The following is a 65,984-nucleotide window of genomic DNA, read 5'->3' as shown; positions in this document are numbered from 1 at the left end:
ACAGCTTCCGGGTCATGTGGCCAACATGACTAAGCCGCTTCTGATGAACCAGAGCAGCGCACGGAAACACCGTTTACCTTCCCACCGGAGTGGTACCTATTTTTCTACTTGCACTTTGACGTGCTTGCGAACTGCTAGGTTGGCAGGAGCAGGGACCGAACAATGGGAGCTCACCCCATTGCGGGGATTCGAACCGCCGACCTTCTGATCAACAAGTCCTAGGCTCTGTGGTTTAACCCACAGCGCCACCCCCGTCCCTTACGGACCAGAGCATAGCCAGTTTTAAATTTGGTCTGCCCCTGGAGCCCCACCCTCTGGGAGGCTACCAATTAAGATTCTGGGAGCTTCCTGCTCTAACCTCCAGCGCTGCCCTAGAGCCGCAGAGACTGCCCTTAGTAAGTCACTTTGAGAACCAGCAGTGGTGAACCCCAGGCTCACAAGTTATTTAGATTATCAGAGGGAAGGATACAAAATCAGTCCCCACCATAATAACCAACTTGGTACATGCAAGGAGGTTTGCTTTAACATGGGCGTGAGCATTTAAACAAGCGGCTTCTCCCAACAGCAGCGGAAATTGTGTAGCCCAACAATAGTTGCACCTCATGGTTACTCCAATAATCATTTGCTTCTGGCCTGTGCTCCAGTGTGCCCTGTTGCTGGTTCACTACAGTGGTACTTCGGGTTAAGAACTTAATTCATTCCTGAGGTTCGTTCTTAACCTGAAACTGTTCTTAACCTGAGGTGTCACTTTAGCTAATGGGGCCTCCCAATGCTGCTGTGCCGCCGCCGCGTGATTTCTGTTCTCATCCTGAAGCAAAGTTCTTAACCCGAGGTACTATTTCTGGGTTAGCGGAGTCTGTAACATGAAGTGTCTGTAACCCGAGGTACCACTGTCCTGGGATTATAATAGCAGAACTCCCTCTGCCCTCCTATTAATGACTATTGTTCTGCACACATTGCTGTAAGTATTTCCCTACAGCAGGAAGTGGGTGGCTCTGTAGTCTAAACCACTAAGCCTCTTGGGCTTGCTGATCAGAAGGTAGGCGGTTCGAATCCCCACGATGGAGTGAGCTCCTGTTGCTCTGTCCCAGCTCCTGCCAACCTAGCAGTTCAAAAGCACACCAGTGCAAGTAGATAAATAGGCACCGCTGTGACGGGAAGGTAAAGAGCATTTTTTGTGCACTCTGGTTTCCGTCACAGTGTTGTGTTGCACCAGAAGTGGTTAGTCATTCTGGCCACATGACTTGGAAAGCTGTCTGTGGACAAACGCTGAGTCCAACCCCATAGTCACCTTTGACTGGCCTTAACCATCCAGGCATCCTTTACCTTTTTTCTTTTTGCCTAAGTAAACATAGGTCTTTAATGTGCTGTTGAAAATTTGCACACAAGTCAAAGGGTTTTTCTTTTCTTTTTATTTTGCTTCAGGAAAATGAATGGTTAATCATTTATTTGTGCTTTATGGACCTAGGAAATAATTCCTGCACCCAACATTACAATTTAATTAAATGGCATATAAAACAAAGATTGTGAAATTAATGGGATTCCGCTAAGAAGCTTGGTTAATCAAATGCCTTATTAATGCCATGGTTCTGTATATGTTTGTGTATATATGGCTCGCTTTTTATTTAGTAAAATAAGCAATTTAATGGTTTCCTTGATGATGGGAATATCATTTGCTTTGTTATCTCCAATCATATTCCCCTAGAAGCGATTTCAAGACTATTTCATTAATAGTGCTTCAAATTTATTTCCCCCGTGTTGTGGTATTTTCTATAACAAAAATAGCCTGATCTTCCTTTTGGCTAAACAGGAGATAAAGATTGTTCCCACCAAAATCTATTAGAGGAACCCAAGAGATACAAAGTAAATTTATTATGATAAACAATGTACATTGTATACAATATATGCATCTTGCCCTTTCCTACATTTGCTCCTCAGTATTCGCCTGGGAGCAAAAGTATATATTTAGATTAGCATTGGTATATTCTGTATCACACCTGCACTATTTCTTGCCCACCAATATATTTTGAATGAATGCTACTTTGTATGAATTCTGGTATTTTCCATATCAGACCTCCACTATTTGTGATCCACAAAGTCAACTGCAATCTAACAGCCTCATATGACACGTCACTGGGTGACTATTTCATTTCTACTCAAATGAGTTTTCTCTTTTTCCTTTCTCAGTTGGGCTGGACATCTAAGCATAAAAAGGGAACTGTACCACTGAGAAAGTAGCTACAAATTTGCAAGTACTAATTGATATTACCAGAATTTAAATGGAAGCTAAGTAATTTCCCATCCAAATGCCCCAGATAGGTCTTCAGTGAGTTTGTACCCCAGCACCACATCACTCCCAGTCTCTTAGTTGGAGGTAAATTGATTAAAGAGAAACTCTTTAACACTCCGATCCTGCTCCAAAATATTTTCCCCTTCAGTTAATTACCCTTACTCATGAGCCACTTTTAACCTCCTCTTATATATATATTTTTTTAAAAAAATAAGATGCCTACGTTTGTGATTCTGTTTTTCTTTGTGTATGTGTGTGTTTGGGGGGTGGGGTATTATAATGAGAAGGCATGGCCAGTGTGCGGTGATGGCTTTTCTTCTTTTCAAGAAGTTTGACAAGCTATAGGTCAGCTGCCTCTGTCAGCCTGCTGCCAAGCTGTGAGCTGAAACCCAAGATACCTCTGGAAAATGAGAACACGTGATGGCATAATAGTGTTTCTATTTACAGGGATGTTGCTTGTAAAAAAAAAAAAAAAAAAAACAAGTCTGAACGTAAATACCTGATCATTCCATTACTACCAAGTATGCTTGGTGGTCATTTAACTGTTTTTTGGGTGTGTTTTCCCCAAGCTTCTTAACTGATTTCTGCAATATCAGGATCTCCCTGAACAGGCTAATGGTTTCTACTTTTTCCCTTCTGGCAAATTATCTTTTGGCACTCAGCCTCTGTGTTTGTGGTGTGCTCTTGTAATTCTATGGGCTATCCAATCAGTACAGTGGTACCTCAGGTTAAGTACTTAATTTGTTCTGGAGGTCTGTACTTAACCTGAAACTGTTCTTAACCTGAAGCACCACTTTAGCTAATGGGGCCTCCTGCTGCTGCCGCGCCGACGGAGCGCAATTTCTGTTCTCATCCTGAAGCAAAGTTCTTAACCCGAGATAATATTTCTGGGTTAGTGGAATCTGTAACCTGAAGCTTATGTAACCCGAGGTACCATGTAAAGTATTGCACTTGGGCAAAAAAAATGAGAGGCACAAATATAAGATGGGTGACACCTGGCTTGAGAGCAGTACACGTGAAAAGGATCTAGGAGTCTTGGTTGACCACAAACTTGACATGAGCCAACAGTGTGACGTGGCAGCTAAAAAAGCCAATGCAATTCTGGGCTGCATCAATAGGAGTATTGCACCTAGATCAAGGGAAATAATAGTGCCACTGTATTCTGCTCTGGTCAGACCTCACCTGGAGTACTGTGTCCAGTTCTGGGCACCACAGTTCAAGAAGGACACTGACAAACTGGAACGTGTCCAGAGGAGGGCAACCAAAATGGTCAAAGGCCTGGAAACGATGCCTTATGAGGAACGGCTAAGGGAGCTGGGCATGTTTAGCCTGGAGAAGAGGAGGTTAAGGGGTGATATGATAGCCATGTTCAAATATATAAAAGGATGTCACATAGAGGAGGGAGAAAGGTTGTTTTCTGCTGCTCCAGAGAAGCGGACACGGAGCAATGGATCCAAACTACAAGAAAGAAGATTCCACCTAAACATTAGGAAGAACTTCCTGACAGTAAGAGCTGTTCGACAGTGGAATTTGCTGCCAAGGAGTGTGGTAGAGTCTCCTTCTTTGGAGGTCTTTAAGCAGAGGCTTGACAACCATATGTCAGGAGTGCTCTGATGGTGTTTCCTGCTTGGCAGGGGGTTGGACTCGATGGCCCTTGTGGTCTCTTCCAACTCTATGATTCAATGATTCAATGATTCTATGATTCTACCACTGTAATCCGATTCATTCCTTTTAGAAACATGATAAATGACAGATGAGTCAAAGTTTGGGATGCTCACACCACATCGCTCCTTCTAGCAAGAGGCAAAGTGAGGTGATCACATCTGGCAGCAGCATCCACAAGGGCAGCTGATCTGGCTTCCAAGGAATGCATTCCCTATTGTTGCTGCTGCCAGCAGAGTGGCTACAATGGCTATGGTGTGCTCCTTGGAGACCTGATCTGCTCCCTCCTTGGCAGTCCTCGTCACACCACCTCTACAGCAGCCTCTTGGGGAATAGGAGGCACCAATGGTCTCCTCCACCTTCAAGAGAGGAAGTTGGGGGTGCTGTCCTCTAGGTTCTCCTGGTTTCTATACCCGCCTTGTATCCTTCAGAGTGGGCCCCCTTTCCCCGCACAACAGCCTTTGAGCCCCACTGAATCCATTAGGTAAGGTTGATTAATTTCCCCCCTTGTTCCTGATGTAATCGTCACTCAACCCATTGTTCCCAATGTAGATTGCTAGTCTTTATACTCATGTTTCTTTATACTCATGGCATGATATAGAGAGATAAGCCATAACGTAAGTTTGGATTCACACACACCTCCTCACAAGATCTTTATTTTCCCCTTGTTCCCGATGTAGTTCTTCACTCTTGCCTTGTTCCTGATGCAGATCTTTATTCCCCCTTTGTTCCTAATTTAGGCCTTCACGCACCCCTTCTTCCCTGGTGGGGAGGCTGCTATTTTGTGGTTCGCCTCAGGTGCCAAAATGTCTTGGTCCGTTCCTGGTTCAATGTAGTGGTTCAAAATCAAATAGTATCAGAATGAACATTTATTTTTCATGCTGGGTGGTATTCACAATAAAGAAGCAGTCCCCCCCCCACACACAATAGAGTAGCACAATTTTAAAACAAAAGATTGACAGAAGAACATCACGATTATAAAGCATTTTATGCAGCTCTCCCTTTTCCTTACTAGTATAGTTCAGCTTATTACATTGCAAATTCTTCCGAACAAATGAGAATCTTATCCCTTGTTTCTGGGGAGAGAAGTAGTAATACTTTGATGTTGCTTCCAAATATAGAAATTACTTCTGTTTTAAAATGCAGATGAGATTCCTTTCTTTCTTCCCCTGCCTTGCTAAAGACTCTGCCTGTCATAATTGAAATTTGAATATGACTCATTCTTAAACTTGAAGGGTGTTTGGGTGGGGAAGAAAGTAACAGAAGAAGCAAATAATTAAAAGAGCTCTCTGGAGAGATGCTATGCTCGCAAATTAAATATTGTTTGAGTTATGCTTGAAGAAAGAAAAGGAGAAGTTTTAAGGATGGAATAATAACAAGGGATGAGAGAATGGTAGTTCCTGGTGCAAATAATCACAATGGAGTGAAGACAGATGTGCAGAATAGTAAAACACATTTTGTTTTACAAGTATAGTGTAAAATTTTGTTATAGATACACTTGTTATAACTTTTGTTTCTGATGCATCCAGACCAGCAAGCACTGGATCACTAAATTGTTTCCCATGCCAAAGAAATGTTTAATCTACAGTTTACCCCAATCTCCTGTGCATGTAGCATTATAACATTTGGAAGGAGTTTATATAGAATGTAGTAGGCTATTAATATCTACACAAGTACAATGGAACCTTGGTTTTTGAACGTCTCTGCTGCTGAACATTTCAGAAGCCGAACACAGAACACCTGGAAGTCAGATGAATGGTGAATGTTTAGACACTCTAATGAATGGTTAGACACCATTCTGGCACCACATTCATAGCTGTAGATCCTGGGTTCAAGCTTTTCAGACAGGGGAAATGCAAAGCTTGAGAAAAACCAGGATACAGGTGCCCAGCTACCGAATATTTTCTTGACTTTTCCATAACTTTTTACAGAGAACATCTGATAATACTGAATGACACCTTAGAGCAGAATGAGGAAAGGGCCAAGGGTTTCCAGAATGACCAGCTGCTATACTGCCATCCACAGTGACGGTAAGCAAGCAATCTTGATTTTGAAAGGCTTTGAATGTTAAAGTATGTCAGTGGCTAAACATTCCTCTATATTTCCCTACTTGTGCATTTTTAATGAGGAGCTCTGAGGAGAATTGTCTGTTTCATCCCCTATACTTATGTTTCTTTGAATGAAATGGTAACTTCTGAATTATGCTGATGAAAGTCAATATTTATCAAGTGCAGCTCGTCTATATACCCTATATATTACAGGTCTAGTAATTGCCAGAGAAACTATTTGTCAAAATCTAAAGATGCAAGGGGAGGGGGACGCGGGTGGCACTGTGGGTAAAAGCCTCAGTGCCTAGGACTTGCCGATCGAAAGGTCGGCGGTTCGAATCCCCGTGGCGGGGTGCGCTCCCGTTGCTCGGTCCCAGCGCCTGCCAACCTAGCAGTTCGAAAGCACCCCCGGGTGCAAGTAGATAAATAGGGACCGCTTACTAGCGGGAAGGTAAACGGCGTTCCGTGTGCTGCACTGGCTCACCAGATGCAGCTTGTCACGCTGGCCACGTGACCCGGAAGTGTCTGCGGACAGCGCTGGCTCCCGGCCTATAGAGTGAGATGAGCGCACAACCCTAGAGTCTGTCAAGACTGGCCCGTACGGGCAGGGGTACCTTTACCTTTACCTTTAAAGATGCAAGGACAATGCAACAGCTTAATTATTAATTGTTCAAGAATACATTGTTAGTTTTCATCCTTTTTTTAACGAATCTAAAATGATTTGAGGTCCCTTCTCTTTTTGAATCACTCTAGGAAATGTGTGCTCACACATTGCATAATATAAGACTTCACAGAGACGTTACAGAAAATCACTGGGTGGCCTACCTATCTCTGCAGAGTTGTTATCAGTGTGGAAACTCATGGCACTGCCACAGTGATGAGCCTTAAGGTGGCTTTCAGGTTCTGAAATGTTTCAGGTTCTGAATTGTTAACACTACAATGTTGACTCCTGCTCAGTCTCAGTCCCATCACCACCCTCCTCTTCCCTCCCCAGCCAACATGTTCTTCCTCCTGTCTTCCTACCTTTTAAAATTCCAGTGGCAGCACCAGTGACTTCTTCACTGCCTCCTGGTCTCTGGTAATGTTTGAGCCACTCCTGCTGTTTGCAGTGGACAGTTTGAAAAGTGTTCAAAACTTCATTTCTTTAAAAAAAAGATTTTTTAAAAAAGAATTTAGGTCTTTTCTAGACGTTGTGGCAAATAGCAGGCATTTTTTCTGATCACCTCACGCAGGATGCCTGAGGGGGGGGGGAGACCCACAAAACTATCTCAGAAGCTAGGCTTCAGGTGAGGCAGCAGGGAAGTGGAAGTGTTTGGCTAGGTGGTTGCCATGGCAAATGGAAGCTGTATCTGGTGGACAGGTGATTGAATGAATGGCAGGTTGATCCATTGAGCCCTCAGCCAGTGCCTGATTAGGCTTGTTAAGTATAATTGGTTTAATTGACAAACAATGGAAAATGTGTGTGCTTACTGATGATGGTTTAATATGGGGAAATTCAATTGCAGCATAATGTGGGACTTTAAGCTCCTAAATGACTTAATGATTAACTGTGGATTGCTTTCTACTCTCAACTCAGTGTAACCTTTGGTCATGTGATGAGGGTCTTGAGTTGCAAATTTGCCATCTTGGAAGGGTGGTGGTTAGAGTCTTTTGTTCTTTCACATTCTGTGGAGTAATAGACATGTGAAAGACTCTCCTGAAGGGAGAGAAAACAGTTCCAGGAGAAATGGAGGATATATGAATAGAGAGACCCTTGCTTATAGGTCTGTTTGGCTAGTTTTGTTTTCCCCAAAACTCCATGGAGTAAGGATGTAAATGAAGCTCTCCAGATAAACAGCTCCAGGTTAATGGGGCTGGAATGCAGGCAATGAAACCTGGGACACACACAGAGAGAGGCTATGTTTATTTCTAAGATGCTGGGCCTGTGCTGGACAGTGCAAGGCATTGTATGGATGTATCTTTGATGCTTTTGTTCTGCAAGTAAACTTTCGAATTAAAGCTATGGACCTTAGTAATGTTTTTATTCCAAAAGGACTCAGTTTTTATGCATCCAGTTGCTTCAAACTATACGATATCAATATCTGGCAGCACCAGAACCAGAAGTAAGTGGGGGCACCTACTTTCTCTCTTTTTGTACCAGTTCCCATCATTTATCTCTTTCTTCTTTTCCAATCTTTGCAGGGTAGAGATCCTTCTAGCCAGAAGTCTGAACTTTTCACTTTCAGAGGGCTTTTCAAATTAGGGAAAGGGCTGCATGAAAGTAGGCTGAGGGTTACGGACTGCCTGTCTTTGCCCTGAAGGGTTGTAGATGTAAGGAACCCTTTTATTCCTTCAATTGCTGATCAAAGCATAGAGTAGGCAGAATGACAGCATGCCATTTTGCTTCAGCAAATGAATTGGAGAACTATAATGAGAACTTGGATATATCCTTTGGCTGCTGGTTTATCTCTGGCTTGAAGGAACAGAATGCTGGATTAAATGGCTTAATCAAATGAATATGTTCTCAATGCAGTTGGGTGTTCTAAGCAAGAGAGATGGTTTTGAGGCAAGGAAAAGAAAGTACAAGTGGGTTCACTTTCTCTTCCAATTCTTATTTTGAGCATCCCAGGCCAATCCCATTTATCTCTCCTCTACCACATGTGGAGATGTTTGTGCTCCAGATGCAGAGTTAGACGTGTGTATATCTGCAGTTATTTGTTTAATGGTTCAAAATGGCCCTGCTGTAACACATTCATTCCCAGCAATCTACTAGACATCATAGCTAACAGAAGACATCATACCTAACAGAAATTTCCATACAGTCAAATAATATATGGGCAAAGTCCTGTGCCCCGTGGCAATGGCAATTTCTTATTCAGTGCTTTAGTGAAAAATGGAAGCTTCTAACAGGATATGTCCTGACTGTTGAGAAGAAGTATTTGTGATAATGGTATCTTCATTCTGTATTTTCTTGTTCCACAATGACCAGGAGTGCAATAACATTATTCCAAGCCTTACTTGGAATGTGAAATATTGACTTCAGCCATTGACATTATAATGATAGACGAAGACTTTGAACTAGAGTACCTACACAGTTAGCTATGAGCTACTTATTGCAATAACCATTGAGCTGTTGGACACTCATATCATTCTTAGATATAACTACAAGGAACAAAAATTTCTTCTCCACTTGAAAATTCAATTTCCCCAATAAAACTTTGCTCAGTAATAACTTGAGAAGTATGATTGCGATAGGAAGCCTCATCATCATTCTGTATTGATTTATGCAGAGGGCTGTGAGATTAATGTTTACTGTAGTAGAAATGAAATCCAGATGAGTCATTATATTGTTTATCTTGTTCTTGCCTTGGTCTTATAAATGCTGGGGGAGTGGGGAAGAAATGCATTTTTGACAGGAGCTTGGAGGAATACATTTATATTTAAGAGCAGAGTATTAAGATCTGGTTAATAATCTTATTTTGTAAAGTGCATCCCTGACAAAACTGATAAGAATAACTAAAGGGAAGAAGTCTGAATTGCCCCAGTGATCTTTGGTGTTTTAATTGGTTGCAAAGTTGTATAAGTAACTGGGGCTGAGCCAACAAGTCACCCCACAGAAATAGTGAGGATAAATTTGGAGGTGTTTGGATTTGAAAGCTTTCTTCCAAACCCCAGAATACCTTTGAAGTCAATGTTTTATATGACTGAAGTCTGATGCACAACTGAGATGTTCAGTTTAAAACATAAATTTGATTACATACATTGGGATCAGCAGGGGCAAGGGGAATGATTAACCCCCACCCCCATGGTGTCCCTAATGGATGACATTTGTGCAAAGTGGGGAAATTAAGAACTGCATTTGAATATAATTTTCCAGAAGAATAAAAGTCAATATTTTGTGTCCCTGAGAGCAGGGGGCCTGTTCTCCACTGACAGGGATGCCCTAGTGGCATGCCATGCATCACTGTGAGCAGAGATGCATTAAGCCTTCAAGGCATACCAGAAATATATGGACCATCATGCCATGCGTGTATAGCTATTCCTACAAGGTGCGACCAGAAAGTTGGGTGAATGGTCACAGAAATCAGACAGTGAGAAATATTCAAACATATATAACTTACAAGTCTTCAAAGTAGGTCCCCTCTGATACAATGCACCATTGACAACGTTCGTAGAACTGTTGGAAACTTCCGGAGAAGTCCTTTTTTCATACTGCTTTCAGTTCCCTTGTCACAGCAGCTTGAACGTGTGGAATGTTGGGAAATCTGTGCCCTTTCAGTGCAGATTTCAGTTTTGGAAAAAGAAAGAAATCTGGTGGGGCCAGATCAGGAGAATATGGAGGGTGGGACAACTCAGTAACCTCAGTAGCAATTTCATGCGGAATATGCAATTATTCCGCCCTCATTCAGATGGACAAATGCGAATTCTGCATCAATAACTCACGAACTCTGTCAACATTTGCAACTTGACAGTTGTTGACGGTCTACCAGACCAAGGGTCATCTTCGATGGTTTGCCGCCCTTCACGGAAACGCTTAAACTACTCATACACCATCTTTCGAGTGATATATTCATCTCCATGCACAATTGTGAGCATTTCTGATGCCGATTGAATGTTCGAATATTTCTCGTTCTCCGATTTCTGTGACCATTCACTGAACTCTCCGGTCACACCTTGTAATTATGGGGAAGCTCAGGAAGCTTCACATCTGCTACTGCAAACCAGGATCCCCCAAGAGTGAACAGAGCAATGACTCAGGCAAGAGTGAAGCACCCATCTCGGGTGGTAGAAACACAAGAGACAGGGGCATGGAGGACAAGCACGAGGACAAGCAAGAAGGGGGAGCGATCCTGACTGCTGGGGGTGTGGGGTACAGTGGGGGCAGGAGGTGGCACCTTCCCTTTTTGCCTCAGGTGGCTAAATAGGATGGGCCACCCCTGGCTGAGGATCATTAACTGCAGGGGAAAGAAGAGGCAAAGTTCATTGCACTCCATCCAGGTACCCTTTTTGCTAATCAGCAGTTCTGTCAGGCTTATACCTTGAGCTTTCTTGACTGCAGTGCTCTGTGTGTGTCTCTCTCTGTGTGTGTGTCTCTGTCTGTCGGTCTGTCGGTCTGTCTCTCTCTCCCTCTCTGTGTGTGTGCTGAAACCACTTGGATAGTTTGTCATAGAAGTGTGTGTGTGTGTGTGTGTGTGTGTGTGTGTGTGTGATATAATTGCATGCCCTCCAACATTTCTCCAATGAAAATAGGGACATTCTAAGGAAAAGTGGGACATTCCAGGTCAAATCAGAAACCAGGACGGCGTCTCTAAATCAGGGATGTCCCTGGAAAATAGGGACACTTGGAGGGTCTGTTCCTGTTGACAGATCTGGGTCTCTTCGCACAGCATGCTTGTGTCTCTGGTGAGCTAAGATCTTACAGGGCTATCACATAGGCAATCATGGATTTGCGACAAGCATGTTTGCGCATCACACAACTGAACAATTTTAGTGGCATCCTCAGCCAATGAAAACATTACTGTAGATCACGCCTGCAAAATATGTGACCTGCCAAGATGAAGTAGCGCAGTCAGCCACAGCAGCAGCAGACTTCATAGGCCTAGCATTATTATTTTTTGCTGTTTGTTGAGAAATAGAAAAATAAGACTGGATTTGGGGTGGGGAGGCTGCCAAGCTCTTGGCTGGACAACTGCCTATCTGATAATCTGTGCTTGGCTCAATGGGTCGCAAGCTATGCTAGCCTTCTGTCGGCCAGTCTCATTTTGTATGAATATGTGATGCCCATCTGAAAGTCAGAGTGATTAATCTGTGAATGGTCTATCTGAGAGAGAAAAATTCTGCTTCATGTTCACCTTGAAATAAGCATGTTAAGTGCTGTTCTGAATTAATACATTCTTCTTTATTAAAAAAAAAAAAGACTTTTCAGATGAACAAAACTCCTTTTTCGCATTCATCAAGGATTCCTCTCCCCCCCCTTTTAAAAAAGGCATTAACATGTGCTTAACTGTAGGTGCATAATTCAGTGTAGAATAAGAAATTAATGTTTTAACATTTATATTCTTTTCAAGTCTTATTCATTGTAGTTAAAAGGAACTTGTTCAAATTCATAGAACACAACCCTACATCATACCCTTCAACATTTCTCTGATGAAAATAGGGTTTCCCCCTTCCATAATGATAATTTTACTATTTATACCCCATACATCTTATTAGGTTGCCCCAGCACTCTGGGCAGCTTCCAACATATATAAAAAACATAATAAAACATCAAACATTAAAAAACAACAACATCCCTTCAGATGGTTCAGGGATTGGGTAACTCCATATTCTCCAACATTTCTCCAATGAAAATAGGGACATTTTAAGGAAAAGTGGGACATTCCAGGATCAAATCAGAAACTGGGATGGCTTCTCTAAATCAGGGATGTCCCTGGAAAATAGGGACACTTGGAAGGTCTACTACATCTCAAAAACCCACTAGCCAAAAAGCGAACAGAGTAATATGATTCAGGGGCTACGCAAGTTGCCTGTTTATAAGCCTATATGTAAGGCGTCTGAGGATTACAGAAACAAAGATAAAAAAACAATAGAATTTAAATATCACCGTACTGTAATGTATGCAGCTTTGTCAGTGAACCACTTTGGTGTACCTTAACTCCCTGATGCTTTTAATAGAAAAAAAAATTTCCCCAAGCAATGTGATAGAAACAAACAAACAAACAATGTTCAAATGTGGAGCATTTCTTACGAAAATGTCATTACTTTTGCAACAACAGCATAGCATAAATCAGAAGGAATGTACAAATGTACAATTGTTCCCTAACTTTTATTTCCTTTTCTATGTGATGTAATTCACACACCAAATATATTTATATCTGCAGCTAGTACTGCAGAGGTTCTAGCTCTGGGCTACTTTTAATCTGTTTTAGTATTTTAACTTTTGTATGTTTTAAAATAGGGTTGTAATTTTTTATGGTTTTAACTTTTTGTAAACTGCTTTGAAGTTGTTGGGGTTATGCAAGCAGTGTATACTTCCATGGAGAAGAAAAATATATATATATATATCTCTTTGCCAAATTCAGGGTATTGGTGTTATATTTTAAATTTAGTTTTAAGTGGATTTGTCCGAAAATATCATCCATTTATTTCCCATAAAAATGTTCCCAAACTGGTTCACAGCATAAAATGAACAACGGTAAGTCTAACAATTAAAAATAATAATTGCATTATTGCATTATGTGTTTATTAAATTTATACCTGGCCGTTCCTTCCAACGAAGTCCAGAGATAAACAACTTTGGCACTTAGATGCATCTTCCCATGTGCATTTGGATGTGTAACAGATTAATGACTACATATCCCCACCCTCAATGGCGTAGCATGGGGGGTGCAGGGGGGGCCGGGTGCAACATCTGGGGGGGGCGTGCTTGCACTCGCAGCTCTCTGCCCCTACCTGGCTCACTCACTCTAGGGGGCGCAAATTACTTGCCTTGCCCCGGGTGCTAGCAACCCACGCTACGCCACTGCCAACCCTGCAAGTAAACTGTCCATAGAAGTACCGTATTTTCGCTCTATAAGATGCACCACACCATAAGACGCACCTAGTTTTTGGAGGAGGAAAACAAGAAAAAAAATATTCTGAATCCCAGAAGCCAGAACAGCAAGAGGGATCACTGCGCAGGGATCCCTCTCACTGTTCTGGCTTCTGGGGTAGCTCTGCAGCCTGCATTTGCTCCATAAGGCACACACACATTTCCCCTTACTTTTTAGGAAGGGAAAAGTGTGTCTTATAAAGCGAAAAATACAGTATACTTACATACACTGATTTTCTTAACTGAATAGGAGTGACTGAGGTTAGACTCTAACACGGAAAACACTCAACATGTACAAAATTAATGAGACCCTAGCATATAAACAAAATTCAAATTCAGAGGAGCTTTACATAGTCATTTAGATTTTCTCTGCTATTTCTTCTACTCAGAGTACTCCCACTGGGTAGTTCAGCACTCCTGGTAGCATTGTTTGAGTAGACTTCATGCTTTTTGGCCTTTTTATGGGTAACAAAACAATTAACCTATGCTGCAGTAACCCTCAAACTCATTTAAGATGGGATTTTCCTATTAGTTCAAGCAACTCACTTTGGTGAAGCCTTGATCTATGTGCCTGATATTTTCAGCAAAATGGCATGTCCATGTGGAAAGGGATGCAGTGAAGCATCCAGTCACGATCTTGACCTTTTTAAAAATTCTGCTAGTTTGATAACATTCCAGCAAAAATAAAATAAATAAGAGCATAGCCAAAGTGACATTATTCCCCCCTCTTTTACTTTCTATGCACAGGCATAAGTTAATACCTGACTTAATCAATTCTCTGTCTTAGCTTTGTTCTATCCAGATATTGTAAAACTGATTTATTTCCTCCTTCGTGCATAAATAGAAACACAGGAGTGCTTCATTTCCCTAGCTGCAGTTAGCTGCAAGCTTAAATAAGTTAGAAGTCCTTATCAACAGACCTACTAAGCAGAAAACAGCCCAGCAGCCATGTTTTAAAGGCTACCAAATGGTTGGGACTGTCCCACTACCAATTTTTGTGGCTTGAAAAATGCAACAAGAACAGATTTATTGAGTGTGTCATACATGGGTTACTTTTGGGTTACAAATTGGGAAGGCTTGTTTAACACATGCATGTAGGCACACATGTATCCCCATTTACAGGGATGCGGGTGGCGCTGTGGGTTAAACCACAGAGTCTAGGACTTGCCAATCAGAAGGCCGGCAGTTCGAATCCCCACGACGGGGTGAGCTCTCATTGCTCGGACCCTGCTCCTGCCAACCTAGCAGTTCAAAAGCACGTCAAAGTGCAAGTAGATAAATAGGTACCGCTCCGGCAGGAAGGTAAACGGTGTTTCCGTGCGCTGCTCTGGTTCGCCAGAAGCAGCTTAGTCATGCTGGCCATGTGACCCGGAAGCTGTATGCCGGCTCCCTCGGCCAATAAAGTGAGATGAGCGCCACAACCCCAGAGTCGGTCACGACTGGACCTAATGGTCAGGGGTCCCTTTACCTTTATCCCCATTTACACACACACAATGTATGGTCATGATACTTCAAGTCTGCTTTTCCCAACATCCCAAATGTCTCTGTTGGAGACATATCCAGAAAATTCACTTTGGCTTTTGTGCAAATGCCTTCATGTGGGATTCCACATGATGTGCAGGGAGTGGGGCTGTGTTGCTGGCTCCAGCTCGTGCACCAGTGTTTGGCAACCCTTCTTTTTGCCATTTTCAGGTAGGAAAGAAAGTCATGCCTGGCAGTGTGGTGTGCTCAGCATGTTGGGTTGCAAGTTCTGCAAGGCAGCTTTAAGATGCTAAGAAGAACTTTACTGGATCAGACCAAAGACCTATCTAGTCTAGGATTCTGTTTCTCACAGAGGTCAGCCAAATGCTTATTGGAAGCACACAAGCAGGACAGGAGGACAATAGCCCTCTCCTGCTGTTGCTCCTCAGAAACTGATATTAAGAGTCATCATGACACAAAACCAAGCATAGGCAAACTCCAGCCCCCCAGATGTTTGGGACTACAATTCCCATCATCCCTGACTACTGGTCCTATTAGCTAGGGATGATGAGAATTGTAGTCCCAAACATCTGGAGGGCCAGAGTTTGCCTATGCCTGCACAAAACCGATGATAGCCTATTCTCCATGAATTATTCTAATCTTCTTTTATACTGTTGCAAGCCATCCCAATCTCCAAGATTCCAGGCTAACCAAGGGTTCATGTTTGCTTTTGAATGAGGTACAGCAGAGATTGTGGTGTATTTATGATATATGGTTTATTTACACATATATGCAACCTGAGCTTATGATGAAGGGGTTCACAGCATTAACACCCCAAGAGTTGCTTCCTCCATAGCTGCGGCCCTGGATTCAAACAGAAATCAAACATTGTTTTCTTTCTCTATCTCTCTCCTACCAGCTTGATGATTTTTTTTCTAGCTCCCATCACTTGAAACCCTCTCTTTTCAACTCTTGCTTTGTTCTTCTAACTATCCGTAAGTGCCCACCCCTTTGCCTTCTCACATAGAGCCCCTTCCCTTTGTTCCCCTTAATGATACATCACTCTTGCCTCACCAGGAAGCTTGCCTGGCCAATATGTCAACACTTGCTGGATCCAGGTATTAGAAAGAGCCAAGGTATAGGACGGTCTCGGTATATAGCCCACTCTGGCCCGCCAACTCATAACAATACATTTAAAACTGGTGACATCAAGTGAGCATTCACCACTTCAGCAGATGTGATGTCTTAATGAATAGGTCTACCTTACAGTCTGGTTACCCCCAAGGATAGTGTGAATTTTCACTGACATTCCAAGCTTATTCTTCACGTATGATTGAAGAAAGTTCAATATCAAAAGTATAGTTGCACGTATTGCAAAATAATTAATTTTAGTTTCAATGACTTGTGAATAGGCTATGCTAGCTTAACGATCCATCAAGAAAGCAATAGTAAGCCTCAAAAGCTGTCTGAGTGATTGTTTTTATGTAGCAGATTTTATCTTAATAACAGCAAGCTTGTTTATTGTTTCTGGTAAACTTTATGACAGTTCTTTCCAGAAGGTTTATAATCACACATCTCAAATGGCCAGGAGGTTTCTTAAGGCAAGAAGAGCTAGGTTTTATTTCCACAAAGGACTTGCAAAGGTGTTAGGCACATAGCATACACTCTGAGACTTTGCTGTGCACTCCAAGTCTCAGAACTAGCAGTCTGCTGAAACCTGTCATCCAATACATTGAAAGTATTCGTCCCCTGTAAAATAAGTCTGTTATTCTGCCTCACCACAGTGTACATTATAATTTCAGTGGGTGCAGAATTGAGCCTGTCTTATCATTCCAAGTTCCTTGTGTAATGGTAGGGTTCATATCTCCAGAATTGTAAGGGAAGCCCAATAAAGTTATGAGCCGCTCGCTTGTGAGGTGCTGGAACATCACCTTGCCAATAAACAAATAAACAATATAAATAAAGCAATATATTCCAAATCATTGGATTTCTGAGACAGTGTTGTACACCACAATTGATTTTCCATAAGGTGCCAGTGAAGAGTGAAGAGGTAAAGATAAACTCATATAAAAAGGAGGTCAGTGTAATTTTTTGAAGGACCATGAATCTTGATTCTTACTAGAATATAAAAGAAATCAATTTAAGTATTGCTATATCCATTCAGCGCTGCTTTGCTCACATGGACCGTGTTCCACTCAAGTACATAAGATGCTATCAGGTTTGGTTTACCTTTTGTAATTAGAGAGGAACAGCGAGAAATAAAAAAAGGGACACATAATCCTAAAATTATGTTACAGGTGTATTTAAGTATACTAATCATACTTATAGCATAGTAATACCTGTCAGGATGTACCAACTTTGTATGCAATTAAGGCCTTTAAATTTTCACCTGGCTTGTCATTTATGACCTCTGATGAGACTAATAATATTGCACTGACTTGCTAAGAGAGCTTTGAGTCACTTAGGAATAATGCTGCTACGTTTTTCAGGGTCACTATGGAACTTTATGGTATTTTATGTGACAGGGCCATTTTCCTTCTGTAATGAATTATGTTCTGTAAATTTAATCCCCCTCAGCAGAGACTTCTGACTCTGAGTCCCTCCTACTAACATCTGCTTTTGTGGGCATAGTATGATTGAGCTTAACCTAAAGTAGCCATCACATTGAGCCTACACCAAAATGTTGAGATGCATTTGGAGGTTCGTACTTAGGTGACACATCCAAATATTTTTGAGAGAAGCAAAGCTTATAATAAATACATGAAGCTGAATAATAATAGAAAGCTAGGCAAAATTGTTTGATGGGTTCTGCAACCTGCACATTTTTTATGCAACCTGTGCTATGAGTGTCTTCTGTCTCTCATCAGATTCCCATTAGGAATCTGGAACTGATGAAGAAGTTACTTCCACATGAGACAATACTTCTAAGACCTTGGTCCTCATGTCAGGGTTACCATTTATGTAACATTGATACACTACCACATGTGATGATTCCTTTTTTTATATAAATTTTTATTAACAGTTTCAGCATAACAAATTATCAAAACAAATCATCTTCATTACCCCCCCATTTTCCCCCTCCTACCTCCCCAACAAACCCTCCCTCCTTCCCCCCTACGTCTTTTCTCAGCTCCTCTCTCTGATGCCTCAACCAATGTTAACTTCTGCATATTATAAAATTGTATACATCCTTATATTATCTATCTACTGTGTTAACCCTCAATAAATTTGTGTATGTTTATTCAAAACCTGCCAAGGAGTCCAATTCATTTTGTTTTCTTTTTAAATAATTTGTAAAAAGGTTCCCATTCTTCTTTAAAGTCACAGTTGCCCTTGTCTCGTAATTTGCATGTCAATCTCGCCAGTTCTGCATAGTTCATCAATTTCTCTTTCCACTGTTCTTTTGTCATGGTTTCCTCATTCTTCCATCCTTGTGCAATCAAGACTCTTGCCACCGTTGTAGCATACATAAATAAATTCTTTTCCTTAGCAGGTCTTGTCCTACTCCACATGTAATGATTCCTGAGCAACACTTGTTTATAGGAAAATTAAATCCCAAATTTCACTAAGATGATCCCTGTGTGGTTTAGAATGCAATCTTTTGCCACCTACCGTCATTCTGAGGCATAAAAGAATAATAGATCTCCACAAATGCTATGAAAATACACTGCATTGCATTAAAATTTAATCTTCAACCGATGCAGAACAAATCTTTGAACCATCCTCTGGATCCTTCCACTGTATCTTCCACTGTTTCTTTTCCTGTCACTTGCCACTGAAACCTGAAATAGCATTCTTAAACCACATGTTCAGTAATAAATCTACTGGTCACCTGAAGAGCAATTCTCAGAAAGGTCTCCAAGGATATACATATTGGACTGCATCTGCAATGTTTAGATAACTTATCTGAATGAAATGGTGAATAATGGCAGTAATAAACACAGAAAGTGTGTGAGAGAGAAGGCTGCCTCTCTTGTGTGGGTTTTCTGTAGTTGATTTGGCATTCAGTCAGTGCTATATCTGGTGGCTTGTTCCACTGGTGACATCTTGTATTAATAAAAAGCAAACCCCGTTGTCTCCTAGTGCCTTTCAGGGTGAACTAGCAAAAGCTGTAAAATGTCAGATGCTGATATGAAAGATGATATCTCTCTGGCCTATATGCTCTGACAGTGACTCAAATATATTAGAAATGGGACTCCAGCAGGCAGCAGTTCTTCTCAAAGGGAAGGACATCCCAGAAACAGTCCACTAAAACTTCACAAAACTGATGTCTTCTTTCAAGACAGTTTCTTCTGTATTCAAAACAGGGATGAAGTAAAAAGTGAGAGATATGTGGGATGTGAAACACAAGAGCAGTCAAGTACAACATTCCTAGAGTGAACATGTTTGCACATGGGGAGGAATGTTTGTCCAGCCAGCAGGTAAACTTCCTGTTTCCTTCTGGGCTGGGACAGACTTCCTCTGCATGTGACTAGAGGTGGGTGTGGCCTCACCTGTGCAGGTAATGACAAAAGCACAGGGCAGGGCAGCCATCTCCATCTCTTTCACCACATGCATCGAAGAAACAACATCTGCTTAGCCAAAGATGCCCTCTTGGCTTCCAGCCAAGAGAGGACAAAGGGACTTTCTTCTTATGGAATAGTTTCCAAGTGTATGTTACTTTTCTAAGCTAAGTCTGCCTTCTGGGATCCAATTGTGAACAGAATGTGAGTAAACTCTTTTTATGCTTTTGTAGAAGACTGTGTTGTGTCTTATCTTTTATGAGGGAATAAGGGGAAAATACAGTGGTGCCTCGCAAGACGAAATTAATCCGTTCCGTGAGGCTCTTCGTATAGCGGTTTTTTCGTCTTGCGAAGCAAGCCCATTGACAGCTTAGCGGATTAGTGCTATTAGCGGTTTAGCAGCTTTTTGCGATCAGCTGTTAAGCGGCTTATCAGCGGATCAGCTGATAAGCGGCTTAGCGGCTTAGGAAAAGGGGGGGAAAGGGGAAAAAACCCTGCAGGAACTCGCAAGACATTTTCGTCTTGCGAAGCAAGCCCATAGGGAAATTCGTTTTGCGAAGCGCCTCCAAAACGGAAAACCCTTTCATCTAGCGGGTTTTCCGTCTTGCGAGGCGTTCGTCTTGCGGGGCACCACTGTACCAGAACAGTTACTATAGAGGCTTTAGCGAGCCTGAGCAAACACATCCTCTGCAAGTCTAAAAGAAGGGAATGTTACTCTGCTAAAATTGTGGAACTTGTTAACACAAGTTGGATAAGGATATAATCAGACAATATATCCTTTCCTGCATCCCTGAACATTCCCACAAGATGGACAATAAGTAAAAGGTCATTCATTAAGAAAGGCCCATAGCACAGTGTTCAGTGAAGGCTCTAGACTATGGGTGGGTGGGAAGCTCTCAAAGCAAAATGGCTCTGGCCTCCAGGGGAAGCAGTCTTATATAGGTTTTCCCCTCCCCTTTGCAAGGGCTCATGGGGCAGCTTTTTCCCATGAGCCCATTGCACAGAGAGGATACTGGGCAAAACCTTGCCCACTATTTTGCAACAATCTATGGGGCACATCGCCGCTGGGCAAAGACATTCCGTGCTTATGGGGCACAGATCGGAGCATATAATACAATAAAAAACAAACAAAGCTAATATCTAAAAAGAGGAAAACAATAAAAAGGAAAATAATGGAGAAAGAGAGAGAGAGGAAAAACAAAAAAGAAACATACCCGCATAAATACAAAATTATATATTCTATCAACCTTCTTCAATTCACCACCTCTCGCCTAGAATACTGTATACAGTGGTACCTCGGTTTACACATGCTTCATGTTAGAGACTCCGCTACCCCAGAAATAGTACCTCAGGTTAAGAACTTTGCTTCAGGATAAGAACAGAAATTGCACGGTGGTGGTGCGGTGGCAGCGGGAGGCCCCATTAGCTAAAGTGGTACCTCAGGTTAAGAACAGTTTCAGGTTAAGAACGGGCCTCCAGAACGAATTAAGTTCTTAACCTGAGGTACCACTGTAGTTCTGATTGTCTCACCAAACAAAGGCAAGCAAGCAAAATGTTCAAGGGGCTGTAGCAACTCCTCTGTGGGGAAAGGTTGCAGCATTTGAGTTTAGAGAAAAAGTGAGTAAGAGGTGACATGACAGAATTTTAAAAAATGACGCATGACACAAAGAAAGTAGGCAGAGAAAAGTTTTTCTCCCTCATGGACATCCAGTGAAGATTAATGTTGGAAGATTAAATACAGTTAAAAGATTCCATTAGCTACAGGAGATGCCGACGATAAGAGAATGGCAGATAAAGCTGGTCGAATACACTGAAATGGCTAAATTGACACACAGAATTCGTAATCAGGACGAGACGAAGTACCAAAAAGAATGGGGTAAATTTATGGTTTATATAAGTGAGAACTGTACAAATATGAAAATGTTGGCAGGATTGAAGTAAATCTTATGTCATGGTGTAATTTTTTAATTAAAGAAACTGTGAATTATGGATTGGAATAGGAAAACTTGTGGAAGGGAAGGATGGAAGTCAGCGGCTCTATGGAGCATAAAGTAGGATATATGTAATAAGAGTTGATGTTCTTGTTGGTCGGTGTTGGTGTTCTTAAACCTCATAAAAATCATTTTTTTAAAAAATACAGTTAAAAGAAAGTATTTATTTCACACAGCACATAGTAAAATGATGGAATTCCCTCCTATGGGAAGCAGTGATGGCCATCAATATGGATGGCTTTAAAAGAGGATTAAAGAAATTCAAGGAGAATGTGGCTATAAAGGCTACTAGGCCTAGTGGCCATGCTGTCTCCTTTGGAATGTGCATTTGAAAACCAGTTGCTAGAAACTACAAGAGGGGAGAGTGCTCTTGTGCTTGAGTCCTGTTTGCAGGTTTCCCATAGGAATCTAGCTGGCCACTGTGAGAACAGGACACTGGGCCAGATGGGTCTACTGGCCTGCAGGTAAAGGTAAAGGACCCCTGGACGCTTAAGTCCAGTCAAAGGTGACTTTGAGGTTGCTGCACTCAGCTTGCTTTCAGGCCAGTGTTTGTCCACAGACAGCTTTCCAGGTCATGTGGCCAGCATGACTAAACCACTTATGGCACAACGGGACACCCTGATGGAAACCAGAGTGCATGGAAACACCATTTGACAGGACTTAACCATCCAGGGGTCTTTTACCATTACCCCTACTAACCTGAAGCATCAGGCCCTCTTTATTTTTATTTTATCCAGGTATTAAACAGGCACTTTGAATAATGGATCCAACATACTACCTGACAAGAATTTTATGACTGAAGTTTTAAAAGGAGTTCAAATTCCTTTATGTGGAAACTGAAAGCAGATTCCTAGAATACCCTTATCTCAACTAACCTGCAGTCAAAGGGACATTGTTAATCCCTGACCTCAACTGGAAACCGATGACTTCAAAAGTATTCTACAGGGCATGAGACAATGAACTGAAATGGTTTTGAGGTTACTCGACATTTTGCAGGAGTAAACCAGAAATGGAACGGGGGGGGGGGGGGGGATGACAACACTACCAAACCACAATGACAGAATTGTGTGGCAAGGTTATTTGGTGGCATGCAACACTGTCATCATATTTCTCTAGCCTTTTCAAACACTGCCTGAGTTTCCCATCATGCTGAACTGATTTTTAAATGTGTACGCCTCCATCACATAATAATTTACACGTCCCTGGCCTTGAACTAAATGTTGTCTCCCTCTGCTTGTAACCTGCGTATTCCACTTGTGCTGATTTATAACAGCTTCTAAATACAGACTAGAAGTGGCTTGTCATTCCCCCCACCTGCCTTTTGCCTGAGGCTGTTGAATTCCCTGCCACTTCGATATCCCTGTTTGAAGACATTTTTGTTCTCTGGAGCGTTTCAGGCAGTCCTATTTAGTTTTGTGATTTATTCTCCTGTACGTGTACCTTCAGATGCTCTCTGCGGAAGGTGCTTTATGAATGTGTGTTGCATTATACCGTACAGCTGAGTGGCTTATGGCTGGGGAAGTGGGAATTCTCTGAGATCTGAAACTCAAACAGCAGCAGCTATCCGTCATTCTTCTCGCTAGCTGTGTGAATATCTGATGTGCCCAAGGGGTTAAAAATGTGGTCACAATGGCTCAGTTTTATGACTCAGACATATATGCATGCAAGGGTAGGGATGGGGTTATCTCCATGTGGTGCACTTCAAAATCTTCTGACAAACCCATCCAGTGCAGTGAATGAGAATAATCTCACAAACATGTATCTTGCATGAATGCAAAGGCGAATCCATAGATGTTGGGCATTTATTTATTGAAAAGCATTTCTAAACTGCTCAGTATTTTAAAACCTCTCACATCGTAGGCAAAACTATGGCATAAAAACAAGAAAAAAGTATCAGGGGGTGAACATTAAATGCTGTGATAAAAACAGAAACTCAGTTATAAACAAGGTGCAGTCTAAGGGGTTGGGAAAAACCTGGGCAAAAATATAAATTCATAAAAGACATCAGAAATGTCTGATACATACAACAGGTAGAAGGGCATTCCAGACCGCATGGAGGAATAGCAGAAGATGCCTGTTTTCTTTTTTAAAAAAAATAAAATAAAATAAATTTTATTAGTATTTTCCACACAACAACAACAACACGAAAGATATCTAAAAATAACAATACACACAAAAATCAACATTCGAAAACTAAAGAAAGCAACAACAAGAACAACAACACAAAAAAAGAACAAATCCGTATCTTACAAGTTAATATTATAAACACTAAAACAACAAAACAAATTCCTTCCAGTAGCACCTTAAAGACCAACTAAGTCAGTTCTTGGTATGAGCTTTCGTGTGCATGCACACTTCTTCAGATACGGTATCTGAAGGTATCTGAAGAAGTGTGCATGCACACGAAAGCTCATACCAAGAACTGACTTAGTTGGTCTTTAAGGTGCTACTGGAAGGAATTTGTTTTGTTTTGACTATGGCAGACCAACACGGCTACCTATCTGTAACTGGAACTAAAACAACAAGACATTGACTTCCTCCAACCCCACAGCACCTCCTTTATCTCTCATTGTGTCTTCCTGTTTTCCTGTTTTCTTTATCATCTCTATCCTAACATCTAGATATAAATCCCTCTTTCATATCCTTTCACTTCACAAGGTTATTCCAGACTCAGCCAGATTTCTGTCCTCGAACCTTGACTTTTGGGGTATTCATTTAGGCACTCCCATTCTTTTTTTACTTCACTTTTTAGTTTTTGTCTTATTATGTCTGTCAATTTGGCTAATTCTAAGTATTCTGAAAGCTTACATAGCCACTCTCCCCTGGTGGGTAACTGATTCCCTTTCCAGTTCTTAGCCACCAGGATTCTTGCTTCAGACGTTGCGTATAAGAAAAAAAATAGTTTTGTCTTTTGGAATATTGTCATTTAAAATTCCTAAAAGGAATGCCTCTGGCCTTTTACTATTTGATATTCTTAATATTTTCTTTATTTCTTCGTGGAAAATGCCTGTTTTCAGGTCACCACCCTGTAATATTCTGTAAGGCAAGGTGCCATGAGCAAAATTTTCTGTTGATTTAAGTGGTTGACAGGTCTACTATACATGCAGTAGCCTGGTCCTAAGTTGTTATGTTAGTAATAAGACCTTGAACATCACCTAGAAGTTGATTGGCAACCAGTGCAGTTTCTTCAGTAGAGGTGTAGTATGTGTGCACCCAAGTATGTCATGTCACATATGTGTTTTATTGTAGAACGCTGAATTTAGAACATGGATCTGTATTACGGTACATGTTTTGTGTTTCAAGCCACCTAGTCGTGACCAGGATTAGCCAATCAACAAAATTAGCAGATGATGGTAATCATGCATCTGTGGAATTCTGTCTTTGTGAATTATGATATGAACCAACCTCATCCACCACTTCCAGACTAATGCACAGATGAGAAATTAGAGTTGTGTGCTTCACTAATGTTTGGGTGCAGCTTTTGGCTTAAGGAACGTATAAAATGCATTTAATAACATTACTCTCTGTCATCTTAACCTACCTCATAGAGTTGTTGTAAGGATGGAAAATGCCACATTTTCCACCATGAGCTCCATTTTGGAATAGAACATAAAATTAAAAATATCTGCTTGCTCATTGCGCATTAAGCCATATATGATCGGGATTGTATTGGTTTGGGGCTACTTAAGTGGCTTGGGTGTTACCAGGGCTTTTTTCAGCCAGAACTTGCCAGAACTCAGTTTGGGCACCTCTCACGTGAGCACCATTGCCATTATGAGACAACAAGGGTGAAGTTAATGGTGTGTTCTGGCACCTCTTTTTTAAAAAAAATAAAATAGTGCTATGTGTTACCTAATTTATGACCTTATAAATAAAGCAGATTCTGTGACATTAATTAAGGAAACTTCCTGACATGCTTCCTGACTAGCAGAATGTATAGGATTCTGGACAAACCAGGACATTTATTTATTTAATTTCAATATTGTTCCATGCATCCAGACATTGTATGTAATTCTATGTACTGTACATTTCTGTATATGGGCATATTCATGCTTTGTATTTTGGTTCATTTAACTTAAATGTATTGATAACACATCTATGTTTATTGTACAGTATTTACTTTTATTTCTCAATAAATCTTATTCCCTGCACAAACTATTTTACACACTGTACCAAGTTCCCTAAAAATGCATGTAGATTATGTCATACAAGGGAAATTCAAAGATGGTGTATTAGGATATTATGAAGAACAGTAAGTCCCAGTTGTCCCAAGTCACAATTTCCTCACCTTAGACAGACTACACAATACTGAGGTACATGGACTTATGGTCTGATTCTGTTTAAGACAGGTTCCTATTTTCCTGTCAACTTAACTTTACTCTCTAGCTGCAAAATCAAACCCATCTTTTAATTCCTCATTTTACTTGTTTTCTCTTACTCAAACATTCTCAAAGATGCCTATGGCATCAATAGTTTTACATTTTCCAGTTTCCAAAATTGTTGACTGACAAAAATGGGGGGGGGGGAATGAGGAAGATGAATAGTCTCAGGGTAAACCGAACCCTTCTTGGTACAGATCCTCTTAAATTTCCTTTGATTTGTTGGGGTGTTGTTTTTCTTTTCAAGTGTGAGGAAATCTCACATTTTCCTGTAGCTGTGGATTGCTGAAGAGATATGTCTCAAGTTTATTTCTTCTTCTTTGCCAGTTCCAATTTAGCTGCCAGTAGTAAATATGATGTGATATGATTTGATACAATATATGAGCTCCTCTTTTCTTATTTTGGTACAATCTCTCTCCCCAACGCTTTGTGGTTGCCTTCTCTGGGGAGACAACTAATAAAAAAGGAAATAATTGAAGACTACGGCTGCTGGCCTAAGAAAGACTTCCTAGAGAATAGTCAAGCAAGTCTCCCTCAGGCTGAGCAGCAACCAAGCAATATAATGTATTGGCAAAAGCATTATAATAACTTGAGAGTAGTTTCTTTCTCTCCCCCCACCCCTTTTCAGTTCCTTGGGAAAATCTACAAATAACCTCCTACCCATGAGATTATATGGCAGCTTTCCCCAAGCTGATTACTACCTGGAGTGAACTACAAGTTACTGTGTTTTATAATAGCTCAGTTACCTGAAGTTGCTGCATTATCTATATATCCTCTGTTTGTTTTAGCTATTCTTCACCACAGCTGAGGAGTTTTTAAGGAGCACTACTTGCCTGCCTTGGCTGTAATCTCTTCTGTTTGTCACTGTACAGTGGTGCCTCGCAAGATGAAAAGAATCCATTCCGCGAGTCTCTTCGTCTAGCGGTTTTTTCGTCTTGCGAAGCAAGCCCATTAGCGGCTTAGCGGATTAGCGCTATTAGCGGCTTAGCGGATCAGCTGATAAGCGGCTTAGCGGTTTAGAAAAAGGGGGGGAAGGAAAAAAAAACCGCAGGAACTCGCAAGACATTTTCATCTTGCGAAGCAAGCCCATAGGAAATTCGTTTTGCGAAGCACCTCCAAAACGGAAAACCCTTTTGTCTAGCGGGTTTTCCGTCTTGCAAGGCATTCGTCTTGCGGGGCACCACTGCATACTCTTTTGTGACTCTTTTGCACACACAATCTCTCTCTCTCTCTCTCTCTCTCTCTCTCTCTCTCTCTCTGTTTGATCAGCCACTGTATTTTTAAGAGCATTTTTGGTAGTTTCTTCCTTATAACTCACCATAAAGAAAGACATGGTTGGTTTTCATGAGTGGCTTGAAACAGCATGGATGATACAGCATTGTTCTGTATTGTCTCATCTGACTGCCAGAAGCTCTCAAGTCTCTCAGAACCTGATGGCAAAGCCCTCTTTCGATCTCAGGAAGCAATCCAAGCCCAAGATCTGCTGGGATTTTTTTAAGATTCCATGGATCTCTAGCTCAAACAGCCAATACCTGGCACAGCTATGCTAGCATAAGTCTCACATTCCAGCTCAGCTGAAGATACACCAACATACTTCCCTCATCCCAGCTCAAAATGAAAAAGGGAGCCAGGCAGTCTCTGCTGTTTATGTTGACAGAAGCACCAGCTTCCCAAGTCTACCTACAAAAAAGGCAATAAAATTGCTGAGTGGCTGAGTTTGATGGCACAGCAACCTCCATTTAAAAGGTTTATCTTCCTCTTGGGTCAAAAAGACCTAGGCACAGGAGCTCAGCAGCAGAAGGTCTGCAAGCTTTAATGGCTAAAAGCTGGAATTCATTTTGATAGAAATCCACTAGGAAAGTTTGAAGTTATAAAAAGTGAGCAAGCAAATCCAGTCTTCCAGGGAAATATAGCATTTCCCAGAAAACAAAAACTTGCAGTCAAACTACGCATTGTAATAAACATGTGCCCCAAATGGTGACCATGTGTTTAATTCACCCTTCTTCTCTCAGAATGCCTGAAAGAATTTACCATGTGTTGTGAAACGCACATTAGTCTGCATTTCCTCACCCACACTCTGCATCATTGGCTGCAGATGGTGATGGCAGTGGTGGTGGTGGGGAGAACTTCATGATGTCACAACATGAGGTAAGTTCTGTTAGGCATTATGAGTGAAAAGAAGGAATCAGACAGCTGCTATCTCTGGCAACTCCTACACATTTGCTGCAATGTCTAGTGGGCTGACATTTGTGTGTAGAAATTGCATTTTTATTCAGTTGTTTACTTCCCAAGGCCTTTATTTAGGGATACAGAACCCTGTCCAATTAATTTGTCTAATCTTATGAAAGCTTTTTTTTGGGGGGGGGCTTCTCTAAATTATTCAGGCAATTCATCTGAGGACAGAACTCCACATTTGCTTCAAATTGTCCCTTTAGGATGGGTATTTTCTCAAAATATTTGAATTTGCAGGTGTTTCCCCCTTAATCTCTAGATTTCTGCAATAAAGATGTACATGCTCAAAAGCCTGACTATTAACAACAGCATTTGAATGTATAATTTTTAATTCCTAATAATAAAATGGAATCTAAACTACATTTCTCGAGTGACCAATGCCGGCAATGAACATGCTATAAAGCCTTCACTGAACAAATATGGCTGATCTCCATGAACTATGGATTTTTCTTCCCCTTGGTTAGTGGGTATAGACCCACCCACCCCTGCCAAAAAACCCCACCTACTTACCACAATTCATGGTTTCAGGAAAAACGTAGAAATTCTATTTCACATCCATATGGTATTTCATTATTTACTTTAAGCTGCCCAGAGAACTTTATGCTATGGGTAAGAATGGACAGTTCTGCCAGTTTTGATTCCTCTTAGTTTCTCATTTTTCCAGTCTTAAGTTCAGTTCTTCATATTTCCACATCAATTTGCTTTTTTTTTTTTTTAAAAAAAAGGTCATTATGAAAATTCCTCAGCATTTTAGTGTGAATTTCTTCTAACATGCATATTTTTGCAAAGTAATTCTCCCTAACATAAAGGATTTTTGTATGTTATAGTTACTAATATTTGTACTTGACTACAATGCATTATGTACACATTACTTGGCTAGAGAAGTCCATTGCAAAATTCAGAGAAGTGCAAATTTCAAAGGATGGCTGCATATTGTTTCAGAAAGTGCAAATTTGGGAGGTTTGTGAACAGCATACAAATGCCTATCATCACCATTCCCCACCCCCCCCATATTTAGTCTTGACTGCTCTTCCCCCTCCTCTTCAGTCCCCCTCACATCTTGATAAGTTTGCAAAAGTGTTCAGGGGTGGTGGTGAATGAGAGACTGGAAGCTGAGGGCATTGGTACCCAGCCATTAGGGACCAACGCAAAATTCTGAAATGTTTCACCTTTCATTAAAAATTTCCAGATTAAAGATGGCAAACCTAGACTACACTTGCAGCATCACTTATTAAAGTCTCTTGAGCAGCCAGTCTACCGTCTTTTTGCATGAGATTTGAGAAGATTGCTCTGATTCAATTGACAGTACTCAGCTAAAAGGCCATTCATTTTGCTTACAGCATCTCCTTATACCCCAGCCACTGTAAACATCCCAAATATGATGCCTTTACTTTATATAAGAAATGAAAGTCCAAACTGCTGTTGGGTTCATAGTTCTTATTCCTACAGGCCTCCAGAGATAATTCTGTTTTAAACTGTTGTAAGTCAACAAGCTTCTGGAAGAGATATTGCTGAAGTCACTTAAGAAATACTGGAGCTTGCTCAGCCTAAGTGACAAGGAGAAAGGTTGATAAAAGTGATTCAGATAGTCCAGGGAATGAATGTTATAACTGAGTACAGTTCCAGTGCACTGTGTTATATTAAAATGTGACTTTGATCCATAAAGAGAGAATCATAGCTCTCCTGGTATATAGCTTTACAGGAACACCAAGACCGAATTGTTGGGTTTACAGCTTAAACAATGCAGAAAATTTCATTTCAAGTAACCCAGGGCAAAGATCGCAGTCTGGAACATGTTCAGTTTTGTCACTTCTTCTTCTTACTCCTGTTCTTAAAATTAAAAGCATTGTTTTATGGTTTGAACCATTCACCAGGTACTTGTTTAAATTCCTTGCGTGTCCCTTTCTGAGGGCAAAGGCAAGCACAAAGAAAGAAAGAAAAAGAACAATACTTCAATGCTACCAACAGAAAATAGAGTAGTAATGTAGGGGGCGATGCTAAGTATGGGAAGCTTGCATAATTTACACTAGTGTAAGTACTCCAGATCCAAACTCTGTTCGGGAGTGGCACTACTGCTGCTGGAGCCAGCCTAAGCATGTGAGAGGTTACTTTGGCTATTGTGTGCTACTGTAAAAAGGAAATTAATAACAAACCATTTAAATCGCAGGGCTTTCTGTAATTTTACTGCTATAATAGCATTTCATTTTTATTAAATTGCAACTTACTTTACATTTCCTTTGATAAGCTGGAAGGAGTGGAGAGGAATCTAGTGCTTCTCATAGAATCATAGAATCATAGAATCATAGAGTTGGAAGAGACTACAAGGGCCATCGAGTCCAACCCCCTGCCAAGCAGGAAACACCATCAGAGCACTCCTGGCATATGGTTGTCAAGCCTCTGCTTAAAGACCTCCAAAGAAGGAGACTCCACCACATTCCTTGGCAGCAAATTCCACTGTCGAACAGCTCTTACTGTCAGGAAGTAAAATGCACATGGATGCATTACTGTCACACCGTTATTTTCCGTTCCGACATCCCTGAGGGATTAACTAGCTACTGTTGGGAGATAAAATGCTGGATCTTAGTCTGAACCGCTAGGCAAATCTTACATTCTGTCATGGGCCAGGAGTCAGCTTCACCTGCTGAGCAGCAGCCTGAAGGGGAGAAGGCAGAGAGGGTGGAATGACTCCACCTGCAGCTGATTAGCCTTCAAGGACACAGAGGAAAAGGCGCAGATGAGAACCAGCTGGCTTCAGCCTTCTTAAGCAGAGCTTCCAGCAGCAGTCAGATGTTGGAAACAATGCTTGCAGTTCCTTGCCACTTCCTGCTTGTCTTGACCACATGATCATCGGATTCCCTGACTCCTGGGCCACCTGACAACATAGACTGCTATTTTCCCTATGGACCTGACATAGGATGCTGACTCTGTCTTTAGGGAAGTACACCTCCGGAGACTCTTCTAGTCTGGTCTTCAACTCCACTGAGCTCTGCACATTGTTGCTCAGGCAACAAGACTACGACACATTTTCCTTTTCACAAAGACACATTATATGTTTGACCTTTAAGCCAATGCCTTATTCAGCTGACATTTGCCAAACAGTTGACTGTAATAGAAAACAGCAGTTCCCATATGAATTTCTTCCCTCCCCTAGTGATATCTGCATCCTTATATCATGATGTCCTGGGTTTTCCTGATTCTGCTAGTGCCAGGCTCTGGAACCTTTGGCCCTCCAGATGTTGCTTGACTACAACTTCCATTATCACTGGCCATTGGCCATGCAGGCTAGGGCTGATGGGAATTAGAGTCCAACAACTTCTGGAGGGCCACAGTTTGCCCAAGTCTTCGGCTCATGGAATCCCTGTGACATGGAGTGGGGGACATACACAATTTAATGATGCCAGCAGATTAAATAAGTTGCAATTACAGAAGGACATATATGTCTACATACTTTTTATGAGGTGGGTGGGTAAGCAGACTAGTTTCTAACAACTTTAATAAGAAGAATGGTGTGATACATTTTGCCTTGTATATCAGGATCTGATCATTATGGTTCATCTGGGATGTGTGTCAACTCTCCTCTTGCACCCCCCTGTTGATGCCCAGAGCAGTGTTTTTCCAACTTGGGTCTCCAGCTGTTTTGGGACTACAACTCTCATTATCCCTAGCTAGCAGGACCAGTGGTCAGGGATGACGAGAAATGTAGTCCAAACAGCTGGAGATCAAATTTGAGGAAACACTTGTCTCAGGCCTCCTGTTTCTTATGGCAGCCCCATTTTTCATGTCCTGCTTCATCTTGGCCTCTGTAGGACTTCTTACTTGGAATATACATAATGTGATATCCTTTGAGTTGTAGAAATAAACAAGCAAGTGGCAGGTCAAACATTTATGATCATGCTACACCTCAGAGAAAGCCCCTTTTGTAGCTCTGTACATTTTCTTGATGAAAAGCTTATAAAAATCGTGCATTTCCCCCCTGAAGATATCATAAAAGATGTATAAGCTACAGCTTTGCCTTCAGCATTATTCTGGACCACACCCCAGGACAAACTATGCATATGCTTGTCTGGCATATTCTAAAATGGATCCTGCCTACTCTCCTTGAAAGCCCTTCTCCTCGTCCCCCCTGCTTTTTTTGGGTATGGAAAAGTTCAGGTTCTCTTGCCAGCATAAGCTCCTCATTTTGTATGCTTATCCTATAACAGGCTCTTGGGGAAATGCACAACCATCATCCAATTCCAGGCAAATTCAAGGGCTTATTTGGTTGATTGATTCATGTGTTGCTTTTCTTCTTGAAGACATCAAGGCAGCATAAAGCTAGATCAGTGAGCTGGATCTAGAATGTCCTTTCTGCAAGGGGTCCCACAGGTGGAAGGACCAACAGCTGAAAATCACCTGTCCCACACACCCCAAAAACTTTTGCAGAGGGTCCTCAAACCCCATAGATAATCTTCATAGAGCTTGGTCCCAGCTCCTGCCAACCTAGCAGGTCGAAATCATGCCCCAAAGTGCAAGTAGATAAATAGGTACTGATCCAGAACTTATACTGCGGGGTGCTGACCTTTAAAGCCCTAAACGGCCTCGGTCCAGTATATCTGAAGGAGCGTCTCCACCCCCATCGTTCTACCCGGACACTGAGGTCCAGCACCGAGGGCCTTCTGGCGGTTCCCTCACTGCGAGAAGCCAAGTTACAGGGAACCAGGCAGAGGGCCTTCTCGGTAGTGGCGCACTCCCTGTGGAATGCCCTCCCACCAGATGTCAAAGAGAACAACAACTACCAGACTTTTAGAAGACATCTGAAGGCAGCCCTGTTTAGGGAAGCTTTTAATGTTTGATGTATTACAGTATTTTAATATTTTTTGGGAAGCCGCCCAGAGTGGCTGGGGAAGCCCAGCCAGATGGGTGGGGTATAAATAATAAATTATTATTATTATTATTATTATTATTATTATTATTATTATCATCATCATCATCATCATCATCATCATCATCATCATCATCATAGGGGCCTACAAGAGGAAGGAACAGTTGACATAAATCATCTCTGCTCTTGCCTTTCTTCCAATGGGAGCATCATATGAGTGGAGTTCCTTTAATTTCAACCCATAAGTACTTTTATTTCAAACTGAAACACAACTACATGTGTAGCTGACCAAATGAATTTGCCTAAAAGGATATTTCAAGGTGAATCTAGGGATTTTGTTCAGGCAAAACATCTGAGAAATATCAGAGGGCACCCAAAGAGATTCATAAGTCTGGCAAAATCTCCCAGGAGAAGTCCATACATGCTTAAACTGAACCTATGAAACAGCCTTATGCTTAAGGATCATTGTGGAAGTGCCTGCTTTGAGTTGGGGCAGAATGATGTTATGCTACCTAATGAGTTTAGCTCACCTAAATTCAGCAGTGGACCTTGGAAACCAGAATGGCTTCCACAAATCACTCTGATTCTGTGAGAGTAAAATAATGAGAACATTTTTCACTGTATCTGACATCTTCAGGATGTGAAGAGGATCGAGGGCAGCTTTTGTACTGCACTGCAAACCCCACCTGAACCTCAGTGAAGCTTAGATTGCAATAGCATTGCAATCTTACTAGTCTTCTATTTCTGAATTGCAGAGGTTTTGGGCAAGGAAGCAAAGCACCCTCTCAATGTATGTGTTGAGCTGTTTGTGTAAAACTATAAACATGTAAATGTAACATGTAGATGGGGTCTCTTTTCTGCACCACAAGGTGAATGAGACACCATTCTTGTACAAGAATAACTCATTTTGCTTGCTACCCATTTCTTGGTTATTAGTCTCTGCTAGACAACAAACCTCTCCTTCACTGGGGGGGGGGTGTTAAATATTGGTTGGATGGCCATCTGCCACAGATGTTTTAGTTGATATTCCTGTATTACAGAGAGTTGGATGAGATGACTTTCAGGGTGTTCTACAATTCTTTGATTCTATGAAATGCTTAAGTTGCCATGGAATTCAGCCAAAAATAGAAATTGGATGAGTATGTAGAGATTTCTGTTCAGGACAAACACCAAAGAGGGGTAAAATGATGTTGTGTAACCCACGTGGGTGGTGCTGTGGTCTAAACCACTGAGCCTCTTGGGCTTGCTGATCAGAAGGTCGGTGGGTCAAATCCCCATGACGGGGTGAGCTCTTGTTGCTTGGTCCCAGCTCCTGCCAACCTAGCAGTTCAAAATCATGCCCAAAAGTGCAAGTAGATAAATAGGTACCACTCCGGCGGGAAGGTAAACAGCATTTCTGTGTGCTGCTCTGGTTTTGCCAGAAGTGGCTTAGTCATGCTGGCCACATGACCCGGAAACACTGTCTGTGGACAGATGTCAGCTCCCTCAGTCTGTAAAGCGAGATGAGCGCCACAACCCAGAGTCATCTGCAACTGGACTTAACAGTCAGGGGTCCTTTACCTTTACCTTTTAACCCTAGCAGTATTTTTTCAGGCATCTGCAGAAGTTCCTAATTCATAGGAATATAGGAAGCTACCTTATGGTGAGTTAGACAATTGGTTCATCTAGTTCAGTATTGTCAGCAACGGTTGCTAGTGACTTTCCAGGATTTCAGAGGAAGGACATTCTCAGCCCTACCTTCCCGGACAATAATTTCCATCACGCAATCTCATGCCAGCAGAAAGCATGGTTTTGTTTTGTTTTTTGGTCAATGGAACCTTTGACTTCATTAATTGCAATATAATTAATTGCTATCATTATGTCAATAATTGTTTGAGGGCAACCCATTGCTGCTCAACTGGGAACAGCTGATATATGATCACCCACCTGTTGAGTCAAGAGCTTCCCTTTGTGTGTGTGGATCAGAAGAGCTACAAACAGAGCATGAAAGGCTACGAGTGCACAGTGAATCAAAAGAGAACTCTATCATTTCCGTCACCCTTCCTCCTCCCCTTTTATTAGTGTATGTTCTCTTAGCCACTGCAGCAACCCAGATATGAAATTATGAGCTCTTGTGGTTGACAGGATGGTCTCTCATGGAGGAGGAGTGGAGGAGTTACAACATTTTGCTTTGCTTTAGTTTATTTCCCTTTGTATTATATATAATATTTTTTATATAAAATATAGATTTCCCTACCTTGTCTCCCCACAGCATTCAAGGCAGGTCCCAAATCTGTAGAGCAAAACATAAAATACACAAGCTACAATGCTAAATAACGCCAGTTGCTCGCTTGAGCTCCTGTATAGTGTACATTTATTGTACATTTTTGTATCCACTTATATTAATGTTGTTCACTGCTTCAGGAGTCTTTGGGCTAAAAAGCAGAATATAAATAAACCATACTATAAACAGGTCTCATCAACAGCAGTTCTAAAAGGTAGTCTGTCAAACTGAACATGGGAAAAGATTTACTCTTGTAATATAGGTGGTGCTGTGGTCTAACCAGTGAGCTTGCCAATCGGAAGGTTGGAGGTTTGAATCTCTGCGACGGGGTCAGCTCCCGTGGTTCGGTCCCAGCTCCTGTCCACCTAGCAGTTCGTAAGCACATCAAAGTGCAAGTAGATAAATAGGTACCGCTCCGGCAGGAAGGTAAACACTGTTTCCGTGCACTGCTCTGGTGTTGGTGTTTCGTTGCGCCAGAAGTACATGACCTGGAAAAACTGTGGACAAACGTTGGCTTCCTCGGCCAGTAAAGCGAGATGAGCGCTGTAACCCCAGAGTCGTTCACAACCGGACTTAACTGTCGGGTGTCCTTTAAAGGTAAAGGGACCCCTGACCATTAGTTCCAGTCATGGACGACTCTGGGTTTGCAGCGCTCATCTCGCTTTATTGGCCGAGGGAGCTGGCGTAAAGCTTCTGGGTCATGTGGCCAGCATGACTAAGCTGCTTCTGGTGAACCAGAGCAGCGCATGGAAACACCGTTTACCTTCCCGCCGGAAAAGTACCTATTTATCTACTTGCACTTTGACGTGCTTTCGAACTGCTAGGTTGGCAGAAGCAGGGACAGAGCAACGGGAGCTCACCCCGTCGTGGGGATTCAAACCACCAACCTTCTGATCGCCAAGCCCTAGGCTTTGTGGTTTAACCCACAGCGCCACCTGTGTCCATGGGTCCTTTACCTTTTTATGCAACAAATACAGCAAAATACCCTGTACCACTTTCAAGACTGACACATATAGTGACATGTGAGACAAAGGTACCAAAGTGTTGTGGGTCACCACCCTTTGGAGCGATGTCTGCTAAAGTTTAGTCTTCTTGGAATAGACATAGCAAGAGGAGGAGAAGCAAACAAACAAGGAGCTTACAGGGATAGATTCATACGTCATAAGGATTGGGGCTTATTAGCATTCACAATGAATATAAACGTAAAATCCAGTTCCAAACTAATCATATTTCACCTAGAAATCATTTATGTTAAACAGGAAGAAGCATGAAAAAGCAGCAACAGAAATATTGCAAGTGTAGTGATGATAATGAAAAAGACAATAAAACAACAACACTGCAGCAGTCCTTGCAGAGTAGATAAAAATGCATTTTTAATTCCCAAAATGTTTGAACATCGGTATTCCTTTCTCAAGGGAAAAATGCTTCGCAAAACCTAAAAGCAAAGTAGAAGGTTTTGCTTTTTTCAGTTGGGGACCATATTTTCCCCCCTTGAGAAAAAAAAAAAAAACTGGCATTTGAAATGCTTTCAGAATTAAACATACATTTTTGTTTCTTTCTCATTTGGCTTCTGTTTGTGTGTGTCCCGCCCCCCTGCTGCCTCCAAGGACTTGATGTAACCCCATGGGATCCTGCCAGAAAAGGTTCTCGGGGAAAGTGATTCATCCTTCCGCAAAAGCCTATCTGCAGCCTGCTGTTCCCGCTTGCTCTCTCATTTTTAGATGATAGAATTGATTGGATCAACTGCAAACACAATTCTCTACCTATGAAAATATAGAGCAGTTCTTGCACTTAATTTCAGGCTCAAATAGGCAAATACATTCCAGTGACTGCTGGTGTTTGTTTTTGTTAACAAAATCTGCAGCCCAAATAAAATTTCTATCATTGCATTGTAACAGTTAGACAAGTGCACACAGAAACACAGTTCTTTTGCAAACATTTCCGCATGTTACACCAGCAGTGGAATCAATGTATCCAGCAAATGTGTGCACGTTGCATTGCTATAATATATCCAGTGTCCACAAAGGAACTGGGAAAAAAGTTCAGTTTTTTGAATGAAGAAAGCCAGCCAGTCAGTCAGTCAGTCAACAGGATCATTACTTTAAGGGGCTTATGTCTATTAAATAGCCCATTGCGGGCATCACTTTTTATAATCCTTTAAATCATGTTTGAGGCTAGCAACTTTCCCCTAGAGGCCTCGATAAATAGGTTTCTATAGTGTTCTCATTCAGGCAAGATATATAATCCCCAGCTATAGATTTACAGAGGCTACATTTTATTAGCAATCAGAGAACACCAGGAAACAGTGTGGGGTGTGTGTGTGCGCGCGTATATATTTCTGCTGATACAGTTATCTTCCAGAAAATTCAAATGCTCTTCCAATAAATGGTACAGAACAGTCTGAACAAAATGCTAACTTGAAAATGTAATGGTGGCATAAAGTTGTGCCCTGCTCTTTCTTCCAATATCTTCATCCCCAGTCCCTAGCCTCATCGCATGCTCATCTAACTGATGGTATCATTCTGGAAAATCTGTAATGTGGAAAATTTGGACTATTGTGCAGGTAAAAACCCACTGTGGTGGAAGTGGCTTCAATAGGAAACATCATCTGCCGTAACACTTGATTGGATCATGTAGCCATAGAACAGAAAAATAAAGCGTCCGAGTTTTAATTTGGAATCCTTTCAAGTACCCTCCCACACAACTACAATCAAACAAGGAAAGGGAGAGGTCATCAGTACAACAAAATTTAAGGTTCACTGTCTTTGGGAGTCGGAAATAGTATTTGACAATCTTACATAATGCAAAAAGAATACTTTTACTTCATCCATGGAAACCAAGACTGTTAATAGATCACACAAACTGCCAAACTCATACCGAAATCCTTAAAATTAATGGGTGAATATGCTCCCATAGAAGCCAACTCCTAGGAGCCAAGGTCCCTTTACCCTCACAATAAAGTATTTGTAGGGCCTGCCCCCCCAAGTTGACAGGCATTGTCATTCAAATGGTGTGTGAGCAACGCATCTTGTGATGGATTATGCTGGGTGGGGCTTACCTGCCCCCTAATGTTTTATTCAATTTACCTGCCCCCCACCATTTATTTTATACTTGCAGTAGCCCTGCAGGATATACATTTTCCAAATAAGTAAATAAAATAGTGGATCCAGGGCTTTGATGAGATTCAAACCTGGAACTTCAAAGTAGGTGTTGACAAATCAGTCTGGTTTTGGTCTGTGCGACTTTCACATGTGTTTACCCATAAGTCCATACTGTCCTGTTTTACATTAAATGCCTTTTTGGGAAAACCTGTGCAAAGCATTGAACTTAAATATTATTTAATTACATGTTTTATGACTGAAAACCTGCCGGACTAGTCTGGTCTGGAACATCCTTTTATTATGCAAACTACAGGTGATATGTAGAATTAAATAGTTAGCCTATGGGAACTAAATAGCCAACTGAAGATCACTTTAGTTCATATCAGAATTTGCTAAGATCAAATTTCTCAAGCATTGTTACTTTCTAGCTCATTCTTATAACCACGATGTAAGTACTGTTATGTAGAACACAACTGAATATTTGTGTGCGAACAGCTTGGATCATACAGAAATAAATATCCCATAGTCACACCATGGTTGTGGCTTTAAAACTGTGACTTTGCTCTGATTTTGGTCTGTGGTATAAAGGTAAAGGGACCCCTGACCATTAGGTCCAGTCACAGATGACTCTGGGGTTGCGGCGCTCATCTTGCTTTACTGGCCAAGGGAGCCGGTGTGCAGCTTCCGGGTCATGTGGCCAGCATGACTGAGCTGCTTCTGGCAAACCAGAGCAGCGCACAGAAACGCCGTTCACCTTCCTGTTGGAGCAGTACCTATTTATCTACTTGCACTTTGATGTGCTTTCGAACTGCTAGGTTGGCAGGAGCAGGGACCGAGCAAAGGGAGCTCACCCCGTCATGGGGATTTGAACCCCTGACCTTCTGATCGGCAAGCCCTAGGCTCAGTGGTTTACACCACAGTGCCACCCATGTCCCAGTCTATGGCATATCCGGGTGCTTTTTCTTCATACTGCCTTTGAGGACCCATATCCCTCCCATAGTATGTAGGCTGCCTCACAGCACTTACCAACTTGGTAGAATTCAGACATGCATGGTGATATAATGTTTCAAGAACTTCACCATTTGACATATATATCTAACAGCAACAAAAAGGATTATAAGAAACTTTGTTCTAAGATCATGTTAAAGTTGCAGAGTTCATTTCTGGCTCCTTACTTTGTTTCAGAAACTCCCAACTTTCCTCTTTCACAGCTAATTAAAAGACTGTCAGAAATCTCCTGTTGTTTCCAGTAAGCCTGGAATTAAGTGTAATTCCAAAGTGCAATTAAAAGCATGGTTGGTTTTAATATATATACATATTGCAGATCTTCAGTTCTCTATTAGTAGCGCAGCGCAAATCGGCTTGGTTTGGTGAGGCTGTCACAATTTGTGGACAAAACAATCTTTTCTGCAGATATTGCTTTGTTCCTTATAGACTATTACATTTAAGCTTGGAAATGTTCAACTTTGTAATCAGAAGTTAGCTTGTGACTGCTTAATAATCAAGAATTGAAATAGGGCTGTATTCATTAGAAAGTCATTTATAGGAATAGCAAGGCTATCCACTGTGATAATAGAATGGATTAAATAAAACTGAGGGTATTGAAAAGGATATGAAACATGCACAATAGAGAGGACATGCAGATCTAAGCAGGAATTAGCATTCTGCAGAAGGTTTCTCTGGGGGTAAGTTATTGCATAACTATTTGCAGTAGAATTCTTGTAACCTTACCCAGCATCCTACGACATTAACCAGTGTCAGGTATACTTATACATTAAGATGGGGGATTGGAATCCATGGCCCTATAGATATTATTAGACAAAATAATAATAATCTCCTCTTTGGAAGGAGAGTGGAGTCCCTAAGACGGTTGGGTTGTGCCTTGTACGCCTCCTTCCAGCAACTCCTGCACCCAAGCTGGTGCCAAACATATTATTCTGCTTTCCTTTGAACAATATCAGTTAGGCTGGGAGGACAGTCTTGTCATCTGGGAAGCCCAGGACCTCCATACACACTGTCCTGGCTTGCACCCCAAGGTGATCACTTTGATGCTGCTAATACAGAAAAAAACAACAACAATGCAGAAGGAGCAGTTATGAGTTGCTGGTCTCTACAGCCACAGCAGGCACTGTGATTCTCCTGCAGTTTGACATTACCCCTGGAGGTGCACTCCATTGTCTCTTAAGACAGACAGATGCCAACAAGAACAAATCCCACCATCCCTGGCGCTTAGCCACACTTGCTGGGACCAATGCATACTAAGAATCTTAGTGCTACCATTGATGGGTACTACAAGTTCCTGAAATGTTTAAACCAAACTACTTCCTCCTCCTTTTACATTGGATTCTGGTATCTTGGTCTTGTTGCCTTTGTGTTCCCATAGGGTTGATTGATTTATTTTACTAGCTTTGCTTCTCTTTGTTAAAGGAATGTTCTTCCATTCTTGGGGGATTATTTGTTTTCTTTTATTACTGTTTACAGAACAGATCTTCCTTGTAGGATCTTTTCAAATATGTGCACTGTGGTTTCCTTCTAGTACAAAGTGGTCTTCATGAGGCCTAGAGGCTCCATCTTCCAAACCATTACTCATACAAATAGCCCTACAAACTACAGGCCACTGACTGATATCACTCAGGAATGGGAAAGCAAATGTGCATTAAGTCTATCTGTGTTTGCGGAAGAAATACAGTAACTGATCAAAGTTAACTGAACGTATAGCTCTTACTTTTTATAGAAGATTATTTTATCATTCTGTATCAGGAACAATGTCTCTGTGTTCAGTTCATTGGTCTGCCCATCCTTCTCTCCCAGAACTGCTTCACCAGTGCAGTCAAAAGCGCCATCAGAAAGGTGAGGCAGATGGCAAGTAATCTGCTATGTTGGAGGGAAGTGTGACCTTCCACATGGAGGAGCAGCAGTGTAGTGAAGGCAGAATTCAGGTCTGGGACTTTTATCAGAGCAGCAGTGGTGAAATGGAAAATAAGTGCAATTCTTTCAAGAGGAATACCAAAATTTCATGAAAATTGCTCACTACCTATGTTCCCCAAATAAAATAAAATAATGCATTTTCCTCCTAAGAAAAAGTGTAGCTTTGATTTATAAATAGATTTAGTCTTGTTTGAAACCTGATAACATTTACCCATATCCATTCTTACCCAACCTTGTGATATCGAGCTCCCAAATGGGATTGTATCTCAAAATGCTGGAAAAAATAGGATTTTGTTGTCAAAACAGTCCAAGATATACAATGATTGTTTAAATGCCTTCTTCGGGGCATTTGTATACTTGCTCAAAAAAAACCAGTCTGCAGAGATCAAAGTTAGATATATCTCCCTTTCACATTAACTGGTTTGATTCATAAATATACAGTATTTTTCCGTGTATAAAACGCCCCCCCCCGTATAAGACACCCCGTACTTTTGGAGATCCCAAATTTTGAAAATGGGCACATGCACTATCCGATTATAAGATGCCCCCAAATTTTTAACCTTATTTTAAAGTAAAAAAACAAAAACACTAGTCTTATACACGGGAAAGTATGGTATTTAGTCTTGTTTGAATCATGCTCAGTCTCCCCCAAGCTTCTGTGTGTTGAAGTTGTTCCACAACAGCTCTCATAATGCCTGCCATTGACCACGCTGGCTGTGACTAATGGGAATGATAGTCCAAAACATATGGAGAGTTCAAGCTTGAGGAAGGCAGCCTTGCCCTGTAAGAAGTCTTTAAAGATAAGACATCAGGGTGAATCTCGTTTATATCACCCCTACCTTGCTGGCTATGCACTTGGGTTCGAGTCTGTCTCTGTCTCTGTGTGTTTCTAGAACAAGCTGTTTTTCCCGTATCATCCAGTGTTCTTCTATTGTCATCTGACAATAGAATATAAATACTAGAATAAGGCTCAGTAAGGATTTTTGGACTCTGAAAACACTCCATGTCTCTATTAATTCCTACAACGTTGTATTTGTTGAGAGAAATCCTTTGGTTTAAATTTGTTTTGAAAGATTATAAATGAATTGGACTCTACTGTCAAGCAGCATCCACAAAAGCTTTGAATTGCACTTATGTAAGCTGTGCTTCATGAGGGGTTCATTTGTGGTGTGTGCTGAAAATTCCTCCTGCATGTTTTCTTTCTTTCTAGTTCTTCACCATTCTCCATCAGTTAAGAAGGAAATGAATTGCATTTATCAAAGGTAGGAGGAAAGTTAAGTCAAATTCTCATGGGTGGGGTGCATAATTTTTATTGCACTTAGCATTAAGGTGGATGAGGACTGTTTATCCTTTCATCCATTCTACAAATCATTTCTTCCATGATTTATGGCTTCTCAATTGCCCATGCACTAGGGAAAAAAAAACACACCATAAGGCAGTGGTGGCCCATGTGATGTAGTCCAAAGAATCTAAAAGACAATTCCCATCACACCTGACCAGTATGGCTGAGATTCAGGGATGGTGGGAGTGTTATCACATCACCAGCAGTGAAGTAAGATTCAATTGCCAAGCCAGTTGTGGAATAGACGTCAGGAGTGCGTGCAGGAGCCAGGCCCTGTGACTGGTAGGGCCTCACAGGACTGGGGCCTTCCTGAGTTTGGCCTGGAAGGGCAAGGTGCGGCCACACAGGTGAGGCTTGACAGAAGACTCGTAGCACCTGGTGGCAAGGGCCAGGAGGGGTACATAAGACCAGCAGTTCCCTCTGGCTCTTTGACACAGCAACACGCTACCCACCTAACTGTGCTTCAGCTTCCTGAATCCTGGTTTCCTGACCCTCGGACTCTTGGCTTCCTGGCTTCTGGTTTCCTGATTCGTGGACTCTTGGCTTCTTGAACCCTGGACTGCTGACCCTAGACTGCTCATTCCTGCTTCCCGACCTCTACCCTGGTCCCGACATACCAAGCCGGGACTCTAACTGCCTGTAACCCGGACCGTGACAATAGAGTAGTGCCATCTTGTCCTTTGCAGCAGCAGTGGCAGCCTGCCCTGGCTCTCATGCTCTTATGTTAAAGCTAGGAGATGTGGAGATGCCAGACCTTCTTGGCTTAGCATGAAAATATAGAGTCAGTTGGGATTGCCTCTGAAAGCCAGCACAGCTCTCTACAAACTCTGCTGCTGCCTTGCCATTCCCAATGCAGAAAGTGGGAAGGATCACTGCAGAAAAAAGAGCAGGTTGCTAAAGCAGGTGCTAGGACACAGGGCAGCCTTCATGAACTTGGTGCCTTCCAACTTTGGGGACAAAACATCTCAATAGCTCCAGCCAGCATAGTGGAAGCTAACATAGGGAAGGGGATCAGGCTGCCACAGCACATATCTGAGGAAGAAGACCTCATCCCAGCAATATTGTCTTCTGCTGTTCCTGACAAATGGTGACCCCCCTGGTCATTTGAAAGAAATACACTTTTCACATACAATTTATAACCAAACATAACCTGGAAATTAAAACAAGGATGACATAGGGATGGGTTAATCGGTTGGTTTTGCTTTCTCATTTTTCAAACCTACATTTTTCCATCAGTTTGCAGAAGAGGTCCTCATGAAAATTCACCAGCATTTTAGTGCAAATTAATCCCAATATTCACACTTTTATGCAATTTTGCCTAATACACACATTTTTATGACTCACATTTTCTCCAATATTCTGGTTCTTTTTGTAATATAATGCATTGTGTACATTATTTTCACTAATATATACATTGCTATGGAAACTTACCTTAGTATTTGCGTTTTTGTACACACTGTGTGGCTGGAGAACTGCATTAAAAATTCAGAGAAGTGTGGATTTTGAAGGACAGCTGTGTTTCAGTTCATGTATTCTCTCATGTGGGTTTGGGTTTAAATGAAAACTGAATCAAAAGTCTTGCCCATCCCTAACTGGAACCCAAAATATGTTTGCTTGAATGTTTACTCCATAGAAGCAAACAAATATATATATATATATATATATATATATATGTGTGTGTGTGTGTGTGTGTGTGTGTGTGTGTGTATATATATATATATATATATATATATATATATATATATATATATATATATATTGCTTTCGTAGATTTTCACGGGTACAGGAATGCAGGTTTTGGTGTCCTCGGGTGTCTTCCCGTGTAAAAGTTGGGGTGTCTAGGCGACGTTTCGACGAGGTCTCACTCGTCATCTTCAGGCTGGTGCTTTCGGCTTCTTGTTACTGGAACAGAGCAGGATCTCAGTGTTTGAGTTCCTATAAATACTGTAGAGGGGGTGTGGTGTATAGCCTCCAATGTTCTGGGCAGAGAGGAAGTTCCCATCACCTCCGGATGCTGCACCCCCCTGCAATCCCTACACAGATCTGGCTGACACAAGCCACAAAACCACAGCTCGCCCCTATACACGAAGCCAAGCCAGAGCACAACTAAGTACAGTACAGCCATCTTCTCAGGAAAACTCTTCACAAAGTTCAAGAGGTCAAGACACAAAGACTTTAACAACTAATCCACACCTAATGACCCACCTAAGTGGTACTCAGGATATCACTCAAGAAATCACTCAAGATATCTCTCAAGTAATTAAGGAACAAAAGAAGAAAAGGCACACTAGCCTGGGAACTTCCTCTCTGCCCAGAACATTGGAGGCTATACACCACACCCCCTCTACAGTATTTATAAGAACTCAAACACTGAGATCCTGCTCTGTTCCAGTAACAAGAAGCCGAAAGCACCAGCCTGAAGATGACGAGTGAGACCTCGTCGAAACGTCGCCTAGACACCCCAACTTTTACACGGGAAGACACCCGAGGACACCAAAACCTGCATATATATATATATATATATGTATGTATATATATATATATGCAGGTTTTGGTGTCCTCGGGTGTCTTCCCGTGTAAAAGTTGGGGTGTCTAGGCGACGTTTCGACGAGGTCTCACTCGTCATCTTCAGGCTGGTGCTTTCGGCTTCTTGTTACTGGAACAGAGCAGGATCTCAGTGTTTGAGTTCTTATAAATACTGTAGAGGGGGTGTGGTGTATAGCCTCCAATGTTCTGGGCAGAGAGGAAGTTCCCAGGCTAGTGTGCCTTTTCTTCTTTTGTTCCTTAATTACTTGAGAGATATCTTGAGTGATTTCTTGAGTGATATCCTGAGTACCACTTAGGTGGGTCATTAGGTGTGGATTAGTTGTTAAAGTCTTTGTGTCTTGACCTCTTGAATCTACGAAAGCATATATATATATATATATATATATATACATATGTATACATGCATATGTATACATATATATATATATATATATATATATATACACACACACTACAATATATTTCAGAGGAAATGTTTAGGATGGGAATATCAGTGTGAAATACACCATTATTTCTTTTGCAAGACTATTAACATGTGGAACTAAGCCCCACATTATCACACTGTCCTTCCTATGGCTCTCCCAGCCTTTTCCCCCAACCTGGTCCTGTCAATGGGAACAGAATATTAGCATGGTTTGGTTATGGAGTGAAGTGGCTGCAGGCAGGGCGAGTGGGGGGTAAGCAAAACAAGAGATATGTGATCGTTGCAAGAAAACTTATTTGCAATTTGGGGGCAGCAAACAGTCATTCTGTAGCTCATCCCTCGTGCCACATCAAATAGATGTTCTGCAAGACCTTAAAAGTTTTTCTTTTCTTTTCTGCTACAGCTTGATGATTTATTGTGTTGTTTATTTGTTCATTTCTTTTGTTTTTCCTTTCCAAGGATGGCCTTTAGAAACCTGTGGGGAATGTCATAGAACAACTGGAGAATAATAATAATAAAAAGGATTCTCTTCCATCAAGGCTGTGCTGCGTGGCACTTGACAAAAAGCCTGTTAGTTTTGCTTCCTATTTGTCTGCTCAGAAAGTTTAGCAATAAAGCAAACATATTAAAACTCAACTGAATCCACAGCTGGTTAGTATATATATGTTGAGGAAAGGGCCATCTTTCCATAAAAGTGTGCTGTTTTGCAACTCGGGAATCCTGGCAAAATTTATTGCATCTGTTACACACCAGTATAAGGATAATGATGCAGTTATTCTGTTCAATCTCAGCAGTTTAATAGGAAAGCATCTGTTCTTAATACAATATTATTTGATAATATTTACATTTTGGGCAATATACAGGTAAGTATGGTGGGTACATATGGTTGTTGTATGCATTACGTAACTTTCAGGTAGGGATGGAAAGATCTGTCGATATTGGTCCACCCAGTTTCTCTCTTCTCCAAGTTGAAATTCAGTCCTGCGCATTCCTCCCCCCCATAAATTTGCATTAAAAAACAACAACCATACAAATTCATCAGCATTTAAGGGCAAATTCATTCTAATTAAATACATTTTATATGCAGTTCTAACTAATGCACATTTTGGCAAGCAATTTCCTCAAATATATACGTTGTTTTCAGCAATATTCATTCTTATGCACACTTTCCTGTGATATGTCTATTTTTGTAAACATTGGTTAACAAACTACATAGTAAAATTCCGATATGTGTGGATTTCAAAAGATAGCTGCATTTTGATTTGTTTTATAAAGTGTAAATTTGAATAGGCTTCATAGGAGACCTGAATCAAATTTCTCCCTCCAGCCCTGCTTGCAGATAATTTATTTCCAAATCTTCACATCCTTCAAGAGATGTGACTTCAGCTCCTTCATCCAATCTTGACTTCGTCACCTGCAAAATGCTCGAATCCCTAAAGGACATCCTTTCCAAACGCAGTCCTTATTGACACTTCTGATTTCAAACTGAACTGCTTTCCAACTCTGCAGGATACACAGAGCTTTCACCTTAGAGATACAAGGCCTAAAGCAAAGTCAAACATTGTTCACAGACAAATATGGCCAAAGACAGTTTTCCATTTATATCTCAAATTTATCCAGGATTGAGGAACTTGTATGGTAAATTTCAATGTGGTCCTCCAAGTCTCTTTAACTCAGGCTTCCTCAAACTTGGCCCTCCAGATGTTTTTGGCCTACAACTCCCATGATCCCTAGCTAGCAGGACCAGTGGTCAGGGATGATGGGAATTGTAGTCTCAAAACATCTGGAGGGCCGAGTTTGAGGAAGCCTGCTTTAACTGGATCTTCAGAAGTTCTCCAGGCCACATGCCTCACTTGCTGATCTTAATATCTAAAATGTTTTTGCCTGGCTGCAATGAGTCATTGAGACCTGGTAATACCGCTTGCTTCTCTGGCATATGTAGAATGTGTGTAGAACATATCCTTCTCTGCAAAAGTAAAATTTACATTTGCTTGCCCAGGCCTCCTGGCTGAAAAAGTTTCTACACCCCTTTGATCTCTTTCAGCTGTTGCATCACTTTCCCAAACTCTTGGGTCACTTCCTTGAGTCCATTCCCTTGCTTTCTCCTCCAGCTGAAAGAGCTGAAGGACCTGGACTTAAATGTCTACTTGGTCATGAAGCTCCTGATGTAACCTCAGGGAAGCTTAGCCCATCTCACAGGATAGATAAGAATTCAACAGCCTTTTAATATGTAACATCTAGTTTTACTACTGTCAGTTTTAATGTGCAATATCTTTTAGCCTTGCTGATGTTAGGCTGATGGTTTTATATGCTCTTTGTTATTGCTTTTAGAAATTGTTAGGTGTATGTTTATGATTATATTGTATCATTTTATGGTTATTCTGTATGCCTCTCTGGGGTTCTTCTCACAGAAGAGTGGGATTCATTTATCGTTGCGGTTGTTGTTTGTTATGTGCACTATTATGTGGGTTCTATTGAGAAAAAACAGAACACAAATGCAATAAATACTTATGAGCACATCTTAAAAGAAAGGGAGAAGGAAACATGAAATAATGTGTCCTGGGTACATATTTAAGCATTTTTATTTTAATGAACTATGTCCATTGTCATTGTCTAAGATTGGATGCAAATATCAGATATGATAGTTTGATCAGGATAAAAATAGTTATTGTGCTCCAGTGAAAATCTTTGGGTTTAAAACCCCACAGGTATAGGGCTACCACAAATTTCATGCTTGGTTAACATTCCATCTTGGCCTGTCCTGGTCTTCATAACTGGAAGTTTCTATGCTGCCCCTTATCTGAGGATCACGGGCAGTTCACAATATAAAAACACAAAAATACATAACATACTAACAAATATGTTCCCAATGGTTGCCTGGTTGTAAGACATAATGGGCTGCAAACTGTCTTAACCTGCTTATGCTCCACTTCTGGAAATAATTCTAAAAAATATCCCAATCTCAAATTCTGGAGTGCAATGAAGGACAGTAATGCCAGCTCAATATATTTTGCTATCTAACGTGAAAAGGTAAATAGTGCCACCCACCCACTCACACACCACAGTCAAGGTATTCCAGGTCAGTCAATTTATTTTGAGACCTGAGGCAAAAAAATGTCACAAGTGGGAGTGCGTGTAGAATACATTTTACTTAAATGACTACCAATTTGTCCGTCCTTCCATGATGCTAAACAGGTGGCAGCCTCACTCTCCCTAATGGAAGAGCTGGCCTTTCAGGCAGAGAAGAGAAGAGGGGTAATAAAGTAACCGAGCAGGGCAAAAGCCTTTTGTTTGAAGGAAAGCTAACAGCTGCTTCCAGTCCTTTTAGGGAGTTTGTTAAGTGAGCATCATAGCACCTTGGCTTTCAAAGCCTGCTGCTAAGAATTCCCCAGATCTCCTCCTGTTGGTTTTGTGTCCCCATCTCCTGGGATTCCACCTCCCCTGCTGGCAACAGAATTTGCTGCTGTACAGAGGGATCCCTTTTGTGATGCAGTTAATGGTCAGAGATGCTACAGACTCCTGCTGTGTGTGATGTTCTCAAATGGAATGGTTAAGCTTTTCATCATGTTTCTTTTAAAATCAAATTTAAAGGCAGCCCTTCTTAAACTTCTCCTTTAAATCCTGATTTGCAGCTCAGTGCAAGTCATGCCAATGAAGCTGCAATGTTGTTGCTGCAAAAAGTAAATTGTGGGGAGCACAGAGGGGGTTTATAAGAAGAAGGTGAGGGGAGTCTCTTCTATATAATCCTTTATATTTTATGCTACACCTGATGTTCTTAAAGCAGAGCTTTACTAGAGAGAAAGGAAAGAAAATAACGGCATTTTTTTAATATCCTTAATCACACTACTTGCAGATAGCCATATGTAAGAAAAATGTCGTGTCAGATAAGCCTAAAACTTATTTAAAAGATTACCATCTTTAGTGCTGTAGTGTATGTTAAATGCCAAGCATGGTTGAATGGCTGTTATGAGCAAGAAGTAATACTAAGCTAATGTGATAAGATAAAATAAACAGAAGCATATTTCATTTTTGCATCCAGAGAAATACACAGAACTGGCACCCATATGTACTTGTCACTAGGGTGGGGCAACTGGAGCATGTGCCTTGGATACAACCTGGCCCCAGAGATACTGCAGTGCACTCTAGGTGAGACTGCCCTTAAGACTGATTTGGAAGCTGCAGTTGTGGCAGGTGGACTGTTTTGCAGCTTCCAAATCAGTCTTAAGGGCCTAGTGGGGACATAGGCAACCTCGGCCCTCCACATGTTTTGGGACTACCATTCCCATCATCCCTGACCACTGGTCCTGTTAGCTAGGGGTCATGGGAGTTGTAGTCCCAAAACATCTGGAGGGTCGAGTTTGGGGATGCCTGGCCTAGTGGGAACATGTAACACCAGACCTGAAAAGTGTGCACTGGCTGCCAAACTGCTATTAGTCAAACTCTGTTGGGGCTCTCTAACCTTGGGTTAAGTACTTAATTCGTTCCAGAGGTCCGTTCTTAACCTGAAACTGTTCTTAACCTGGAGCACCACTTTAGCTAATGGGGCCTCCTGCTGCTGCCGCACCGCCAGAGCACAATTTCTGTTCTCATCCTGAAGCAAAGTTCTTAACCCGAGGTACTATTTCTGGGTTAGTGGAGTCTGTAACCTGAAGCGTATGTAACCCGAGGTACCACTGTACTTGCCTCAAACCTGGATCTAGGCATCTAGGGAGTTCTTCTTTTATTTTACTATTTATTTCCTTTCAGCAAATTAACTAACACAAAGGTTTTCTTATTGGACCATCTTACTTCTATAGTATATCTTACATCTATAGGGGGACGCGGGTGGCGCTGTGGGTAAAACCTCAGTGCCTAGGACTTGCTGATCGTATGGTCGGTGGTTTGAATCCCCGCGGCGGGGTGAGCTCCCGTCATTCGGTCTCAGCTCCTGCCCACCTAGCAGTTCGAAAGCACCCCTAAGTGCAAGTAGATAAATAGGTACCGCTTCATAGCGGGAAGGTAAACGGCATTTCCGTGTGCTGCGCTGGTGCTGGCTCGCCAGAGCAGCTTCGTCACGCTGGCCACTTGACCCGGAAGTGCCTGCGGATGGCGCCGGCTCCCGGCCTCTAGAGTGAGATGACCGCACAACCCTAGAGTCGGTCACGACTGGCCCGTATGGGCAGGGGTACCTTTACCTTTACTTCTATAGACTGGCCTTTGCTCAGGTCAGTTAGATGCAAGAAACCCAACAAAGTGCCTTCCTCTGTCTTATGTTGCATGTATATTGGACCACTGACCTGGAAACAGGTCAACTGATGATTCAGCATGAGTTGTTGGTTGTCTTAAACCATCAGTGGTTTGTTTATTTGAAATATTTTCAAATTTATATGCCACCCTATACCTGCAGGTCTCAGGTTGGTTCACAGGATAAAACCAAGCATACACAAATACTTTCCAAGTCCCTAATCCTCAACAGAACCATATCTGTTTGTTTTTTGTGTGTTTTTTATTATTATTTATATCCTCCACTTCCCAAAGGAACCCAGTGCAGTGTGAATTGCAATGCTGCCATTTGTCATGTTGTAAAGATATAGTTTCAGGGATGCTTTATCCTAAGTACAGGATTACATGGACTAGAGCTGGGATGTGCATATATGTATGAAGAATTTGTTAAATCACTGAGACCTGCTTGTGTGCACCATTGCCTAGGCACACTGCCAAGAATAACACGATGAGCTAGCCTTTCCTCCTATTCACCTCTCCCCTGCTGTTGAATGATGTGCTCCTGGTGACTGGTGATCCTTATCCATCCTCCTCCTCCTCCTCCTCCTTGGGACAGAAACACTATTAAAGCCACAGTAAGTGAATGGAATCCTGCTCACCTGTGTCTTCTAATCTGGAGGAGTGGGTTCATAGAAAATGAAGTGCTGTCCCTCCGGGTGGAAAGGTGATTCACAATTAATTAGCATCAGATTCAAAGAGGAAAAATGGAATCGCCAACTTGCCAAAGAAGTTAATTGACTGCAAGAAGCAACCAGATAATTGTGTGTACCTCTGGCCAGGAACGCTGACCATTGCATTGCATATTCTTCTATGTGATATGTGAAATGAAGTTTAGTAAACTGCAATGAGCATAAACAAATGAACACTTCATCCTTGCCAATGTCTCAAACATGTTCATCCAATGTTCCCTCAGGACAGGAAGGCTGTAGCTTTTTGCCTAGTTCACAACCTTTGCTGCTTTTGTGGCCCTGGGAAACATGGGACCTTGGAAGGTATAGGGATGCTAGCCCTGGAACAGGGATAGCTGGATCCACTGGCTCTTCAGTGGAGATCTGAGATCTACAGGAGGGTCCTGCTCCTCTTGTATGTCATCTGAAGAGAGCTCAATCTTGAAGTCTGGGCAGGGCTGAATCCTGATACTAACTCTCTGCTGAACCTACCTATAGAATTTCCTCATGAAGATAGTGGCCACCAGACAACCACAGTCAGTACCATCTGACTGACACATCCAATCCAAGCTTCTGCTTCTCCACAATAGGTGGGAAGAGCATGGTGTTTCCCTTTACAGCCATTTCACTCACCCAAATCCCTAGAAAGCAGGATTAGTGTTTGCGGACACTATAATCCAATATGTTTTCTCAGTGCATGTACACGCACAGGTTGCACCATGTGAAGATGTTGGACTAGATTATCCTCATGGTCCCTTCCAATTCTATGATTCTATGATTTAAAAAGTGGAAAAAACAGATACCTTATATATATATTAGTTGCTGGACAGCTCCACTTAACACTACAGTGCAAGACCAACTCTCCCATTAGGCAGAATAAAGTGGCTGTCTCAGGCAGCTGATTTGTGAAAAGGCAACCATTTTTTGTAATTTAATCTATTATTTTTATTTTACTTTTTTTTACAGAAGTACTACTCTTTATTGTTTTTTCCCCATATTACATCACAATATAAATAAACAAAAACCATCACCACATCCTCCCCACCCCCCGTATATATATCCATCAATCAAACAAACCTAATATTCTTTTGTTCCTCCCCCCGCTTCCCTCCGCCCCCACTCAATTTCCTCTATATTCTGAGATTACATTTATCTTTGCATTTTACAATCTTCTCAAATCTTCTATATATTCTTATTATCTTTCCTTACTAATTTACCTTCCCTCAGATACTTCACATTTTAATCCAGGCATATTAGCATATCTTTTTTTGAGCAATATTTTACCATATATTCATCAAAACATTCCCACTCCTTTTTTAATTTTTAATTTAATTTAATCTATTATTTTGGTAGGGAAGGGAGAGGCCTTTGTGGCATTTTCTCAGGTGCTGAAATAATTTGATTAGCCTTAGGGACTATACACCTTAAGAGCATAAGAAGAGGCTGCTGGATCAGGTCACCAGGCCATCTATTCCAGCATCCTGTTCCCACAGTGGACAAATAGGTGCCTATTGGAAACCCGCAAGCAGAATCTGGATACATCAGCACACGTTCCACTTGTGAATCACAGAAACTGGTACACAGAGGCCTCAAGCAGTGGAAGGAGAACACAGCCATTATGGCTAAAGGCCAGCGATAGCCCTGTCCTTCATGAGTTTATCTAATCCTTTAATTTTTAAAGCCGTGCTGGTTGGAGGTCTGAATTCCATAGGGTTGAATTCCATAGTTTTAAACTGTGTTCTCTGTGAAGAAATACTTCATTTTGTCTGTCCTGAATCTTCTAATATACGGTGCCATTGAATGCCCACAAGTTACATTGCTTTGGCAACTTGGCAGGGGGCATAGCTGTCAACCGTCCCTTATTTGGCAGGAAACTCCCTTATCCCAGCGCCATTCCCCACTGCTGTCCCGGATTGATGATGTCCCGTAAATTTCCCGGGTTTCAAAGGAAGCAGCTCCTCTCCCTCCCTCCCTGCTGGCCAGGGAGGAGGGAGGCTCCAACTGTGTTGCTTGGCTGTGTTGCTCACCCAATAAGGAGTCTAAGAATGACTGGGGGGTGGAGCTTGCATGCCTTGTGCCTATCAAATTGGCCATGTTGCCTGGGGACTCGCCTTTGCTCAGCGCTTCCTAGCGGAGAGGTGACGGTGGTTTTCCTTGCTGCATCCCCTTTGCCAGGTTGCTGTGCTGTGGGAACCACCGCTTGAGGCTTCGTTTGGCTGCTGGCTGGGCTTTCTGCCGTTGGCTCGGAGGGGCTCAGAAGTTGAACATACCTGTGCTCGAAATCGGATGGATACGTCATTGACAGCCCACTCACCCTTGGGGAAAGGTCTGTCTGGAGTGGGGGCACATGGTGGGGGGGAAAGGAAAGAAGCTGGTTGAGTACGATGGCGGGCAGCGATCTCGTGGGAGGGGGGCTTTTGGATTTGTTTTGGAGGCTCCTTCGATTGACTGTTCTGGGGGAAAGGAAAGGAGCTGGTTGACTAAAATCCCTTATTTTGGCTGCTGTTCCCTTATTTTCGAGGCTGCTGGTCCCTTATTTTAAAATCTGTAAGTTGACAACTATGGCAGGGGGAATGGGGTGCTATTAGGAATAAAGAAAGCTGCCTTATACAGAGTCAGGCCATAAGTCTATCTAGTGCAATATTGGCCACACTGACGGGCAAAAGCTCTCCAGGGTGTCAGGTAGGTTATCTGCCAGCCCTACCTGGAGATGCCAAAGATGTAAAGCTTAGACCTTCTGCAAGCACAGCAGATACTCTGTCACTGAGCATTGGTGCTCCTGCTCTGACAACCAAATATCCCAGGTCATCCCTGATTACAGAAATAGAGTGATTGTGGTACTACTTGCTTATCCACCCTTCAGATCTTTCAATCATGGACTCTCTCTCTCTCTCTCTCTCTCTCTCTCTCTGTGTGTGTGTGTGTGTGTGCATGTGTGTGCACACACCAGCTACCCATAACCTCATGGATGCTGCCATTATTGAGTCACTAATGCGGGAGTGGGAAGCCCTTTTCATTGTCCTGCTTTGCTTCATTACATATCAAATGGATGTGGAAAATCATTGCAGAAGGCAAACTACGGTACTTAGGATAATACCACATCAGGACTCTTTCCCCTGACCTGGTATTTTTGTGTGTACAGAGATCTTTGTGTGGCAGTTAGGCATTGGTAAACTTGGTTTATGGGAGGGGAGGTCATGGTCTTCACCTGCCCCTCCTCTTTAAGGGTATTCTGTTAAAGGGTTCCGGGGGTGTGGATCCTGTCCGAAGCCTGGGTATGGGCTCAGGCCATGCCACAACCCCATCGGGGACCCTGGGGGAACTCACAGTTGATGTACATCAACAGGGTTCCCCCTACTGGTGGTTGACGCTGTGACATTAACATATATGAGAGAGTGCTGGACGGGAAATAGTTAAATAGGTTGCACAGTCAGGACCCAGGGGGGTGGAGTCAGTGGGACTATAAAAGGAGTTCGGGAAGGGGTTGGTTGGGAGTTGTTGGTGGGTAGTTGGTTGGTTTGAGTGGGTTGGCTGGTTGGGAAAGGCAGTTGGTAATAGAGAGACAGGGCAGTGGGTTCTTGAGTGTGGGGAGGTAGAAGAGATAGAGAGAGGAAAATAAGACTAAGAAAGTAAAGAGCAACCACGTTTAGAATGCTGTAAAAGTTTGTGTCTGAAATAAAATACACTCTTCTTTATTAATTGAGAACTTGACTGAGACTGAAGTGATTTTACCAGGGAGGACCTGGTTGGTGGCAGCAGATTAGTGGTGTACGGGTCAACAGTCCATGAGACAACTGGGGGCTCCGTACAAACACCACAGACCCTTATGAGACTACCTGCATGGTGGGCAGGAGTCAGATATAGTTGGTTCAGTTCCAATGCCTAAGCCAATACCACTCACATCTGTAACCAATCAAGTTGTGGCCTTATTTATCCCATTAACCCAAAATATTGGTGTCCATGTGGAGTGGGGCTCGGGGCCTTGCCATCAAAATCTTTGTGTGTGTGGTCATTATAAACCTCAATCCCTCAACTTCAATCCAGCAACATATGTCAGACATTAACTGTAGTCATTGCACTTTCACCTTGAGAATAAAATCAACTTTTCATCTAATGCATCTCTTGAGGATAAAACTTCCAATGTATCTCATATTTGGTACTTAGTAACTAAAAAAAAAAAAAAAAAGTGGAGTGAGGGAACTACATAAAAAGAAATGTGTCCTATATAATTAAACAGTAGTCACCACTGGATTGAAGTGTATCATCTATAGCTGTAGTGGGCTAAAAATATACCCTTAGCTTACTCACTGGTAGGGCATTATTATGCCTTTCAATATATGTACCTGCAACTATAAATTATGTGGCATAATGATACACCTACAAGCTGTGTTAATAAATAGAGATCTACTAAGTAAAATGGCACAAGTTCAGTGCTTTAATAGTTGGGGGACTTATGAGTCAAACTGACAGGATCAAAATATAATTCTGGCAGCTTTTCTGTTCATCTTTCAGAGTGTGTATTTGGTTGCCAGACAACTAACAGGACTGGAAAAGCAACCAGTATTTGCATCTGAAAATACCAGTGAACTTCGGATTCTTCCAGGCTCTGTCTATGGGCCTTTTCCCACTTACCTTTTATATTGGTATAGTTGCTCAGTTTATTAAAAAAAATATTGTTATTCTCATGATTGGCATTCTCACATTTTCAACATAGTCATTATTCAGCTGCTGATCTGCAGTGATATACGCATGAAATTGATTTTCTTCTACCACAAAAAAATGTGAAAGATCTGGGGTGAATCCTCAGTATTTCCACTTCTGTGGAATGTATTCAAGGGGTCAGGGGATTGTGGGCATTGTCCCATTTTTTAAAATTATGTTTTCTGTTAGGTCCAATATGAGATGAATAAACCATTGTTTCCTTATCAGTTGTGCATACTAATACTGGTATTGTGCAAACATATTGCCCATAACAGCAATAATTATCTGCAGATAGAATTTAATCAGAATAACCAGCATATGCAGCAGCAGCAATGGAGCAAAATTCACTCTGCCTGTTCCGGCTTTCCTATTCTTGTGTTCTAATTGAACACCTGAAGAGGGAAAGCATTTGTTTAGGATTGTGACTCCTGAAACAGAAAATCCCACAATTACCTCTCCCTCAGACTAAGAATGCAAAGTGTCAAATTAAATAATTACCAATTTGTTGTTCCCACATGACACCTAATATCAGCTGCCCGAGGCAGCTTCCTCTCTCTGTCTAATGGTAGGGCTGGCCTTGCATAATCACCTGAGGCATAGATACTTCATAATACCATTGTATGGTTCTTACTGTTTTGGAGTGAATTAAGTTTATTTAAGTGCTTCTGAGTGCCAACTGCATAGATTCAGCATTTCCTGAGAGGATTTTTTTTTTTAAAAAAATAACAACTCAGCCTACAGTTCTGTGCATACCTGCAGAAGAAGATTTGTTCTGGGAGAGCGAAGACAAAGCTGAGTTGAACAGCATCGAGACGGATAAATTATACTCTGTATATACCCCAACATGTCTTTATTTCTCTTTCTCATCTTCCATAATTTACAGCACGTTGCTGTATTGTCCCATTATTGAATTTTCAATTTGCATGATAGTTGCTTTGATATCAAATAAAAGTTGCACTAGTAATCTAGAGGAAAGTGCATTAAGGTTATTTCCAGGAGGACCAGACGGTGCAGATGGCTCATTATTGCCTTAACCCAGAATTTAATGGCAGCTTAAAGAAATATGCACAGAGAGACTCACACATGAACTCACAAATGCCTGCAGATCTGTCACAGCAGTCAGAGAGCTAGTAAAAAAAATACTGGACATTATCACATGCAGGTCTTCTAATAGCCTGCTGGTCTCACCATGTGCCTCATCACAGTGTGTATGAGATAGAAGCTGTGAGTTAATGGGGTAAAAGGCCATGCCTTTTATGTGTTTGTCAGAAAACCTACTTTGTGAGCAAAAATAACAACATTAGATAGATCAAGGAAATACTGTGGATGATTAGGAACCTACAGCCAAAGCCTTAGCTGTTTCATTCAGATCAATGGGTTGTATTCAATGTAGTGTTAAGGTGAATGTTCTCTCATTGTTCTCCTTGTGCAATGAAATATTCTCCCCATTTCTGCCCCGGCTTCGTCCAAATCTGTTCTAGAGAATAATAGGGGAATTCCAAACTGATCCTTCCACTAGTCCAATAATGTAGTTGAATTCCGCTCAATATGTGAAATTCAACCCCTTTCACCCCCCCCATTGCTTCCTTAGGGTTGCTGGGTCACAATTGTGTCATGACCATAGAAGCCACAACTCAAGGGACCCTATGTCCCATAAATACCTGATCCAGAGTCCCAAGCCTTCTAAAGCTCATGAGTCCTCCTTTTTTCAACTCTCATATCTCCATTACCAATGGAAGCTCTTCTGTTTTCCTGTTCCTTGGGTTCTCTGTATCATTGGACCTCTTTTCAGCTATCAGATTGCCCTTCATGACATGTTCATCTCAGCCAAACTGACAGTAATTCTTTTCCTTACAGAAGCTAGATGGCAGATACTTGGGACATGCAATCAATAATAGGTTCCTCAATGGCAATGCATGAAGGCTGGGGCTAGGAAAGCATATGGCAAGCTTTAGTACCCCTATGTATCCTTGATTCTGGCATTCTTTGGCAGGTCTAAGGACACCTCCATCTACCACCATGTTTCCCAAACTTGTGTCTCCAGCTGTTTTTAGACTACAATTCCCATCATCCCTGACCACTGGTCTTGTTAGCTAGGGATGGTGGGAGCTGGAGACCCAAGTTTGGAAACACTGATCCACCACATGCACTTCACAGACATCCAGCAACTTCAGATGATACTGTGGTGAAGACTCAATTACTTGTGCCTGCTTGCTGCAGCAACAGCTTCATTCTTTCAAGAGGTAATTACATGGCAGCTAAATTACATTGAAGGTTTTGTTTCTTACCAGAAAGTGACATAATAATTATTGATCAAACCATTGTCTTTGCAGCACAAATTGCTGTTAAAAATACCTATCATAGGAATGCAAGGGAGGAAATGTAATTTGCCTTCCCTAGACTCAGCAATAGACAAGGCATTGTCTGCAGTTGCCATTTATTAGACGGCTATAAAATATGTTGATTTGGTTTTATTTCCCCAAAGGAAATGAACTGCGTCTTTTTTTCTTTTCTTTTGAAGGCACCAAATACAGAATTGTGAGAGGAGCTCTTTGTATGCGTGTCTCTGGGGGTGTGGGAGGAATCCTCCTGAAAAGTTTCGTAAGGGTTTCCTTTTACCTATTAACCAGCCATGAAATTACTTAGGAAATCAGGTAGCTCCAGTGTTAGAGGATGTGTCATTCCACCAAGTAATCTGGGGTTGGAAAGCTCATATTTTTGCCGATAAAACCCTGATTTGTACACTGTTGATACTCTGAAAGTGGGATACACCAAATTCTCAGGTTAGATTTACCTGGAACTGAATGTGGAGAGGGCAGCAAACTACTTAATGAGCTATAGCTATGGGCAGCCTGAGGAAGCTCTGCGTGCCTTGGGCCTCCCCATAAAATGCAAGCTTAGAGTGAGAGTCTAGGGTGATGACAGCAGCAACCCTTTGTGAGACTTTCGTGGGTGAGCTGAGAGTTAGTTTGGACCCTGGGTGAGAGCTGGGGGTGGGTGGGTGGAGTCCTGGGTGAGTCTCTGCAGGCTGACACTCCAAGTGGGGCCAAAGGTGTATGAGTTGACAATAATATATATTTATTAGTTATTCTATAGGAATGCAGCATTTTAATTTTTGTAATATTTGTTGTCTAAGTTGTTGCTTTTAGTTGCTTTTAGTATACCACTAAGAGATATATTTTTAAAAAATACTGTTGGCATCAGGAGTCCCAGCTTGGTCCTGTGACCATTGGTGCCCAGGGCTGTGGGTGCCATGCAGTGTGCATGGCTCTGACGCTGAAATTTGTGGGTGACAGGCCCCTTCATGGGGAATTCTGTAGGTGCTCAGGCACCCAAGGCCCCAGGGAGTTGGCAGCCATCTTTCTCAAGAGACAATAGAGTGCACCTCCAGGGGTGAAGTCAAACTGCTGCATTAACAGCACAAGCCTAGGCAGTGTGAATGGAGGTCATGGGCTGCTCAGATGACAAGATCCTCGTCTCGGACTCACTGATTGGTCCAGAGGAAAGCAAAAGCAATACATATGGCATGAACTTGGATGCAGGAGTACACCTCCGGGGCTGAAGTCAAACCTCTGCATCAGCAGCGCCAAAGTGACCTCCCTGGGGCCAAGCCTGGGCAGTGTATGTGGAGGTCCTGGGGTGCCCAGAAGATAAGAACCCTTCTCTCAGCCTCAATGGTGGAGTCTAAAGGAATGGAAAGCAATATGTTTGGTGACAACTTGGGTGCAGGAATTGCTAGAAGGAGGTGTACAAGGTGACATCCAACAATTTTTGGGATTGCACTTATTTGTGCTGGTTTTGCTTCTTAGCTCTTTCTTCTCCTGAAGATACAGAAATGGCATAAGTAAGTAAGTAAGTAAGTAAGTAAAATAAATAGTTCACCATTGATGAATTGTGCTCACCTTTGTGGGTTACAAGGTGTGCCGATCTCCTATAAAGACAGGCCACAAGGAAATTAGAATCTTTCCTATACATCAATGAGGGCCAAACTTGGCCCTCCAGCTGTTTTGGGACTACAGTTCCCATTATCCCTGACCACTGGTCCTGTTAGCTAGGGATGGTGGCAGTTGTAGTTCCAAAACAGCTGGAGGGCCAAGTGTGGCCATCACTGCTATACATAGTCCAGTTACAGATAGGTAGCCGTGTTGGTCTGCCATGGTCAAAACAAAATAAAAAAATAAAAAATAAAATAATAAAAAATAAAAAATAAAAAACAAAATAAAAAAATTGTTTTATACATAGTCCAATAATTAGAGATTATCTCTGAAGGACAGAGATGTTTTGGTGATCTCCTTTAAGATCTTCTGTAAGATCTCAAACTATTAAGAACGGGTTAACTGTAGTCCTATTAACATTATCTACTATATCTACAGCAAGCTGAAAGAATTCCCTGAGATCTAGCTCATATATGGGGTGTGTGGAGGTTTGGGAGCCTTTCTGATTAAACTGACACTTAGAGAAAATGTTGGGCATTGCTGTGTGAATATCACAAAGGTTCTTCGCCAGCTCCGGTGCCCTTGTTTCTAAGTATGGAACTAAAATGAGCAGTTCCTGGATTTATCAGCATGACCCCTGCCCTCTGCTTTACATAGCAGGGTGAAGGAGAAAAGGTAGACTATTGGAATTGAAACACAGAAAGACAATCCCCTTCTTAAGACAATGGATTTTTCTTGCTGAGGCTTTTTTTTAAAAAGGCAAAGGGGTGAGATGAGGGGTTTAAAATTGAATACTTTGTTTTTTAAAAAAAATGACAGAGAGGGAATTGTTTATGTTGACAATGCTAAAAGAGGAAGCACTGTGGTCCCATGACATAGACAGTAAACCTAATGTTGGAAACCAGAATTATGGACAGTTTCTGCAACAGCACCTTAGCAGTTGGGTAAGACTAATCTTGGCTGCATACGCATCATACATACATGAGTTCCTTCAAAGAATACTGGGAATTGTAGTTTGCTAATACTGCTGGGAATTATAGCTCTCTCTCTGTGCGGGTAAACTACAGATCCCATGATACTTTGGGGGAAGCCATATGCTTTAATTTCACTTTAAATGTATAGTGTACGCAGGCCTAATGGTTATGTTTATGATAGATTCTGGCCTATAGGTGCTGTTTAAAAGGCCAACAAATGATCATCTTTGTGTCTGTGGATCAGGCCAGATGAAAACATTTTGTGCTCTAGTCTATATTTCTCTTTACACAATTCACCTTCAGGTCAATTCATCTATACATTTAAGAAATTTCAAGGTGGTCAGTCAGGTGATTTCAAATTAGGTAGCTGCTGGCCTATGTAGAGAAGCAAGTTGCCTGAAGGGCAGCTTAATATGTGGTTGTAGAATAGTTATGAGCGAGTTTTTTTACACCAAACAGTGCCATCTGCCAAGGAGATTTTTCAATTTAAATGATTTGAGCATAGATTTAAGTTTGCTAAATTGATGTTCTAAAAAAAATTATAGATTACAAATTAGTCCTGGATTTGTTTGTTTGTTTGTTTGTTTGCTGCGATTTGTATGGCATTGGTCACTGGCTGCAAGAAATAAAAATGCATGCTGCAGTACTCTGGATACTTCTGTACTTCTTAAAGAATTGCACAACTGAGATATGCTGCTGTACAAAAGGAGATGGGATTCACCCCCCTTCTTAATTGGATACCAATAAGATTTTTATTACAATATTTCCTTTAAAAATTAATCTGTAAATTAGTTGAGATCATAAGTGCCTTTGGCAAATCCTAGTTTAATGAGCTAAGAGATTATACAGAACATAGAATTAATATGGTAAACCTTCTATAATTCCCTCTTATGACTGTGCAGTTTATTAAAACAAAGCACTGTGAAACAAAACAAAGATGTGTATATTGCCTGAACAAAAGCCTGTGTGGATGCTCAGCTATTATGGAGAATGTGGAACTGGGGACTGAGTACTCCACACACACACACACCTTAACTTCTTAGACTAATATGAAGACCAGAATGCAGATATTGGATTGCACACTTCTTTGATTTTTGTGATACAGACCTTGGCTCAAAAAACAAAAGGTTCTTTTCTTAATTATATTAAGAAAAGATTGTTTTTCTGGGGGAAATGTTTGAAAATATGTATTTAAAGTGGTAAATGACAAAATAATGTAGAAATGGGACATAGACTCACAAATGAACACGTGTGAAAGTGTCATGGTCTCAAAACAGATTAGCCCACCCATCCCTAGTAGGCCACCAACACTGCTCTCCTCTCTAGTGTCACAAAGTAGATTCAGTGTTCTTTCTGATACCGACACTACAAACAGTGGCAGACCTTGGGGTCTCAAATCTCAGCGGCATCCTATGTGGTGCCAGAATTCAGTGCTTCTTGCTTTACATTCTACATCACAGTTGTAGTGCTCCCTGTGGTAGCCCAGATCAGGTCCATCATCAGTAGCTGGAGTGGCTTAGAATCCCGCTTTGACCCTCCCTGCCCCAGCAATGCCCAGTTTCAGGAGTTTTACACTGACTACTATTGGAAGTTATGTTGCTGATGACACTTTTGCCCAGCCATGCTTTTGGCGGGGGTAAGAGGGACAGCGGCAAAGGCCCACCAGCAACAGAACTGAGTAGAGCCAAGCAAAGGGTTGCCTGTGCTGCAGTCAAAGACTTTGGGGAGTTGGTTTTGTAAGTCAGTTTTGAAGCACTTACAATGACTGGTTATGAAACATGAAGTCTGGATCTCAATATGAAAGGCTTGTTTTAAAGAAGTCTATTCTTTTACTCAGGTTTCTGATTTCAGTTTCAACTTTCCAAGGGAGCATACCATTGTAATAATTCAGTAGGAATACGTGTGCTGTCGCGTATTGACCTACCAGTCTATTGATAGAAGTCCACTGAAGATTTTATACATTCCAAGATTTCAGTGTTTTAAGTTTGTAAATCTTTCTGCTTTTATCTGAGAGGTTATACACAATTGCAGTGACCTTGAATTTGATTAACCACCAAAGTGACAAATACTTCTATAAGACCTGAGAAGGATTACCTGAAGTCCCATTCCCTAATGCATTCAGGCCATTATCGCTGAAGTCTCTTTCATTTGTAGAACTCTGATTAAAATGGATTGCACATTTACAGTTTTATTTGTGATAAATTAATTTACTGGTTAATTTCATTGATGTATTGATTACAGCTTTCAGCCTGGATGAAAATGAATAGCGGTGTCATGGAACACAAAAGAACTTTAGAAATTGAAACATCTGCCTCAGATAAGTTTGTAGGGAGGGGAGAGGTCACTGAGGACAAAACGAGAAGGCACCAAGTTCTTCTTTGCAGCAATGAGGTTTCAAGCTTAGATTGCCTAGCGTCTCATGAACTCACATTATTCGTCTGGGGTGTCGTGGTGGCAGGACTGGACTGATCCACATGGATCCATTCTGGTTGTCTTGAATAGATGAATTGTGCCATGTGTTTCTTGCTTCTTTTTCCGCTAAAATAATTTCTCTCATGAGTTTTGTGTAAACACACATTGTGGTGCACATTCATCTCACACATTACAAAAAGCCTGAAATCAGTCATTATTTCTATAATGTGTATTGAATGAGTCCCTCTTTCCCCTTCATGCCTTGATTTTGAGCTTTTGCTAGTATTTAGCTGGTCACTGCTTAAAAAGCAGCAATTGGACTAGATCAGTGATGGCCAAACTCAGCCCTCTAGCTGTTTTGGGACTACAGTTTCCTACATCCCTGACCACTGGTTCTGTTAGCTAGGGATGATGGGAGCTGTAGTCCAAAAACAGCTGGAGGGCCGAGTTTGGCCATCACTGGACTAGATAATCTGATCCAGCAAGAGAGTTCTTATAGCCTTGTATACACTCTGTTTTCAAAATTTTGATTGTGGTGTTGCCTCATCTTGTTTCGCCAATGTTATTCTGTAAAGTGCCAGGTAAATAGATGGTTATCAGGCAGATAAATAAAGGGCTGAATTAATGGCATCTGTCTTAATATCTGTATAGAATGATTTACTGAGGCCTCACTCCCTGCACAATGGCAGTAAGCTGATTATTGCTTTGCAAATGTAGTGGGGTTCACTGTTGAATGCCAGGCAGTTGACCACTGTACAAATGGCATCTGCCAACTTGACAAAGTTTTGGCAGTTGTTGTTGTTGTTTCATCATTTCAACCTTCCCTGCATGTCAAAAGAACACCTAAGAGATTTGTGTGTCCATTTTAACTTGGCTCTCAGTGAAGGGGGTACAAATCAGAGATTTAGAGAATTGTAAAGTGAACGCATTGAAAACAATTATTTTGGCCTGCACTGCTCTCCTGACCAATTAATTACCATTGTTATGAAGAGAAGCGGAACCTGTGCTTGTTAGCTTAATTGAGAAAGGGTAGGTGAAATAGTCCCCTGCATAAATCTGTTGCATGCTCTGCAATCACTTAAGGAAAGCACAATCCGTTTTTTGTTTTGTTTTGTTTTCAAATTTGCCTCCCCAATATTAATCAGAAACTTTAGCGTTTAGAGAGATGGATTTGCTTGTTAGATGCCCCCAGTGGAGATTAAGCACATTGGCTGCTACTGCCTCCAAATGTACTTCAACTTTAATTGCATGGAGCAATCAATGCTAATGGATGGTGGCAACAATGTAAATACCTCACCGCCTAGGCCTTGTGGAGAAAAAAAACCTGGTGGGTGATTTGGGAATGCAGATCTTGCAGTAAGAATTGAGTTTAGGCTCAGCAGTGGTGACAGAACCAGAGCCTGTTTGTGCAGGATTCCCCACAACTCTACATGCATTTTACACCAAAATTCCAGAGGAAGCAAACTATAAGATCTTATATATTTATTTAGCACTGAATATAGTATGCTATTTAAACTAATTTTGTTTATGATGACTCCTCAAATAAAGATGGGAAATATCTGTCAGTTTTGGTTCCCTTAGTTTCTCATTTTCCCAATGTTTCATTCAGTTCTCTACATTTCTTCGGCATCTGCTAAACTCTAAACATGAACATTCTTCTGCATTATAGTGTGAATTTCTCCTTTTAAATACATTTGTGCATGCAGTCTTGACTAATGCACACATTTTTGCAAGCAAATTTTTCCTAATGGAATGCATTTTGTATGCTTTTAAAAATGATTTTAGGCTCACTTTCCTCTCATATATGCACTTTTGCAAATGTTCTTTGGTTGGAGAACTGCATTGCAAAATTCGGATACGTGTGAATTTCAATGGATGGCTGTGCTTCAGTTTTCATATTGTTTTGGAATGTGAAAATTTGATAGATTCTGCTTTGAACTGAATTGCTCACCTACGAAATACTATTTATTACCTTCACATACAGGCCAGGTGTGTACATTGTACATATGTTGGGAAAGGTTTGGGCACTCTGCACAAGGAGTGGGGAATCTTTAAGGGAATCTGCTTAAAATAATAAGTCTAATTAGCCCTTATGGATTACCGTATATAGGCAGTGGTTTTGCTTAAAATTGAATGGCAAATCCTAAAACACAGTCTAGAGGAGAACATGAAGAACGTCTAAATTTGCATTTTGTTTTCCCCCAATGTAAACTGGGGCTAAGAATATATATATATATATATATATATATATATATATACACACACACACACACACACACACACACACACACACACACAGTGGTACCTCAGGTTAAGTACGGTACTTAATTCATTCCGGAGGTCTGTTCTTAACCTGAAACTGTTCTTAACCTGAAGCACCACTTTAGCTAATGGGGCCTCCTGCTGCTGCCGCTCCACTGGAGCCCAATTT

At 41.5% G+C, this 65,984-nt stretch overlaps 1 long non-coding RNA gene across 1 annotated transcript; it reads left to right on the top strand.

Moving 5' to 3' along the window:
- The first annotated feature begins 5,889 nt into the window (after window positions 1–5,889).
- On the top strand, window positions 5,890–46,100 carry LOC309348189. Its single transcript, XR_014159282.1, has 3 exons — window positions 5,890–5,982; window positions 27,916–28,051; window positions 46,061–46,100. It is a non-coding gene; the product is annotated as an uncharacterized lncRNA (long non-coding RNA).
- The last annotated feature ends 19,884 nt before the right edge of the window (window positions 46,101–65,984 follow it).

The sequence above is a fragment of the Podarcis erhardii genome, assembly GCF_964252035.2.
Source record: "Podarcis erhardii genome assembly, chromosome: 8".
NCBI classification, from domain to species: domain Eukaryota; kingdom Metazoa; phylum Chordata; class Lepidosauria; order Squamata; family Lacertidae; genus Podarcis; species Podarcis erhardii.
Note: the sequence above shows the minus strand (reverse complement) of the source record. Positions and strands in the feature narration are given on the sequence as shown.